The sequence below is a fragment of the Kogia breviceps genome, chromosome 7 (genome assembly GCF_026419965.1).
Source record: "Kogia breviceps isolate mKogBre1 chromosome 7, mKogBre1 haplotype 1, whole genome shotgun sequence".
NCBI lineage: Eukaryota > Metazoa > Chordata > Mammalia > Artiodactyla > Physeteridae > Kogia > Kogia breviceps.
In genome coordinates, this window is record NC_081316.1 from 10,589,849 (window position 1) to 10,649,399 (window position 59,551).

At 53.4% G+C, this 59,551-nt stretch overlaps 3 protein-coding genes across 3 annotated transcripts; 1 reads left to right on the forward strand and 2 right to left on the reverse strand.

Annotated features, from left to right (window-relative positions):
- Window positions 1-553: 553 nt before the first annotated feature.
- Window positions 554-28,243, forward strand: P2RX3 (purinergic receptor P2X 3). The gene is made up of 12 exons (XM_059067995.2): window positions 554-1,068; window positions 7,809-7,944; window positions 8,392-8,463; window positions 8,633-8,696; window positions 9,417-9,510; window positions 9,731-9,808; window positions 10,321-10,462; window positions 10,999-11,135; window positions 26,543-26,636; window positions 26,907-26,972; window positions 27,542-27,619; window positions 28,039-28,243. Exons 1-12 carry the CDS (start codon window positions 950-952, stop codon window positions 28,150-28,152), a joined length of 1,194 nt encoding a protein of 397 aa, XP_058923978.1. The 5' UTR covers window positions 554-949; the 3' UTR covers window positions 28,153-28,243.
- A 6,408-nt stretch (window positions 28,244-34,651) lies between these two features.
- LOC131759484 (proteoglycan 3-like) lies at window positions 34,652-38,938 on the reverse strand. Its single transcript, XM_059068655.2, has 6 exons — window positions 38,902-38,938; window positions 38,263-38,397; window positions 37,268-37,581; window positions 36,447-36,578; window positions 35,621-35,732; window positions 34,652-34,816 (listed from the first exon to the last, which is right to left on the reverse strand). The coding sequence occupies exons 2-6, from the start codon at window positions 38,321-38,323 to the stop codon at window positions 34,758-34,760; spliced, it is 678 nt and encodes a 225-aa protein (XP_058924638.1). The 5' UTR covers window positions 38,324-38,397; window positions 38,902-38,938; the 3' UTR covers window positions 34,652-34,757.
- LOC131759694 (bone marrow proteoglycan-like) lies at window positions 38,725-46,715 on the reverse strand (the record flags this gene model as incomplete). Its single annotated transcript, XM_067039379.1, is given in 7 exon segments — window positions 38,725-38,776; window positions 42,761-42,871; window positions 44,681-44,766; window positions 45,295-45,449; window positions 45,749-45,878; window positions 45,880-46,043; window positions 46,673-46,715. Coding segments are annotated over 7 exon segments (741 nt in total), but the record flags the coding sequence as incomplete, so codon positions are not given.
- Between the last annotated feature and the right edge of the window lie 12,836 nt (window positions 46,716-59,551).

Consider the following 59,551-nt stretch of genomic DNA (forward strand, 5'->3'; position numbering starts at 1 on the left):
TGCTAACCCAATCCTGGGACGAGAGACAACGTGAATGCCCTGTTGCTCCCTGAACTCATAACTTTAACCTCTGGGGAATGGCTGTTACCGCACTATCTAGCAACATAAATTCAACTGGATTCAATGAATATGTATTGAGCTCTGACGCAGTGATAAGATTTGAGGAAACTAGTAAACAAGATGGAAACAGCACCAGCCTTCCAGGACCATGTAATCTAACAAATGATTCAGATAAGTAAACTGACAGTAAGACAAAAACCCCCCAAAACCCCAGTATGATAATGCGGTGTTAGAGGTAGAGCTTCAGCCACTGCCAACATGAGTAGGAAATGGGAACTCTAGGACTCTTTAATAACCCCTTCCCAGAAGACCAAGAGACCCCCTCCCCATGACCCATGCTATTAGTGGCAACTCGAGAAAGGAGGGGATGGCTGTAGAATCCAGCAGCTTTAGGAAGACACTCGGGAATGAAGGAGATGCTCAGCTCAAGCAGGCTGTTAGGTGGCTGGGGGGGGGGGGATATTGCAAGGGGCTTTCAGGAGAGCATGAAGCAGCTGGTGAGCTGGGTTGAAGATGCAGCATGAGAGCACGGAACAGAAACGGTAGACAGAGTGCAGATAAAACATGAGTCCCAGAGGGCCCTAGCCAGATGCATCCTGGGCAATCAGGAGCCTGGGATTGGAGACCCCACCCCTGCCATGACATCACAGGGGAGTGGTGTGGAGACGAACAAAAAGGGGGTCCCCCACCCTGGCCCTGGACTCTTGGCAGCCCAGAGTGTCAAGAGCAGAGAAAGGCTGAACACTGGGCTAGGGTTGCCCAACTTAAAGGAACAGGTTCCCCATTCCTCAAGACCCTCTCCAGGCCTCCATCTCTTGTCTCCCCATCCCTATGACCTCTCCTTCTTGAGGCCACCACCGGGTCTCTTCTGAGGGGTCATTCTCTCAGCATGAACTGCATCTCAGATTTCTTCACCTACGAGACCACCAAGTCGGTGGTTGTGAAGAGCTGGACCGTTGGGATTATCAACCGAGCCGTTCAGCTTCTGATCATCTCCTACTTCGTGGGGTGAGTCTGTGGCCCTCAGGTCCAAGAAGGAGGGCTTCCCGGCGTCCTGTCCTCCCCGTCCTCCCCTCGGTGTTGCCGCCCGGCTGCCTGAGCTTCTCCCCTCTGGGGGCCCACAGTCGCTTCCATGGGGCCACGTCCCAGAAACTGGCTTCTGCTGCCGCCATCGGGGATGTGGTCCGCAGATGCGTTCTTTTTCCCAGGAAATCCTCCGGAGTTGGGCAGTGGCCTCTAGGCACACACCCCGAGGAGGGGAGCCCTTGCCCCTGCACCACCCTCCGCCAGGAGAGGTCCCAAGTGACCAGCTCCCCTCCCCTCTCTCGTCTCCCCCCGCCCCAAGCCAGAGAACAGACAGACCCCCCCACGCACACATCTTCCCATTCCCCTCAGTCAACTCTTCGGGGGTCTCAGAAAGACAGGGGAGCCAGGGAAGGGGAAGGGAAGGCACTGAGACAAGGGAGATGGTGACGGGTTGACCAGGTAGGTGGCAGAGGGGGGAGGAGAGAATGGACCCGCTGTGGAATGAGGAACTCCTGTCTGGCAGGGGGGAGATGCTGAGAGAACGTGGAGGGGGAGAAGCCCTCGCTCTTGGAGGGCAGGACAAAACGGGACATTGGGTGAGGGCCTCTGTCCCTGGGGAGGGGTGGGGAGAAACAGAGGTGCAAATGCCACTCAAGGGGAGAGTTCCTGCGGAGAGAAGTGGCTTTTCTGAACACGATGTAAGGACTCCCCTCAAGAACCCAGAAACACTCCCCTTTGTCAGAAAGCATAAATTCCCTACGTCTGCCTGACTTTGGACCCTAGAACCCATCCTGGGAGTTGCTTAAGAGCCATCAAGGTCCGAACACCCCCTCTCGGCCCTCACCTCTTGGAGGTAACCCGCTGCGCACACCCCCCCCCACACACACAGATAAGTACGCACAGAGGCTCATGGAGCAGACGATGGCACGGGGAAAACACAGGTTCTGCCCTTCTTGTGGTCATTTGCGTTAGGAAAGCTGGGCAGAGACCTCGGGGATTTTCTTTCCTGGCACGCGGGTCTCTAGGCTTATGCTGTTCCCTGAGACAACAGTTCTGCGTGTGTGAGACAGGAAGCCACTGGAGGCTGTCGGCAGTTAACGCAGGGAGATCAAAGGAGGCCTGTGTGCGTGTGGGCGGGGCTGCGAGAGTGAGCCCGCTGGGCTGCGGGGCGGCGTAGCATGTGAGCTGTGAGCGTGTGCCTTGAAAGGTGGGCAGACGTGGATTAAGGGATTATTTTCGCTCCACATGCTTGGCGAGAGGCAGTGAGCTCCGTTCGTGTGGGTGTCGTAGGCAAGGCTGCCCAGCCAGTGCGTCTCGTGGAGATATTGGAGGAGGGATTCAAGCTTTGGGGTAGGATTAAATGGCGTTGAAGGAAGTTCCCTTCCAACTTGTGGTTTCCCCAAGATGTGATGTTTGCAAATGTTCCCCAGCTGCATGTCCAGCGCCTGGGGCTAAGTTGGTTCTTAAAGGCTCCGGGTTCCCATGTATATGTGAGGCTGTGGTGGTTGATAGCCGCAGAACCGTACGTTGGTCCAGGTGAGGGCAAAAGCCGCCTCAACACATTCCGGCCTGGCCTGGCTCCGAGGGCTCCAGGCAGGAGATTGATGGAGGGTAGACACAGCAGGCTTCAGCCCCCCCACTGCCCCTGTCTCTCCCTCATCCTGATCCAGTCTGATGCCCCATCCTCAGTGCTGGAGCCCAGCCTGCTGGGGCGGATGTGAGAGGCTCTTTGGCGTCTTGATATCCAACCCCATCGATCTCCCAGCCTGACAGCTCCCCGCAGAGCCCTGCCCGGCAGTTCCATCAGTGCACTCTTTGGCCCAGCCCCTGGCCTGAGCCCCATCTTTGTGCACATGAGTCCATGTACTGTTAGGACTGCACAGATCCATTGTCATGAATGTCGAAAAAATGTATCAAGCATCTCTTCATGACAGGCATTAGGCACCGAGGAGAGAGCAGTCGGCAAAAGCAGGAAGGGTCATCTCCCTTACGGCTAGAGAGGGATATTAAGCAAATCATCTCCACAAACAAATGTAAAATTCCAGCTGTGGCTCAGGGTTGCAGAAGGGCCGCATGGAGCTGGGAGGGCCAGGAGAGCAGGGGTGTTTGAATCTGACCCTGTCGGGGAAGTAAGGGAAGGCTTTCTGGAGATGTAACATTGAAGCTGAGAGCTGAAGGATGAGTAGAAGCAATCCAGGTGAAGGAAGGGAAGGAAGGGGGTTCAAGGCAGGGAAACCCAGCTCCGCAAAGAGAAAGAGCCTGGCAAATGCGGGGAAGACAAGGTCTTTGTGGCTGGAGCAGAGAGAGCAAAGGCGAGGATGGTGTAAGATGGGGGTGCCGTCACAGGCAGAGGCCAGACCTCAGACGCCCTCAGAGCTTTCGTTTTTACAGAAGAGTAATGGATGTGGATGGGAAGCTACTGATGCGTTTTAACCTGTGTGTGTGTGTGTGTGTGTGTGTGTGTGTGTATGTGTGTGTGTGTGTGTGTGTGAGAGAGAGAGAGAGAGAGAGAGAGAGAGAGAGAGAGGGAGATGGGAAGATTGCTCTGGCTGATACGCCAAGGATTGGAGTGGGTAGAAGTGGTACAGGAAAACCTGTTAAGGGTCCATGCAGTCATGAGAAGAGAGATGATCATGGCTTAGACTCAAGAGAATCCAAAAGGATTTTTAGTGCTTTGATGTTAATGCTTAACTTGAATCTCTTCTGTATGAGCCCAGCCAGGTAGACCAGATGCCCAGCTTTACCTAGGACGTATGTGACATGAGCCAACCATTTCACACAGCAACACACCACCTACTCAACTACACACACACACACACACACACACACACACACACACGAGGCCAGGACTTACAGGTGTTTCTCACGTTCTCTTTTCAGGCCCAGGTGGTAATGCCCAGTCTCCTCTGGGGGTGGAACTTCCTAAGAGGCACCCCCTTTCCTGTATCCTGTGGGCCCCTGAGGTGGGGGAAGAAGATCCCTGGGGCCTGAGTCCCCAGAAGCAGCGGGCAGCGCTTGGCCTGAGGTTGGTTTCCAGGGAAGCCACCTTCCTGGAAACCAGCAGGGAGGGCATTCCCGGCCCTCTGCTGCTCCATCCATAGGGAGGGCATTCCCGGCCCTCTGCTGCTCCATCCATAGGAAGGGCATTCCCGGCCCTCTGCTGCTCCATCCATAGGGAGGGCATTCCCGGCCCTCTGCTGCTCCATCCATAGGGAGGGCCTGTGGAGGTTGGTGGCACCCCCGACCCCTCCCAAACCCTGCTCTTCCTGCCCTGTTCCTCCCCCTACAAGGCCCATCTGCACAGCCACCCACTTTGATTCGTGATATTCAGCCTCGTGTGAAATCTTACGTAGCTCAATGTGCAAAGCAGTTAAAAGGGGGAGCCCCTCTAGTTTAAAGAGGGGGGCGTGGAATCCCGCCTTCTCCGCCCAAGGTAGCCCCTGAGCCACCTGGACGGCACACCAGGTGCCTTATGGCGGGAAGAAGTGTTGAAGCCCCTCCTGCAGGTCAGGAGAGAGGAGTGGTTTTCATTCTTGTGTCCCCTGCCCCCCACCGCAGCCCCGTGAAGGGGAGACCTGGTTAGAAGCCTGGCTCCGACACCGACAGGAGTGGAGCTTAGACAGATCGCTTTACGTCTCTACGTCTCCGTCCCCATATCTGGAAAATGGGTGTAGGAATGCCCCCTCCGAGAGTCCTGGGAAGGGGAGGTGACATAAGCCAGTGCCTGCCTGGGACGGGTGACTCAGGAAGATGGTGATAGTTGTTATTTCTCAGATTCCCCCGCACGGCCCCCTTTGGCTCGGCCCAGCTCACACCTTCCTAAAAGACCGCTCTGCTCCCCCCCCCCCACACACACACACCCTCGCCGGCCTACTCCCTGACTCCCGGGGCGGGGTGGCCAGGAGGGTGCTGGGACACTGCTCTGGCCTCCTTCCTGCACATCCCACCTGCCAAGGAGTTGCCTCCCGCCTTCCGCTCTATAAATAATGAACCAGGAACACGAGAAAACAAGTCAGAGCAGCAGAGTAAATGCCAAGAACTGAAGGCTCAGTCCTGCCCCGTCTCCTCAGCCCTGGCCTCCGGAGACAGACTCAGGCCCTCTCTGCTGGAAATGAAGCATCCCCTTATCTTGAGCTGCCCTGATGATGTCCTCGGGCCCCGCGGGGCCACTGAAACTCTTCCGCCTGTTATTTAACTCGGAGAGAGAATTCTGACGTGGCCTCGCCTCCCACCTGGGCACAGGAAAGGAGCCATGAGGGTGGAGGAGGAGAAGGAAAGAGGCTGGTTAATTGTCCGTGGAGCCCTGGGCTCTGCCTCCCGAGACTCTCCTGAGCGAGGAGGTGCTGTCCCTGGTGATGGGGCAGGGCCGGCAGGACAAGGACCAGGGCCCAGTTCAGGGGGCCAGCTGTGGCCAGGCCCCGAGTGGAGCACAGCCGGGGGCCCCGCGGGGTGGCCGCCAGCGCTCTGCAGCCGTCTGCCGGGGGTTGGAACCCGCACGCCAGCTTGGCGACTTAGCACGCTGCTCTGTGCCTTGGTTCCTTCGTCTGTAACATGAGGATAATAACACAGGCGTCTCGCTGGGTTGTGAGGAGGGATTCGAAGGATCCTCAACACGCACAGCACTCCGTGTGCTGTGTTGATTATACGGTGATGAACAACCATCCGAACTCTGCTTCTCAGAGCTCTGACCGTGACCAGGCTTTAAGGACAGGGGCGGAGCCCCAGGAGACCATCTCACTGATCAACACTCAGAGGAGCGTCCGTTCCATGGCCAGGCTCACGGAGGTTCCGGAAGGGTGTGTGGCATCTGTGGCTCCCAGCCGGGTGAGGGCACAGCAGCGGCAAAGGTGCTCCCGCTGCAACCTCCCTCCCTTCACTCCAAGGGCCCCAGCCCGGGAGCTGGTGGTGCGCTCCTCTGGATGACTTCACCGTTTTCCGTAATAGCGATGCTCCCTTCCCTTCTGCCAGGACATTAGACGGCAGGTGGGATGTTAATGGAAGCCACACTCCCTTCGGAGACCTTGATGAAACCCCTCCCAGTTTAAAAACAGAACAAAAGTGCTAGGGAAGTAAAGCACGGCAGACTTCCACGGAGGCGTGGCGTTCCGGGAACGTTTTACAGGCAGGCGAATAACTCTTCCTGGTGCATTTCTCAGAATGCTGCCTGGCATAAGGCAGCAACCGTAAAACAGGTGACAGGTTAGGGGCCCTCGGCCAGGCTGGCTGTGACCAGCCTTTCTCTCCCACTCGAGACAGCGTTCAGGATTCAGGGGCCTGAGGGAAGCCCCAATGGGGGGATGACCCCAAACCCTGTCTCCGGAAACGGAACGAGGAGCCGCTTGCAAATGCCAGCCTGTGTTCCCATAAACAGGACCCCACAAGCGACCGTGACCCGGGAGCTGCTCCCCTCTGCATCTACCAACATCAGGGGGCCCCAGAGGTCAGAAAACTCCTGGGCTTGATGTCCTAACCCCCCCTCATAAACTCCTCGGGTCAGCCTGCGAGCTGCCCTCACCGCTTCCCAGCCTCAGAGCCCCCCAGCTTTGTCTCCTCTGTGCCACAGTCTCCCTTTCTACCCCTCAACCTCGTCTGATGGAGTTCTGCGACCAGATGCCACCCCGGTTAGCATCAGAAAATGACCCTAACCCCCCATTTCCAAAAGCGCTCTCCTAGATTCCCTGAGGTGTCACCAGTGTTTCTCCAAAGCTGGGCATGCGCAGCACTTTCCACACGTATTTGAAGAGGTTTTCTCGTCTGCACAGTGGGGACAGTGACTATGCCTCCCCCCACGCGCTGCCAGGGGCAAGTACTGAGGCCCCGCGTGGCACCGAGGCCGGCGGTGGCTTGAGCCTCGAGGGCTGCGATGGGTGATTTGACGTGGAAAGGTGGGCACCTCGCGGAAACGCGGAGGGAAACAAGTGATGGGTCAGCAGGCCCTCCTTGCTGCTGGGGGAGGCTTGGCGGGAAGAAGGGAAGGGGCCCCTCCCTGATCCACGTGCTCCCGCGCCGGCTTGAAGCCGCAGGGAGAAGCCAGTACAGGTAAATGCCCACTGGGTGGCAGCAGAATCCAACGAATAAGATCAGAGGCCCCTCCTCCCTTCCCACCCGACTCCCTTTACCTGCCAGGTGAAGGCTTGGCAAGGCCCTTCCTTTCCCCCTCTGCCCCTTCTCACCCGGCCCTTGCGCAGGCGGAGCCTCTGCGCAGCGCCCAGCTCCCAGGGCCTTCGCTGCCTTGTTTGCTGAACGCCTCCTATGTGCCCGCACCTTCGATACAGCCATGAACAAAGCCTGGGATACACAGAGTCAGAGGCCTGTGATCCTCTCCCTTCTCTGTCCAGGTGCCAGCCAAAGAGGGAAAGACAGTGTGTTCTCAACAGGGATGAAAATGGGTTCTTGGAGAATTTTTCAAAAACCTCACTCTTTTATGTATAAAGCACAAAAACACAAACAGTACATAAATGATATCTATGGTGTTAAAATTTCCAGGGGGGTACAATTAGGGAAAAAGTCTAAAAGGGCTCTTTAAGGAGGAAGTGAGGGGACAGGTAGAGAAACATGAGTTTAAGCGAACCCAGGGCTCACTCGCAGGGCCCATGCCTCCAGCACCCCCTGCCAGGCACCCCACGTCCTCTTGATGTTGACAGGAAGGGGACCTCTCCCAGCCTCTGTCTGAAGGGTCTAGCCCCTCCTCCGTTGCTCTCCGCCCCTGCTCTCCTGTCCAGGTGGGTTTTCTTGCACGAGAAGGAGTACCAGGTACGGGACACAGCCATTGAGTCCTCGGTGGTGACCAAGGTGAAGGGCTTTGGACGCTATGCCAACCAAGTCATGGACGTGTCTGATTATGTGACCCCACCCCAGGTAGGGTCCCCCTACCCACCCCAGGGCGCTGTGGGTGCCCAGACACTGGGCAGGTTGAGGGGAGAGGGCAAGACAAGGAGAGTGCCAATGGGATTCCCAAACCTGATTCTGTGGCATCAGTGATCCAGAGAGGCCCTTCCCCGGCGTCTGGGAGGTGCTGGGGGCTTCGGCCTGCCTTCCCACGAGGCAGCACTAGGTATCAGGGAAGCTGGGTTTCGCTGTAGTCCTGGCACAACTTGTCCTGAAATCAAGGGCAACACACAGAGGGAACAAGAAGGGCCAGGTGGGTGGGTGGAAGGAGCCTGGCTTGGACCCCACCTCTGCCTTTTATTAGCCCCGTGACCTTGGCCAGATCTCTTAGTCCAAGCCTCGGTTGCCTCGTCTGTACAGTGGGGCTAACAGAATTAGCACTGTTGCATTTTTCCTCTCCCTTCTCCTCCTCCCAAGGGCACCTCCGTCTTTGTCATAATCACAAAGATGATTGTAACCGAAAACCAGATGCAAGGATTCTGCCCAGAGGTGAGGGGAGGACAGCGTGGTCGGGGGGTGGGGTGAGGGTGCGAGCAGAGGCCCAGGGCCCAGCCTTGGAGCTGTGTCTGGGGACCTCCACCCTCCAGAGGCCTCCAGATGGCAGGTCCCGCTCCCCCAGGGGCCGGTGTGGGTCCTGCACGCACCTGTCTCCCCACAGAGCGAGGAGAAGTTCCACTGTGTGTCAGACAGCCAGTGCAGGCCTGAGCGCTTCCCAGGGGTGGGTGAGTGCAGCCTCTTCCCCGCCCCTCACGGCCCCTCACTGTCAGTGGGGCCCTGGAGGCAGCACGCCCCCCTCCAGGGGAGGGGCCACCCTAAGGGAGGGGGGGGGAGTGGGCCTGTTCCATGTCACCGCTGCCGGCACTGATGGATGCCCGCTGCTGTGGGCCAGCCCAGCGGGGCTGTCCCCAGAGTTCCCAGACCAGGGACGGTGCTGCAGACAGGTGTGCCATGAGCTGGCAAGTGCTGTCACGGAGGTACCGTGGGACCCGGGGTGGGGGGGCGGGGGGGTGGGGAGGGAGAGAGATTGGTTCCTGGCGGGGTGACCCTGAACGGCTTCCTAGAGATGGTCCCTAAAGGATGGGTAGGATTTCGCAGGAGAGAGAAGCTTCGAAAAGACCATTCTAGGCAGAAGCAACAGAAACAGCAAAGGCTCAGAGACAAGAAAGAGCAGGCGGTGAAGGGGTCTTCAGGGAGACTGGGGCTTGGAACGTGTGAGGGGAGGGCTGTCACCTCCCTCTAGCTTGTCTAGGGCTCAGGAGGTGAGGAGGGGAGAGCCCCGCAGGGCTAACGGACGCCCAGTCCCTGGCCCGGCCTGTCCTCTCCCTCCCCCTGCGGGGTCCCTGTGTGCATTGGGGGGGGGGGGCGTCCCTGATGGAGGGGTTGGGGGAGGAAGGGGTGAAGGGCCAGGCGTGCAACTGGCAGTTCTGGCTCCACCCTCGCAGGGATCCTCACGGGCCGCTGCGTAAACTACAGCTCTGAGCTCCGGACCTGTGAGATCCAGGGCTGGTGCCCCGCCGAGGTGGACACGGTGGAGATGTGAGGACCCGAGGGGGGCAGGCGGGAAGAGGACCCACCCCAGCTCTGCTCTGCCAGCAGGGGGAGCTCTGCATCTCTGGGCACCCCCAGGACCGTCCACTCCCAGGGCGGGCAGTGCCCACTGGGAGATGCTCCCAGGGAAGGTGGTCCCTGGGGTGAAAGCTCCTGCTGTTTCCCCTCTTCTCCCCAAGGCGCTAACACCTCCTGCTCTCGCCCACAGGCCTGTCATGATGGAAGCCGAGAACTTCACCATTTTCATCAAGAACAGCATCCGTTTCCCCCTCTTCAACTTTGAGAAGTGAGTTCAAGCTCCCTCCCTGAAACCTAGAAGCAATGCTGCCGCCCCACCCTCTCCCCCCACCCCCCAGCTTCCCGGGGCTCCTATTCCCAACCGCCCCAGGCTCGGCACCCACGGGGGCTTTTGCTCAGAGCAGGGGGGTGACAAGGTGAACCTGGACCCCGAGCTCGGACGCCCCCAAAGGTGGGGCCCGAGGCGCTCCCCCCATCTCCCCTCTCCCCACCTCAAGGCCAGTGAGGGTGTCCCCTTTCTCTTAGTTCAGCCCCTCTTCAGTGAAGCCCAAGGCGGGCACAACAGAGGAGCCATGGGTAAAGACTCCTGCGCTCTGGGAGCCCCGGCACACAGAACCTTCTACGGGAGGGAGGGGTGATCGCCGGAAAGATGTCGGGACAGAGGTAGGGGAGCAGGCGAGTGGCCAGGAGAGCGGGGCCCCTGAGGCTCCGGACGGCTGGAGGAAAATCCGAGCGTGACTGTCCTCGCGTTAACCCGGGACCTTGTCCTCTCCTCCGCAGGGGAAACGTCCTTCCCAGCCTGACTGCCGCCGACCTGAGGACATGCCGCTTCCACCCCGACAAGGCCCCCTTCTGCCCCATCTTGCGGGTGGGAGATGTGGTCAAGTTCGCGGGGCAGGATTTTGCCAAATTGGCCAGCACGGTGAGGAACGGGCCGCTCTTCCCTTCCCTGGCCTGGGGGCCCCCGGGCAGGGGGAGAGGCTACCGGGGAAGGGGCGCAGCTGCTGGGGACGTCCCGGGCCTGCGACCGGCCTTGTGCCTGGCCTACCCACGCCTGCCCTCAGGGGTCTTGCCTCCCGGCCAGCCTCAGTTTCCCATTCCTGTCCTCATGCTTCACCTGCAGGCAGAGGCCTCAGATCTCTGAGAAGGTCTACACTGGGGGAAGGTGGATCTGTGGCCACTTTCCCGGGTTGTAGCTAAGGGACTAAAGACACCAAAAACAGGATTTAGAGGCTCAAGGGCTACCACCCTTAACTACAGAACTTCGTTGCTGAGCAACGTGTGACAACCCGCTCTTCTTTCCCCCGACCTCTGCCCTCCACCTGGAGAACGAAAAGAAATCACTTGTGCATCTGTCATGACGTGCACCCCCCCGCACCGGGACCCGCTCCACTCCGACCGAGCACCGGGAGTCGGGGGCTGTGGGAGGACTCACATCTGCCCCCTTTCTCCATCCAGGGGGGAGTTCTGGGCATTAAGATCGGCTGGGTGTGCGACCTGGACAAGGCTTGGGACCAGTGCATCCCCAAATATTCCTTCGTCCGGCTCGACAGCGTCTCTGAGCGGAGCAGCGTCTCCCCGGGATACAACTTCAGGTAACCCCCGTCCCCTGGGACTTCGGGAGAAGGAGGCAGGACTGTCCTAGAGAACGACACTTCAGGCAGCAACGCATCCCGGGCAGAGACGGTCCCACTTTCTCCCGCTCAGGTTTCAGCTCAAAATTAGGAAGGACTTTCCAGCAGTCGCGGCTACTCGGAGACGGACAGGCCGTCCTCCCTGTCACAGGGAGGGACCTTGTGGGGGCTTCGTCCTCCCAGCGGGCGGTTAGACTACAAGACCAGGGCTCCTGAAACGCTGGGTTCTGTGATTCTGAGCCCATTGTTAGCTCCGGCTCTGAAGCTGCAGGTATAGTCCCATTTGGTCTCCCGTCCCTGAATTTTCTGAGGTTTCTCACTTCACAAAGCAAGAGCAATAGTTGGTATCATTTTACAAGGTGGAAATTTTGCATTTCTCTCCATAGCCAGGAGATTTCATCTGAGTCACAGATAAGAATTACGATGGCCGTTCGTTTTGCAGTGCCTTTCCAAACAAGAACTCATGCCAGTGTTTAAATATCAACTCAGTTATATTCCCAATGGCCTTGAGACATAAGGGACCCCTCTCTCCATTTTGGAGAAAGGGAAAGAGAAGAACTTGGGGTAAACTACTGGGAAACAGCTGAAAGCCCTTGAAAAGCCCTTGACCTTCTCCCATCCTCATTTCCTTCTCTATGAAATGGTGATGGTATCCTTATGATCTTGAGGAGCCTATCAGCCAGTGTGTGAAAAGCTTCAGCTCTCGGGAGTTTTTTTTTTTTTCTCCTTAATTTTTTAAGATCCTGAAGTTTCTGGCAGGGTCCTGATTAAGTACACAGTGTTATATACGCCAAACAAGCTAAATTAGGTAAATAGGTAGGGATCAGGAAAAAATATGTATAAGAATATATTTCAGCTATATATTCAAACTTCCTTTGTTATAGTTGTGTTATCTAATATAATAGTATCCATAAGCAAAAAAAAAGTCATTTCACCTTTTTTCCCCACCTTTATTTGTAGTTTAAAAAAATAATTATCTGCCCCATTAAGCTTTATATTTAATAGTTTAAAATATATGTGTATTCTCTGGAAAGAAGAATTTTTTAAAATTGAAAGTGCCTTCATAATCAACTCTAAACTTAAAAAAAAAAAAAAAACCCATAGGAAACAACACATATTTTAAAGTAGGTTAAAAATACTGTTCGGCTCCCTGGCAGAAACTGGCATATTTATTCAGTCAGTACATCCCACTGAAATCAATACAAAGGATATTTGTATGGTGGCTTGAAATAGTAACAAATTAATAAAATCCTCGTGATCTAGAATGCACGTTTGCATCTTCATAATTTCTCTCTGGCCATTGGGAATTCTTCAACCTTCCAAATAACTCATTCGGCAGGAGAGCTTATGAAGAATATAGCTAGTTTGAAGACCCCGACTCTTGGTCTCATACAGCTTTAGAACAAAGTCTTTCATTTAAAGAAGAATTGGTTTGGAGTTCCTCATTTCCAAGTTGTAGTGGCTTGGCTGACACGCGCACACACACACACACATACACACACATACACACACACACACACACACGCTGCCCCCACCCTCTACCCTCTATCACCCTTAGGCACAGCAGGAGAGCAGGAGATGGATTGGGTCCTAGATAAGCTTGGGTTAAGTTTGCAGAGACAGGGACTTTCCTGGCGGTCCAGTGGTTAAGACTCCACGCTTCCAGTGCAGGGGGCACAGGTTCGATCCCTAGTCGGGGAACTAAGACCCCACATGCCGCTCAGCGCGGCCAAAAAAAAAAAAAAAAAAGAGAGAGAGAGAATATTTGGGGAGACAGGTCAGAGGGTCCCTAAGGACCCTGCAAGCTCAATTCCTGGGGACCTAAAGGAAACCATCTGAGAGGTGTGGGCCCTGGATGACTGACCCCCCCACACCAAAAACCTCCAGGCCGGAGTATGAAGAGGCAAAGCTGCTGCGTTTGACCCTGTGGTTTAAGAGTGTCCAGAGGGCCCAAGGAGTAGCCTGGCATGGGGGAATCTCTGTGGCCATGGCAAGCGGGGGGCTGTACCCAAGCTTCCTCAGATCCCTCCCCTGGGTGACCACCCACCACTACCTCATGTTGCCTTCAAGCTGCTGGCACTACACGGACACCCAAGACTAAGTTAAGATCCCCGCTGGGGAGGCTCCAGGCTACCCATCCGCATCCTCGGTTAAGAGAGACAGGGTCACGGCCAGGTTCAGCGCCGCCGCGGTGCGGTTCCTGCGACGCGGTAGAATGTGTCTGCTCTGTAGAATCCCGCAAGGCTCCTTGCTAGAGGCCCGATACTTGCCGCCCCACGTACAAAGTGTCCCGTGTGCTTTGGCTCAAGGTTCCTCACCCCCTGCCAAGGAGGAGCTTCCGTCCCCCCACTTCACAGATGAGAAAATGGAGGCTTGCGAGTTAAGTAATCCTCTCAAGGTCACAGAGCCAGCGAGCATGGGTGCCTGAACGCAAACCTATTTTCTCGGCTGCTTTCCACCCCGTAGGAAGGCTACGGTCATTCGCTTTTGTTTATCCTCAGAAAAACACGGGCAGTGGGGTTGATACTTTCACCCCCAGTTAAAGACGAAGAATCTGAGGTCCCGGGAGGCTAAAAGGCTAGCAGCTGCGGGAGGCACCATTCCTTGCCCGGCCTTTTGTCTCCCAAACAACAAATTCATCTGCCTCTCCCTCTCCAACCGAGGCCAGATTTTTTTTTTCAGCGTTCTGCTGTTGCCATTTGCTCTGGAGGGAATCGAATCACTCAGCCAAGATTCAGCCTTGTTTTAATCTGAAAACTCCGACATCCAGAGGCAGCTAGAGACTCGCATTTCCATCACTAATTACGTGTGCAGCTCCTTTCCAAATGCCGCCCCCACCCCTGAGGATCTTTGCCTGCAGAATCAGAGACTCGGAGAATTTATAGCTGTCAAAGACCCCTTGAAGATACCTAGACTAAGGCGGTCATTTAGCAGATAAGGAAGCAGACCCTCCAAAGGGGGAAATGATGAGCCCAAGGTCACGGGTGCACCTTAGAGCCGCCTTAGAGGTCATTTGCTCCCAAGTCCTCCATCATTCTTGGCGATGCAGCCCCAGAAAAGGTCTGTCCATCATTGACGGCTCCGATTATTGGAGAGGTGACCTCGTATTGAACTAAAACGTGTCTCCTTTCCACTCCCACCCAAAGCACCTGGTGCTGTCCATCTAAATGAACCTCTATTTGTATGATCTCCTGCAGGTTTCCATCTGTCCCTACCTGAAATTTGGTGGAAAGATTTTATTTTTACTCCTAGGTCTATTCTGCATGGCTCAAGAGTCCAGGGGCCACTTTAACTTGACAGTTTTAGGAAGCCTCTTTCCAAGTACCTTGAGGGTGTGCAGTTGGTGGCTTCGTCCACATTAGTCCCAGACAAAGTGCAGCATTTCTAAAAATAAGAACTGGCAAGAATCGTGAATTCCATGGTGCACAGGGTGACGGGCCCCAGAGGCAGGCTTCCTGCATGGCTGGTGCACCCTTAGCTCACCAGAGCGGGACTTTAACCAGAGCACTGCCTTCCCCAAAGTTCTGGGAGCAGGCAGTGTTGTTGAGGGAGTTCTGAGTGTGCATTTGCCCATGAGTGGGTGTGGGTGTGTTTGTGAATGAGCATATGTGAGTGGGTGTGGACATGTGGGTGTGAGTGTGTGCATCAGCTGTGTGAGTTGGTGAGTGTGTGTGAGTGTGTCAGGGACTACATGTGCATTTGTGTGAGCGTCTATTAAAATACTGTATCAGGGCACTTCCCTGGCAGTCCAGTGGTTAAGGCTCTGCGCTTCCAATGCAGGGGACGCAGGTTCGATTCCTCTTCGGGGAACTAAGATCCCACGTGCCTCGCGGCCAAAAAAAAAAAAAAAAAAATACTGTATCAGTCAGGGTCCCAGCAGGGAACAGATGGCACGTGCAAACTGGGTAATTTGAAGGGAGTTGAATAAAGAGACAGTTTCAAAGGATATAGGGAAACCACAAAGGATAGTGCAGTGTCTGGGGGCAGTAACAGGACGTTGGTGACTGAGTGCGGGGCAGGGAGGGGTATGGTCAGAGGAGACACCCAGCACAAGCCTTGACAACTTTCCTTTGTGATATCGCAGCCCTGCCGTAACTATCGGAGGTCTCTGAGCCTTTCATGGCCCCTGGTGAAAGCACTGATTGCCCAAGAAAAATGCACATATTCATACACGTGAGCAATTTTGCAGGCAATTTCTTTTTTATAAAGGATACTTTATTTCTACACATAAGATTAAATCCATTCTCTGAATAATACATCCAAGCCAAACAGAGTAATGACATGAAAACTCCCCTCCCTCCCCCAGTCCTACTCCTTTTGCAGGAAGTTAACCACTTGGGCAGTTTGTCCATCTTTTTTCTCTGCATTTATATTCATGCAGCATAAAATTCCAGGACTCTGAAGGCCTTTAAAAGCTTATCCACGGACCTCAGATTAAGAGCCCCTAGAGTTAAGTTTGCAAAACCCTTTCACACCTATTTTCGACAGGATTTATAGCTCATTGTCTACCCCTCACCCCCAAGGTAGGCTCAGAAGGATTTTGAGACTTGCCCAAGGTAACACAGCCTAATGAAGAGGAACACTGGTCCTCAAAGCCAGGGGCCTGATCGATCGCCATTGCTTCTAGCACACCTTCCACCAACACATTGCTTGCAAAAAAGACAAAAAAAGAAAACAAAAGCACCTATAAGGGATATACCACCCCCCTACACTCCCCCCCCCATTCCTGATTGCTGGAATGATAGGAGAGAAGCAAAATGGTGCATTTAGCAATGTCTGATTTCTTGTTCCTCCCCTGAGAGTTCCTAAGACAGCTTTGCTACTAAAAGGCAACGCAGTTTTGGATTTCCTCTCTCGGTGTCTGGGACAAAAAACACTCGTTCAGCTGCTAGATGTTCCTCGTGCTGTAGGTGTTTCTAGTGATCGCTTCGTGTTGGAAATGTACCCACAGCAGCTTTCATGAAGCTCTGAAATTTGGCGTGTGTTCTGCTTCCATGTTGCAACATTGCAGATCAGCAAGATCTTAGGCCAATTGACAGAGACAGAATTGAACTGCACCCTTGGCTTTGATCATTCTTTCTCCAATCTGGATTTTTCTCCTTTCAAAAGCCAAAGAATATGTGTTAAATGCAGCCATTTCCATCATTTCCACAGAAACATGTGAAGGCCCTCTTGGATGGGGCATACTTGCTTGAATTCTCCCTGATCCATTTTCCCCTTCACTTCCTTTAGCTTATGGTGAGAGGCAAGGCAATTAGAGCAATCCAGAATTTATTCAGCCCTTGCTAATTTCCACGTCTACCCTATCTTCACAACAACCAACCTTATGGGTAGAAGATATTGGCTAACACGCACTCAGCACTTACCTGTGAGCCTGGGACTTAGCAAGTGCTCTTTGTGGATTATCCCATCGACTCTAAAGAGGGAGAATTTTATAGCTGGAAATCTGAGGCTCAGAGGTTGCATTTATCTGCCCCCAGACCACACAGCAAATGGTGCTGGAGCTGGAATCCGAACCCTGGCAGGCTAGCTCCAGAGCATGTGCTCACAGCCACAGGTATCCTGGCAGGACCGGTACGGTTCCTCCATTTTACAGATGAAGAAACTGAGGCCAAAAACAAGATTACTGCCAGGATAAGACAGCTAGTAACCAGGCTCTCAGGTATATCTTCTAGCTCTGTGTCCATTGAGCCTTCCCTGCCTCATTAAAGATAGATTAATAGGAACATGTTAAATTTTTTTAAAAAGATCAAACCAACCACATTTTAAATGTCTTCCTTTGAGGTGGATTAGATTCCTAGAACATGCGTAAACCAATCTAGCTTGGGACCCTTCTCTAAGGGGAAGAGTCCCGCCTGCTGGAAGGATGTTACCTCAACCCCATGCAATGAGTCTGCCAGGAGATATTTTCCCATCAGTATAAAATCAACTGTAAAAGTATATTTCAGCTGGCAAAATTACTTCCCACCAGGCAAAAGCTTTGCTGAGAACACCACCTCCCTCACTTAGACGCCCAGATTCCAGGCCCAAGTTTTCCCTCGCAGGCCCAACCCAGATTCCCCAAGTTTGTTGCTGTTTTTCCTGCTGTTGTAACAGTTACACGTGTCCCCGCTTTGGGAAGGAATTTCCACCACTTCTTGGGAGATGGATCGTTTCTAAACAGATGTCTGAGAGCTTCCAAGGGATTTGAATGTGGTGATAAAAACCCTTCTCCATTCAGCTTATTGACTGCCTTCGACTACAAATGTCAGCTCAGCGTGGGGAAGCGCTGCTAAGGGTTGGAGCTGTCCAAAGCTGAACTGGGCTGCTCCCACAGGTAATGGTTCCCTCTCACTGGAGGTATGCAGGCAGCGGCAGGGAGCCTCTCAGAACCTCTGGTGGCTGAAGTGGGGGAGGGCTCTGAGGATTTCTTTTAACATCTAATTATATCATGTGCTGGGCTTAGTGGCTGACCCAGAGATGAACAGGACCAGTTCCTATGATCAAGGACTTTTGAATCTAGTGGAGATGGTAAACCTGAACCCAAATAACAAAAATGCTTATACAAAAAACATTTGATGCTGGGGCAAGCCAAGAATAATTAAGATGAGGCAGAGGTGAAACAGCAGTGTCCAGGCTGTGGGTCAGGAGACACAGGCGATGGTTCAGGTCTTGCCACAAAAACTCGGTGTGATTTTTTTGACAAGTCTCATTCCCTCCATGGGCCTTAGTTTCCTCCTCTGTAAAATGGGTTGGTTAAAGGTGATCATCTCTAAGCTCTAAAAGTCTGAATCAGTGCACGTGGGCATCTGGGGAAGGGCTTCGGAAACTTGGGCTGCTGGAGCATGCACTCTTATTTATAGACCTGTGATATATATCACGGTGGAATGTAGCTTCCACACTGCCCTGCAGCAATACCTCTGACAAGTGACTTATTATGGTAATTGACATTTGTAACTTACTCATTCTTTATCTGTTGCTGCTTGAGGCAAGAGGTAGCACGTGTGCAAGGGTGCGCTCGCGTGTGCACACACACACGCACACGCACACACGCACGCGCGCGCACACACACACACACAAGCTTCTCAGTACTGTCAGGCCTCAGAAGTGTTCGATTCAGTCCTGTGTTGGGGGCTTCCTGTCTGGTCACAGAACAGGTATCTCAGTGAGGGGCCTGGTGGAAAAGCAGGCTCAGCTGGGGTTCGTGAAGAAACTCATACACGGGGCCTAAGAACGTGGGAGCTGTTTCCACCCCTAGTCCCCCAGCCAGTGGAAAGGATGGGATCCTGGCCGAGAGCTGGGGTCCCTGGCAGGAGCAGCCACAGAGGAATACAGCCTCAGGCAGAACCACAGCGAAGCAGGGAAGCAGCAGGCGGAATAAATACCCCACCTCTCTCCTTCCCACCCTCTGATCCCCGGCCAGTGCTGGCCAGGGCTTCCCATTAACCAACCCACCCACCCCCACCCCAGAAACCCGAGGCAAAGAGGGGCAGGAACGTGGCCCGCAGAGGTCAGCCTTCAGGGGCCCACGATCAGAGACCGGGTGTTGGGATCGTGGAGAGCAGTCAGCACCCCAGGTGATCGTCCCCACTTCATTCAAACCCCCGGGCTCAGGGGGCCTCCCAACTTCAATGGCCATCCCTGCCAGCGCCCCCCTGCCCCCAGGCTTCCTTCCCTTTCCCAGCTAGGCACTTCTTCCGTCAGCCATACAGCCCTTGTTATTGCAGCCATTCTTATCCAGACCCCTTGAAGTTACATAGGAGCCACCGCTTTAATAATTGCCCAGGTGTCTGGGCGGTGTCTGGGCTCTGATCTCTCCCCAGATAGTTCTGGCGTCATCACAGTCAGAGCCACACTCTGCTTTCCTCCAGAGCTGAGGTGTTTTCTCAGGCACCAGCTGAACAAGCTCCCTGCCCGCCGCTGAGGCTGCAGTGAACTCTCTTTTCTGGATCTTCTCTCAGGGAAGCAGCAGTGGGTGAGCAGGATTCAAGAGGCCTGAGTTCAGATGCCAGCTGGGCCCCTGCAGGCCCAGTAGCCTGAGGAGAGCTGCAGTGCTTCCCTCCAGCCTGGAGAGTCTGGACAGGGTTGCCTCATGGTCATAGATAATATTCACAGAAAGCTGCGAGCCGGGCGGGGGAGGGGGAGCTGTGCTCAGCCTTCACCTCCAGCGGTTCATGGAATCCTCTCTAATAAGCCTGCAGCTGTTGCTATATTTCCATTTCACACCTGGGGAAACTGAGATTCAGAGAAATAAAGCACTGTGCCCCAGGTCATGCAGCTCATTCAAGTGGCAAAGCCAGGATTCCAGCCCAGGACTGTCTCGTTTCAGAGCCCCTAAGCCAGCGACTATGCCGTGGAGCTGTTGTTATGAGGCCTCAATGAAATAATGGGTGTGGAAGTCTCCAGCCTCGCGCTTAGCTGGAGTAAGCGCCGCGCGTATATTATCTCCCTTCCCTTTTCCCCATTTCCCCTCCACAGGGGCTATTCCCACCAAGAGCGCCTACTTCCCCACCCAGACAGCTGCCAGATCTAAATGTTTCTGCTGGGGAGAGAAACAGCCTTTGTTACCACCTCGTACTAGCTCTACCTGAAGAACGGGGAGGAATGCAGAAGCCCGAGTCACTAGGAGGAAGCCTGGAGGCTGACATTGCTAAGCTCCATCTGTGAGAGGTCGAGAACCTCCGAAATCCATTCATCCCTCCAGCAAGCATTTACCCCGCTCCTTGCTGCACTGGGTAGGCCCTTGGGCAAAGAGAGACAGTGAGACCTAGCTTGTAGTCAATAGTCCCAATTATTAACTACAGTCTGATGTGGCAGGTACTGGAGTAGAGGCCAGGATCCCAGCAGAGACAGGAAAGGTAGCGTTTCCTGAGGGAAAGGGGGGATTTTACAGCCTCAGTGCTACACTGGTAAGCCGGCTCTCCAGAGAGACAGAAAACAGGGCCGATTTGTAGTGCTTGCCGATTTCCATAGCGGAAATACTCCACCATGGTCAATTTCAAGCTAAAGCATGAAGTCCCTGAAAGCAGAAGTGGGAAGAGAGACACACACCGGCCACACCAGCCACAGCCACTTCCATCTGGCTCTGTCCTCCACCCACCAGGGCTCTCTCTGAGCTTCTTCAAAACACCACGTCCTTTCCCTTGACAGGGCTTGCAGATCCCTCAGCCAGGAAAAGCTGCCCCCGCTCTGTCCTTCTTACCTTTCAGCTCTCCATCCCTCAAGTCTCAGCTTTCACGTCACCTCCACCAAAGCCTTCCTTGACCTGCCAGCTTCCATCCAGTATCTTGACTACCTGTGCTCTAGAACGGCACTCTTCTCCTTCCTAGCCCTTATGTCCGATTTTACCTATTTACGGGTTACTTCCAATTTTACCTATTTACGGGATTGCATGGTTCATTCGTATTTCTCTCCCTCGCATGAGAGCAGAGCTGCCAATGGATCAGCAGTGCCTAGCACCACGCCTGGCATAGGGTAGGGTGCTCTAAAGATCTGCAGAATGTAGAAAAATATGAGAGGTCACGGAGCTGGGCCCTCATGGATGAATAGGAGTTTGCACGGTGGAAGAGGGGAGGAGAGGGGGACAGAATAGGCAAAGGCACGGAGGTCTTGTCTACGGAGTGTGTTCGGGGACTACAGGGAGAGGGTAGCGTGGTGTGTGTGCTGTGAGAGGGGTTCTGCAGATGAGGCTGGGAAGGTGGACCCAGCCAGGCTGGGGGGAGGGCGGTATTCCAGGCCAAGGTGTTGAATGGAGGTATCATTCTCACCAACTCTACTTCCCAGACAAGAAGACCAAAGCCAGAGAGGTAGAAACCGGAGGATTTGGGAGAAATCAGGGCCCAGGCATGGGGTAGCTCTGCCCTTTTATTTACTTATTTGGCCACGCTGCGGGGCTTATGGGGTCTTAGTTCCCCAACCAGGGATCGAACCCAGGCCCACGGCAGTGAAAGCACCGAGCCTTAACCACTGGACCACCAGGGAGTTCCAAGCCCTTCCCCCCGCCCCGTTTTTCCCCCCTGTTGCAAGAGAGTTTATTGACGATAAGGAGAGAACAGAGGGAACCCCTCGAAAGAGAGAGAGAGAGGTGAGCCAGGCCAAGGAAGGCTCCTCCCCCTTTTTAGATGAGGAGGCTGGGGTCCTTCTTCGTACACTTCATGGCTCTCCTATGCTTTCTGTTCTACTCCCACCTGATGGCTCTGGGTCATTTTGCAAATGCAAAAGGGGCTCCCAGCTAGGGAACTTGAAAGAAATTAGCCAGGACCTAACAGAAACCAGGCAACAACCAAAAAACACCAGTCTAGGATACTGGCTAAGAGCGTGGGCTCTAGAACTGGGCTGCCCTGCTTCGAATCCCATCTCCATTCTCTGACTGTTGGTGGTGTGACCTTGGACAAGTGGCGTGTCGTCTCTGATCCTGATTCTTCATCTGTAAAATGGGAATTGCAGCAGTACTGGATTTCATGGGGTGGTTGTGTGCATTAAATGAGTTAGTAGGTGTAGAGCACTTAGCCCAGTGCCTCGCACACAGTAAGCACTCAATGTACGTTGGCCATTATTGTTGCTAATGTTATTATCTCCAGGAGGCCAGAGAGGGTAATGGTTCAGACAAGTCTAGATACTATTATTTCACTTTACCTTGGTCTCAGGATAAGGAAGGAAAGGGACATGCGTTGAGCACGTACTATATCTGGGCACATACTATATCTCATCTCATCCTTCCTGTAGCTCTTTTTACTCTCATTTATCAGTCGAGGGAAAAAGCTCAGAGAGGCTGAGTGACTTGCCAGGGGTCAAAAAGCTAGTTAAAGACAGCCATAGAACCACCCGTAGATCTCCGGGACTTTCTTAGAAGGTTTATTCCTAGGAATGTGGTATCCTTACCCTCTCTCTGTCTAATCTTGAATTACTCCCAATTTTAACTCATTCTTTGTCCTTTAGCAAATACTTCTTCTCCCTGAGCCTCAGTCTTCTCAGCGATAACATTATAAGAGTTTGTAATGGTCAGCATAAATATTGCCAACTGCTGTAACAAACAGCCCCCCCCCCATCTCAGTGGCTCAGCACAAAGGTTTGTGCCTTGCTCATGGCACAGTGCCCTGTGAGTCAGGGTGGGTGCTCCGTGCAGTCATTCAGGGATCTGAGCTCCTGCCACCTATGGATCAGTCTCCCCTAGGGCCTGAGGTCTCCCCTGGCTCTTCAGCACCTGGCCATGAGGAAAGGGAGGAGGAGGAAGGCACACAACTCTAACACACGTCAGCCCAGAGGTAGCAGACCTCCCTTCCATTCACAGTCCATTGACAAGAACTAGTCACAGGGCCCAGGCTAGATGCGAGGCGGCTGGGAAATATGGTCCAGCCGGGCGCCAGGAGAGAAGATAACCCAGACCCTGGTGAATGCCAAGCCCATCTCTGCCACAGGGTTGGGCCAGATTCTGTGATCTCCACTGGCCACACTGAGTGCAGAAGTCAGGATGTCTGGGTCCTTCCCCCGTCTGCAGCGGGGGCCCTCCCCCCGCCCACCAAGAGCTGTCCCCCCTCCTGCCCTCCCGGGTAGAGAACCAGTCCCCGCCAAACCTCCTCCAAGAGTGTGTGGGTGGTGAGATATGATCTTATCATGCTTATTGCCTCTTGGAAGGCAGGTGCTGGAGGAAAACCAAGTCTGCTTTGGTTTTTCTCCCTGTTTCCTTCACATTCCTTCCCAAGATAAATTTAGCCAGCCCTGCTTTGAACGGCAGTGCCCAGGATGCTGACTTTATGTTCAAGTCCATGTCAGAGCATTTTCCACGGCTGCAGCCTTAGGCCGGGGATGTAGCCCTCAGGACCACGGTCCCAGGCTCTGCCCAGCCCTTAACACCTGTGACCCACCTGTCACCCTGGCCTGGTCCCCATCTCTCGGTTGCCACAGGTCTCAGACAAGGGCCCCGAATTCTCCCATGACGTGAGACAGAACACAGACTACAGAAGGGCTTTGAGATCCAGCATGAGGGCTGCCTGTGTCCTTAACGGCCACTTAGAGCTCAGAGGCGGGACAGTTCTGGGTTAAGAGCACAGATTTTGGAGTTGTCAGGGTGGATCAAAATTCCACTTCAGGCAAGCGACCTTCTTATCTGTCTTCCCATCTACACAATAGGCCAATGGTGCCTTCTTCGTGGGATTACCTGAGAGGCTTATCTTAAGAGACGTGCATATTTTTCTGGTGCTGTGTAGAAGCGGGTGTGGAGATGGCAATGGTTCCTACCTAGCCTCAGGGCAACCTGCAAAAGCCACAGTGAGGACTTCCTGAAGCCTTCAGTATCCCAGATACTTCTTTTGCAAACTTCTTTGGGAGAATTGTGTTCTGGGACCTCTTCATCTTTACAGAAACGATTTCCTTTCTGGTGTCTGTCCCATTCTTCCCCTGCTGGTGCAACTTGAGCTCATCGCATTTTGCCTTGGTCTGTGAAGCTCTCTGCCGCTAGCCTCCCAGACCATACTTACCACATTTTTAAGGATGGTGTAGCTGCTCCCCGCTTTCCTTGTCCTCTTTTGTTCTTTTTTTTTTTTTTTCGCCGTGCCACACACCTTGCGGGATCTTAGTTCCCCGACCAAGGATTGAACCCGGGCCACAGCAGTGAAAGCACCGAGTCCTAACCACTGGACCGCCAGGGGAGTCCCCCACCAAGCCTTTGTTCTTAGGGTTAAGTAGTTGCCCTTCCTCCGGCATCCTTCCCACGGCCGCTCTGGGTTTTCCTCTGGTCTCACTTTCAGGAAGAGCATCCTGCCTCCCCTGCCTCTCCGGCCAGCCGCTAAGCCCACAGGAAATACGTTCCCAGCCCAGGCCCCCCAGAAACTACTTTCTCACCGAATAGCTTACAGCCTTTTTAAGGCCTTAGTCAGGTAACAGGCGCTTTCCTTGGGCACACGGCTACAGCCTTGCTCAGGCACGGGCAAGGCAGAAGATGGGCCGCCCTCCTCCTGCACGCCTTCCTGACCCAGCCAAACCTCTCCAGGCCTGAGCTTCCTGCTCTGTAAAATGGGGACGGTAAGGGTCAGTGTCCTGGGAGGAAACAGTCCGTGGTCTCAAAACGGACGACCGTGCAAAGGTGCAGGCAGTTTAAAGGAGGCTAGGAGCCCGGGGAAGGACCGGAGCAGCCACCACGGGAAAGCTGCCACCAGCTAAGCTGGCAAGGCGAGGAGAGGCAGCAGCGACAGGACTGGAGAGGGGTGCCCCCTCCAGGCTCTGGGCCCCGGGAGGGAAGTCAGCTTCGTTAGAGGCCCAGCAGAGGAACTGGGAGATGAAAAGCCCTCAGCCTTCTTCCCTCCCACCGTGTGGTTTCCTGTGGGTGCCTCCCACTGGCTGAACCCAGCTGGAGCCCAGAGGGCAGGGAGGAAGCAGTGTTTGCAGACCAGGCTCCCAGGCCCCGCAGAGACTGGGTGCGGAGGGGCAGGCAAAGTGTCCAACGTGGGAATCGGGAGAGCACCTGCCCCGAAGGGCTGGTCTCAGGGGGTCACCCTTCTCGCTAACAGACCTGCCAAGGGGGCCTGAGCACCCCTATTTTATAGGCGTGGGCAGTCAAACCCTGAGGGCTAAGCCCCATGAAAGGCCCCACACCGCCGGCAAGTGGTGCAGCCAGGATTTAAACTCATTTCTGCCTGACCCCAAAGTTCCCTGGCAGCCAGAGCAGACAGCGGCTGATACTGACAATTTCAGGAGGCTCCTCCCCCCCCACGAATGACCTTCCTCCCCTGCCTGTGAGCTCTCCATTATTTATCCCCCTGGGCTCAGCACGTCATTCTCCCTGCTGGACAGTTTCGAAGGCAAACATCCCTGGGAGGGGCATCACGTCCATCACGGAGCACTTCCCGGAAATGAGTTTCTCAGACGCAGTCTTTGTGCTGGGAGAGGCCTGGGAACCTCTGGGGGGCGGAAACGCTGACAGGGGGGCAACCGAATAAGACCGATGTCGAGGCCACACAGTTTCGGAGGTTTCTGAGTTCGTTCTCAACCATCCTCTCACTTAATCCTCACCGTTTTCCTGGGACACTGGCCTCAGGAACCTGTATTACAGCTCTGGGACAGTAGCCCAGAGAGACTGCACTTTGCTAATGTTAGAGTTTCGCCCGTGGTGGGCAGAGCCCTGTAAGGGGAAACGCGCTGGCTTTAGAAGCCAAAAGCCAAATGCAATTCGAATCCTTACTGACTGTGAGACTACAGGCGGGTCCCTTCACCCCACAGGCATCTTCCAAAGCGGGGTATGAACACGTACCTCACTGTGTTTGTGCGAATTAAATGCGATCATTCTTATCAGTCTCCAGCACGGCTCCTGGCAGCCAGCAGCCCAGGCGGAGAAGGTCCAGAGGACAAATTCTTGAACTGGGGCAAATCCAGCACCAGGTCTCAGCCAGTTGGGTAACCCTGGACCAGTCACTTAAGCCCTGGAGCCTCGTTTGAAAAACAGAGCGGTCACCTCCCTATCCCACAAGTTTGTGAGACGAGGTGTCGAAAGGCACTTTTTTAAACTGCTCTAGAAATCAACGGATTTTTTCAGCAGTATCGACACCAGTGAGCATTTCCTGGGTGCTTACTTTGTTCCAGACACTATTCTAAACCCCGGGCACATGTGGTTTCATTCCATGTTCATGGCAACCCTTTGAAGCGGGACTTCTGTATTATTCCCACTCACAGTTGGGGAAATCGAGTGTCAGAGAGGTTAAGCAACCGGCCCAAGTTGCACAGCTGACAAGTGGCAGAACCTGGCTTTGAACTCAAGTAGGCTGAGAAGCCCGTGGAGAGGGGAGCCCCTGCCGGGCCCTGGGATACCCAAACAAAGAGAACTGAAGGGCCTCCCTGGTGGCGCGGTGGTTGAGAGTCCGCCTGCCGATGCAGGGGACGCGGGTTCGTGCCCCGGTCCGGGAGGATCCCACGTGCCGCGGAGCGGCTGGGCCCGTGAGCCGTGGCCGCTGAGCCTGCGCGTCCGGAGCCTGTGCTCCGCAACGGGAGAGGCCACGACAGTGAGAGGCCCGCGTACCGCAAAAAAAAAAAAAAAAAAAAAAAAAAAAAAAGGGAGAACTGAAGAAGCTTGGAATCCAGCTGGGCTCCAACTTACAAACACATCAGAATCATTTAGGGAAATTATTTAAAACACAGAGTCCTGGGCTCCACCCACAGAGATGCTGATCCCGTGGGTTCAGGGTGGGGCCTGGAAATCTGCCTTATTAACAAACCCCCAAGGTGATGCCTGTGCGGGGGGTTCAGCTCACCACACGGGGAGGACCACGGCAGGTGTCCCACCCAACCATCAGTGAGGGTCGCTTGGTAGGTGACGGCCATAGTGCTCTAGAGGCCCCGGAATTTTCAGGCAAGAGAGACAGGAGCCCACAGTGGGACCCACCTTCCCCTCTGGCCTCCAGGTTTGCCAAGTACTACAAGGCGGAGAACGGCAGTGAGTACCGCACGCTTCTGAAGGCTTTTGGCATCCGCTTCGACGTGCTGGTGTACGGGAAAGTGAGTCCTTGGGCCAGGCAGACACGGGCGATAGGGGAGGAAACCCGGACCCATCCTGGGCCCTAAAGAGGCTCCTCTGGGGGCAGGGTCCTGACACTGACCAGCTCTGAGACCCTCGCTGGTCACACGTCTACAGCCGGTGAGGCCTGCGATCCACCAAGAGCCCTCCCGGCTCCAGGGTCTCCCCCGCTGGGAGTCCAAGCTCCACGTCAGGCCTCGCCCTGGCCCTGCTGGAGCTGTGCCCACTCACCTGGGTCTTTGCGCACACAGGCTGGCAAGTTTAACATCATTCCCACGATCATCAGCTCCATGGCAGCCTTCACCTCTGTGGGAGTGGTGAGTGCAGCCCCTCTGGGTTCAGTCCGGAGGCCGCTCAGGGTGCGGCCCGGGCTGTCAGGGTTTGGGCAAGCGGTGACCCTCTCCTTCCCAGACTGTGAGCCCAACCTCCTGCCCTCACCTCCCTGCTGGGCCAGCCCTTGCGTGAACAGCTCCAGTCCTGGAGAGCTCACTCCCTCCACGGCAGCCCCCCCACCTGCTACAAAGTCCCCGTTTGCCCCTGTGAAGGGGGGGGAGGAGACTCCAGGGTTCCCAGACCTGAGAGCCCAGTCGAGGAACACAGCCCAGCTGGCAAGGTGGGGACAGAGCCCCGTCCCCAGGGACTCGGACCCCCGCGGCGCCTCTGCTCCCCCCACCAAGTCCTCCCTCCGCACTCTGGTCTGGGCTGCCCCCCAGGAGCTGGGGGGCTGGGTTCTGGAGATATTCTGCAAAGGCCCTCGATGTTTTCCTACGAGGAGCCATCAGTCAGGTGTCTCTGGAGGACTCAGCCCGAGCTCGAGGGCAGTCCTGCCCGCCGCCCTGCTGCCCGCCCTGCAGCCCCTCTGAGCCGCACCGCGCTCCTCCTCCAGGGGACTGTCCTCTGCGACATCATCCTGCTCAACTTCCTCAAGGGGGCCGACCAGTACAAAGCCAAGAAGTTCGAGGAGGTGAGTCGGGGAGGGTGGGGCGCCCCCACGAGAGGCAGGGGAACAGGGCAGGGAGGGGAGCTGGACCCCAGACTCTCAGGGGCCCACCTTCTGGGGGCCTCTGAAGGGGGGTTCCCTGGGCCTCGATGTGTATTGGGGATCCCGACAAGAGGGGGTCTGGCCAAGAGTGGGCTCTGTGGCCATCGCCTGCCTCCACTCACTGTCCCCTCTTCGCTTCGGGGAAGAACAGATCCCGCTACTGGCTGGTTCAGGTCTGTTTGCCCTTGAGGTGCGTGGGAAGAGCCTTGGGGGTCACAGACTCGCTCTGGCTCCCCTGCGACCGGCCTGTGAGCCCCGAAGGCTGAGTCTGTCCCACGGGGGCCCACGGGAGGAGCCTGCGCACAGTTAGAGAAGGATCATGGCACCCCTTCTGCCTGCAGGTGAACGAGACGACGCTGACGGTGCCGGCCTCGGCCCACCCGGTGCGCCCCAGCGACCAGACCACAGAGGAGAAGCAGTCCACAGACTCAGGAGCCTACTCTATCGGCCACTAGGGCCTCTTCTGTGGGCCCCACTCTCACGCTTGGGCTCCAGGCCTCCCAACAGAGGGTCCCAGCGGGGCGAGGGGGGACGGGAGAGGGGAGAGGCTCTCGTTTTTGCTGCTCACCCCTTGAGGCCACAGAGGGGACCAGGTGTGTGGCCCTCCCACTGCTCTACAGACGGGTCCTGCTCCCACTAAGACCTCAGGCTCGCCTTCACCCCTCGCCTCACCCCTCTGTGCTTCCCAGAACGCCCAGGGCAGCGGCACCTGAGTCACCCCCTTCCGAAGAGTAGAGCTAATCATAGGAATAACTAGTGGCTACGAGGGCCTACCAAATGCCAGGCACTGTCCCACGCATTATCTCATTTAATCCCTAGAATAAGCCAACGAGGTAGATATTAGCTTCCCTATTTTGAAGATACACTGAGGCTCAGAGAGACTGAGTCGTTTGCCCCAGGCCACATAGCCAGGAAGCGAGAGAGCTGGGATTTGAACCCACGGCTGCCTAACTCCATCGCCCACACCCCACCAGGAGAGACTGAACCCCCGGGGGGCGTCTGCCCTGCTGCTTCAGCCTCCAAAACCTTGACCACGATTCGTTGCAGCTTAGTCAAGAGTAAGCCCTGCCCTGTCCCCAGGAACGCAGGCAGGCCCCGTTTTAGGGGAGATCAGTAGGACTGGGGTGCGGGCTCTCCCTCTGACTTGGGTGGGTCCCAAATTCAGAAGGAGATAAGGAGGCGTAACTGTCAGTGAATTTTCCTCCCCTCACCCCAAGCGAGAGAAGAGGCCATTCTCATTTTCTCGTTCATACATATACGTGTTCATACATATTCCAGGCCCCTCACTCCGGGAGCCCAATTAGGCTCCCCCAGGGAGGGATGGGATTCCCCAGCCTGGTGCCCTGTTCCAGGAGATCAGCAAGTCTCCTCAACCCATGGACGGAAAGAGCCGGTGAGGCCCAACGCCCGGCGAGCACCCGGTCAGCAGGACAGTCCCCGCAGGGCCCTAAGGAGGTGGTAGGTCCTCTAATGTCAGAAACCAAAGGGGCTTCAGGAACCATCTTGTCTGATTCTCTTGTTTACAGATGAGCAAACTGAGGCCAGAGAGGGAAAATGACTCGTCCAGTGTCACACAGTTAGGGGCACAAAGAGAACCAGGTGTCCCGCCACGCAGGGAAGGAGGAAGGAACAGGCAGCTGGGAAGGCTGCTGAGAGCACGCCAAGCCCAGCCCGTCTTCCTTTGCCCCAACGCCCCCTCCCCTTCCGGGCTCTTCCACAGTGGAGGCCCAGAAGTCTCACCAGGGCAGAGATCAGGAACAGATCCAGGTTTTATGAAGCCTGAAGCATATGCAATATGGGTCATCTTGTAGGATTAGAAGAGGCTCAGGCAGGTGAGTGGGCCTGGAGTGTAAGTTTCACTAGCTTCATGGTAAATCCCTTGGAAAGGTTGGCTCGCAGGCCTGATCATGAGGTCTTAGCAGAGACGAGCTTAACTGTACCTGGAGGGCTGGCCCCTCTACAGAAGGTGCAGGGAAGCTTGGGGGGTAGTTCGGGAAGGCTCAACCCCTCTGATCCCCCACCCCAGGGAGAGAAGGGGTGAGATTACGCCACATGAGGCCCGTCACCCCTTTCCCCGCTCTGCCTTCACCCCCAGCCCCATCCTCAAGAGGACGGGGTAACACCTCCCCATGGGTGGCCTAGGGGATCAGGCAGCATCCGGAGATCTGACCCGCAGAGACGTCAGTAAAGACAGTGCTGAGCTCTCCCACCAGGAGCCCTGGTGAATCCAGCTCTCAGGAGGATAGGCTGAGGCTGGGGTCACAGGGATGCTCTCTGAGGAGGAGACAGAGGCAGCTCTGTCCGGGAGGGACCCTTTCCTCCAGACTGGGGTGGTCCTCCTACGGGTGCATCAGCCCCTCCCGAGCCTGAACTCCTGTATGTGTGAGCCTGATGTCTTCCCCACGGCTGCACTAGGTTATGGCTCCCTGTGCAAGACTTAGGGCTGATCTCAGTAGTAATACCAGTAACTAGCTCACCTCCGCTGCATCACGTGGACTGAGCACAATCACCAATGTAATCACGTGACCCCTCACACCCTGGTAAGCTTGCTATGGTTTGTCGTTAATCCTAGAAGTAGACAAAGAAATTTGCAATACGTGGACATTTGACCTGAAACCCGCGCCCATTCCTAACAGCTCAGCATCAAAGCTAACATTTAGTGATAACTCACCATCGCCAAGCAATGCGTTAAATGTGTGACGGGCATTGTCTCATTCAGCCCTCATTTTATAGAAGAAACTGAGGCTGAGTAAGGTTTTCAAACTGAAGTGGTAGAGCTGGGACTTGAACCCAGACCGTTACGGAGTCTGGGTTCTTGACTTCTGTGCCATATCTGCCTGGGAAAAACTAAGAAATCTGTTGGCACCTTCTTTTCTGTACGTGTTAGGCTAAAGCAGATTTTGGTGCAGTAACAAGTTAATTGTGAAATCTCGGGATCTAATACAACACCGTAGGTCAGTCAGTCCCTTCCACCCGGCAGCTATGCCGTCTGAGATACAGGGACCCCCCAGATCACTGTGGCAAGGAAAGGGAGAACTGGAGGATCATATAAAGGCCAGGTCTGGCCTTTATATCACATCCAACCACATTGTACTGGCCAGACTCGGTATCATGCTGCAGAGCCCAGGTTTACTGCAAGGAATACTGGGGAATATAGTCTTCCTAGGTCCCCAGGAAGAGAAAACTGTGAGCACAGCACTCTCTGCTTCATTATCTCCTTTTTAATAGCTTTTTTCTCCACAACCCCCCACCCATGCACACTAGCAGTTACACACATTTTTCCCTTCTGTGTTCCTCCTCACAAAACCTTGTTCTCGGCAAGTTACCAGTCAATCTTCCAGAGGTATTAATAGACAACACACTCAGGAGTTTCTTGTCCTGAGAATATTTGCTTTTTAATCAAGGGCTTCAAGTCTGAAAGGCCTTAAACAGCCAAAGGAATGAATATATAATGGTTGAACCTGAGGCCCACTAACAGACAGTACTGGATATTTGAAGGACATCTTTGCTACCCTGGCCTGCCTCAAGCAAGTTTCAGTCTGGAAGGGTCTGAGCACCACCCTACCCCACCCCTTTCTCCTCTCTCCCTCTACCTCTGGCCTTGGCTGGCAGTATATTTGGTTACTGGAATTAGCTAGAGCCCATTCCCCACCAAGGAGATAAGTGGAGGCTGATAAGAGGGGGCTCGCCATTCAGCAAGTCCCAGAAATAACCAGTCCCAGAGCTACCTGTGCAGAGCTCATCCTTCCCACCGCCCACTGCTTCTGCTTCTTTTAGAAGTACAGCATCAAGATTAGCTTGTTGCAGTACACAATGCAGGGACTTGGGTAGGGGCCTGACCTCAAGGCAGCTCCCCTTCCATGCGCTTGGGGAGACTGACATGCTGTCATTAGGAGCTTCCTGACCCAATCTCTATCCAAGGCAGATGGACAGACCCCTCTACTGAGGACAGGCCTCTTCACCTAGAGGCAGTCCCCAGGGCCTAGCACTGGTGAGGTTCCTAGCAATGTCAAGACCCCTTCTCCTGTTGCCAGAGGCCTGCTCATGTTCAAGGGACTCAACCCTGCTGCTTCGTCACCAGCCACTCCCCCTGGGGTTCTCCAATCCTGTCCTGCTCCATCAACTCTAGCATCTTTAGAAACAAAGCACATCTGGCAAAACTGGATTTTCTGTTCCAAAAACACATCTGGTGGGAATGTAAATGGATACAGCCACTATGGAGAACAGTATGGAGGTTCCTTTAAAAACTAAAAATAGAACTACCATCCGACCCAGCAATCCCACTACTGGGCATATACCCTGAGAAAACCATAATTCAAAAAGTGTCATGTACCACAATGTTCACTGCAGCTCTATTTACAACAGCCAGGACACGGAAGCAACCTAAGTGTCCATCGACAGATGAATGGATAAAGAAGATGTGGCACATATATACCATGGGATATTACTCGGCCATAAAAAGAAACGAAATTGAGTTATTTGTAGTGAGGTGGATGGACCTAGAGTCTGTCATACAGAGTGAAGTCAGAGAAAAACACATACCGTATTCTAACGCATATATATGGAATCTAAGAAAAAAAAGACGTAGACATAGAGAATGGACTTGAGGACACGGGGTGGGAGGGGGAAGCTGGGGCTAAGTGAGAGTAGTATCGACATATATACACTACCGAATGTAAAAGTTAGCTAGTGGGAAGCAGCCGCATAGCACAGGGAGATCAGCTCGGTGCTTTGTGACCACCTAGAGGGGTGGGATAGGGAGGGTGGGAGGGAGACGCAAGAGGGAAGAGATATGGGGACATATGTATGCATACAGCTGATTCACTTTGGTGTACAACAGAAACTAATGCAGTATTGTGAAGCAATTAAACTCCAATAAAGACCTATTTAAAAAAAAACAACTCCACATTTCATCAGATAGCTGTACAGATACACACACACATACATGCACAAAGGTAGACCCGTACACAGGTATGCTGAGACACACTGACATGTACACATACTCCCAAAGATACTGGCCAAAGACACAGCGGTACACACATATGTATGCATATACAGATTCAGGAGTATAAGGTATAAAGCTACACACACTCAAAGATGGACACAGACATACAGGCATATCCATAAATAAAGATGTATAAAACGTACACACAACACATAAATACATGCTGACTCACACACAGACTTATGCCTATTTACAAATATAGGTTCACATATACACGGGTATCCAAAGACTGACTCTTGTACACACCAAGATACATATACACACGTGTATGTGTGCGCCCCCGGAAATACTTGTACTTTCTCCCTGTGCCCCGTGTAGAACTACACCCCCAAGAAGTCTCTCTTTCTATCCCTCTCTCTCTCTCACGACCCAGGGCTCTCTGCCCTCTGAATACGCAGTTTCCAGTCTGAGTTTCTCACTTCATCAAGCCCAGATCCTTCCTGGAGCTCAGTCTGGAGCAAAGTTAAGAGCAGCAACAGTGTTCTCTCTCAATGTCCCCAGGATCTGAGAAACTGGGGGAAGTAGAGGAGACCTGGGGCTGTAGAACCAGCATTGGAGCCACACAGCTACAGATGCCCTGATTTGGGCCCCAAGGCCCTGGGATGAGGGGCTTCCCTGGTGGCGCAGTGGTTAAGAACCTGCCGGCCAATGCAGGTGACACGGGTTCGAGCCCTGGCCTGGTAAGATCCCACATGCCGCAGAGCAACTAAGGCCGTGCACCACAACTACTGAACCTGCGTTCTAGAGCTCGTGTGCCACAACTACTGAAGCCCGCGCGTCTAGAGTCTGAGAAACCCACGCACCTCAACGAAGACCCAACCCAGCCAAAACTAAAAATTTTTTTAAATAATATTTTTTTTTTAAAAAAAAAGGCCCTGGGATGAGAGGCAGCTCCCTCCTGAGAATGCGGCCCATCTAGGGAGGGGAGGTAGGCTGGGGACGGGGGAGGGGACGAAGGATTCGGGGCGCAGTGAGGAGGAGAGCCCCCCTCTTGGGAATGGGGTGGGGAACCATCTCAGAAGAAGTTGGGGCTTCTGCGCTCACACACAGGCGGCTGGGAGAGTGGAAAATAGGGGCCATCATCGTAAGTGAAAAAGACACAGGTCTAGAGAAGCCGGCTGCCCCGAGAGACGACTTTCTCTTCCCCACTACGTGGTTACCCCAGGTGGGACCTCAATGGTCCATCCAATTCTTTTTTTTTTTTTTTTTTTTTTAAATACTCTACCCAGCAAGGCTCTCCTTCAGATTTTTTTTTTTTTTTTAATTTATTTATTTACTTTTGGCTGTGTTGGGTCTTCGTTTCTGTGCCAGGGCTTTCTCCAGTTGCGGTGAGCGGGGGCCGCTCTTCATCGCGGTGCGCGGGCCTCTCACTGTCACGGCCTCTCCCTTTGTGGAGCACAGGCTCTAGAGCGCAGGCTCAGTAGTTGTGGCTCACGGGCCCAGCTGCTCCGCGGCATGTGGGATCTTCCCAGACCAGGGCTCGAACCCATGTCCCCTGCATCGGCAGGCGGACTCTCAACCACTGCGCCACCAGGGAAGCCCCATCCAATTCTTGACTCGGCCCCACAGCCTCCATTTTGGAAAGCCGCCACTCCCACCCTGCCCCGCACACCTTACTGAATCCAAACAGAGCAACAGGGGCAGTTCCCCACCCCCTCACCAAAGGAGTTCTTCCTCCCGGAACCTGGGGGAGGCGGGGCGCGCGGGGCGGAACCCTCGGAGCCGGAACGAATAGGACCGCCGCCTGGTACGCGCTCCGCCCCCAGGGGGCGCTGCAGACACACCCCGGCGCCCCGCCCCCCACCGTCCGGCGCCCTACTCCACCATCTTTTACTTTCCTCCAAGTCCCACCCCACGCCCCACGAAACCGGCGTGAATGCTTCCAGGATTCTCCAACCCAGGGTCCAACTCCTCTGAAGGGCTCAATGAAGAAGCAAGAGTCAGGAGATGCTGTGGAAAGTCTGGCTTTATGATCCGGAGAGGCTGGGGACAAGTGCCAAGGGTAGGACAGAGGCCACCAGGATGCCGTGAAGGGAGGATCTCCGTGCCTCTGGCTTAGTAGGAGCAGATGAAGGACAGACGTCTTTGGCAAGGAGCTCGTCGCCAGTGACCTCCTAGCGGTAGAGCGCACGGTGATGTCAGCTGCCCACCTGAGGGGGCCCTGTGTTCCCTCCTTCCCTCCTCAGGCCCCTCCTATGTCATCCTGGCCTGCCGCAGTCATGATCTGATGGCCACAGGTTCCCCCACACATCCGGACTAGCCACTGACCTCTTCCCTTGCAGAGGCAATGTGCTAAGTGCTTTATATGAACTATCGTTTAACCCTCACAATGACTCTCCAAGAGGTCGGTGCTCTCATCACTCCCGTTTCACAGATGAGGAAACTGAGGCTTAGTGGGAGTGATAGCGCGCCTGTGTCTCAGCTGGCAAGTGGCACAGCTGGGGTGTGAATCTCGGCCACCTTCCTCCAACCCATATGGTCCAGCCACTGTAATAAGTTCCCTCACATCTGGCAGCTACGCTGTTCAAAGCTGGCAAATTATGTCAGCCATCCTTAATTCCTGCATCTTCACCTCGTCCCTCACCCACGCCTTACATTCACATCTGCCTCCCATCTGTCCCTTACTCACTCCTTGTCGCCGTCATATCAGAGGAGGGGAAGGAGTCCCCAGGCCCTGAGCCTAGCTTTGCCTGGGAGCACGGAGAGCCCCCATCGAGCCCCTGTACCGGGAGCCTCATCACCTGGTTTTGCTCGGAGGAATTCCTACATCTCAGCCCTCCTCACAGACAGGGACATGGGCTCTCCAGTTGGAGGGAGGGTGTGGGTTTGGGGAGGTGTGTTCAGGCAGCTCAAAGGGACATGTGTGGGAGTCCACCTTGCCACCCCTTCCCCTTGTCCTGGTGCCCGGCCCCCCTCACCTCTGGTGCACAGGGCCACACACTGGCCCTTCCCATTCCTAGGTTGCCCTGGGGCCCAGTGTTCAAAATTACAGCTACTGCCGTCAGTCCAGTGAAATCTGTTGTTCCGGAACTAGAGAAAAGAGAGGCTGGGTCAGAGGGCAGAGGTCCCATCCCTGAGGGTTCACAGGCAATGACAATGGAAGAGCAAACATCACCTCCGGCTATCACACAGAGTAGGCTTCTCAGACTTCGCTATGCACACAGATCTCCTGGAGATCTGGTGAAAAATGCAGATTCTGATTCAGGAGGTCTGGGGCGGGGCCCAAGATCGTGCATGTCTAATGAGCTACCGGCTGATGTTGATACTGCTGGTCCGTGGACCACACTTGAGTAGCAAATATAATGGCGCTTATTTGTCCACAATCCCAAGGCCACTCTGAGAGAAGGACCGCACTTTAGAGATGAGGAAACTGAAATTTGGAGGCAGTCATTCAGCTAGTAAGGGACCAAACTCGATCTAGAATCTATCTCCTGACGCCAGGAGTGTGCTGGTAAATGTTTAACAACCAGCTTTGGGGAAAGGTGAGAGGCTGGAGGGAAGAAAGAAACCTGATTTGTAATAATTGTCCATTTCCTCGGTGTAAATACATCCACCGTGGCAGATTTCAAGCTACAATCACGAGGCCACTGAACATGGAGTTAGGAAGAGAAGCACTCAATCGTCAGTTCTCCTAAGCCGGTATGAGCCAGCCTCAGCTGCCGGGATGAGGCTTGGTGCCAGTGAGTGGTCCCTTGAGGCAATCAGAAAGACCTTCGTGTACCTGGGAGTTGGCCCCTCGCTTACCCGGCCCCTGTCGTAGCCTCCGATCCAGAGCTGTGCTTCGTTGATCCTACTGACCCAGCACTGGATGCGATAGTTGAAACTGGAGTTGTGGATGGAGATGAGGTTGCCTCGGTAGCACCTCTGGCATGTACGCTGCAGAGAGAAGAGGTGGGCTAGAAAAGGCACTGTTTTTTCTCAAGTCCCTGAGTCTCCAGGAGAGACCGCCTCATCCCTTTCCAAGTCAGAAATCAGGGATCTATTGCCCCCCTGAATCCCGTCTCTTGTTCCTTTATTTGGTGTCAGGAACTTCTTGCAGAAAAGAATAATAATACTCAGAATAACTACTAACTATTGAGAGTTTACAATGACCCAGGGACTATTCTAAATACTTTCCACGTATTATTTAAATCCTCACCACAACTCTAAGAGGTGGTGCCATACACCTCCTTTTTACAAATGAGGATACAGGAGCCCTGAAAGGTGAAGTGACTTTTGCCCAAATAAAATGGCTGGCGACAAGCAAAGCCAGGATTTAACACAGGCATATATCTTATACCAAAGCTTTTTATCGAAACCAGTGGTTCTCAAAGTGCGGTCTCCCGACCAACAATATCACCACCTGTCCTGTGAATTTGTTATAAATGCAAACTCTTAAGCCCCAGAATTGCTAATCAGAAATTGAGGAGATGGGGCCTAGAAATCTATGTTTTAACGAGACTTCTAGGAGACTCTGATGCATACTCGGCTTGGAGAACCATGAGTCCAAATGATAGGGAACAGCAGGTTGGCTCCACTCTTGTCTCCTCCACCTGGTACCCCACAGTAGCCTCCCTGCCATTTACCTGAGCGTCCCAAAAGTTCTTCGGGGTCCGCACCAACAGGAGGCGGCAGGTCTTGCACCCAGGACTGCCTGGGACCTGAATCGTGTCCTCTTCCTTAGGGCACTGCAAATCCTTGTGTAGGGCAGCTGGGTCTGAATCCATGGCCCCCTCATCCTCAAACGCATCTTGACAGCCGGAAGCCACATCGTCCTCTTCCTCTGACTCAGGCACTCCATAATTCAGGGCCAGCTCTCCCTCCTGTTCCCCCGAAGCTTCCAGATCCTGGCTCAGGTCAGCCTGTGTCTCTCTGCTGCCCAGGTGGGAGGCATCATTCTCTGGAAAGAAGAGGTAACCTGCCATCAGGCCGGGCTCTCTCTCCTTCCAGGACCACGGAGAGCTTTGATGCCCGCCCCCCCCGCCGGCCCCCCTCGGCCCCCCTCGGCCTTTCTAGGGACGCCATCTGGAACCAAGACTGGAAGGATCCCTTGGGGATTGGGCAAGCCAGAATTCTTGATCAACTTTTTTTTTTTGCGGTACGCGGGCCTCTCACTGTCGTGGCCCCTCCCCCTGCGGAGCACAGGCTCCGGACGCGCAGGCTCAGCGGCCACGGCTCACGGGCCCAGCCGCTCCGCGGCACGTGGGATCTTCCCGGACCGGGGCACGAACCCGCGTCCCCTGCATCGGCAGGCGGACTCTCAACCACTGCGCCACCAGGGAAGCCCAAGCCAGAATTCTTGCATCACACACCCAAATGCATGAGAACCTGGCCGCCACCACTTGTGCGGTATTTTGGGAGGGGCGGGAAGGACCTGTGAGAAGCCCTCATCTTCACAGCGGGTGTTCTTCCTTGCAAAGGAAAGCTCAGGTCACAGTTCTGAGTCCAGGAGAAATCTAACTAGAGGTGGGCTGGGTCAGCTGAAGAGGGGAGGCTGTGGCCCTGGCCCACAAGAGCAAAACCAGATGCAGGAAAGAAGAGAAAAGAGAGAAATGGATGAGGAGGGAAGGGGAGGACTTACCCGGATAAAGAGCAGAGAGTGTCCCCAGCAGGAGAAGAGGCAGCAGCAGGGAGCATTTCATATTCCCTCAGTCTTGGGACAGGAACACAGCTTCACCTTCCCTCCTTGGGGACTTCTCACGTGTCTGCACGGCCCCTGGCACACAGTGGAGATGCAGTGTTTGCTTAACTGGTGGATTAAAGGGCAAACTAGAGAGCTTCCTTCTCCCCCTGCCGAGGCAGGGGACGCGGGTTCGTGCCCCGGTCCGGGAAGATCCCATGTGCCGCGGAGCGGCTGGGCCCGTGAGCCGTGGCCGCTGAGCCTGTGCTCCGCAGCGGGAGAGGCCACGACGGTGAGAGGCCCGCGTACCGCGAACAAAAAAGAAAGAAAAGAAAAGAACAGGGGGCTGTCAGCTCAAGTACAAAAGACCCTTTTTCCTGAGAGCTCCATCACTGCTCCCCGGGACAGCACTTAGCTCAGAGGCTAGCCGCCATGGGAACAGGTCTGCTCACATTCAGGGCCAATTTCACTCACACTGGGGGTGAAAGGGGAAGGATAGGGGCATGGTCCTAAGGACAGGCCTCCAGGGTGTTTGCCATATAGGGTCCTGCTTCCCCCAGCCCTGGACCTCTCCTTCCCGGCAGCCGAGGGAGCACTTACGTCCTCAGAGTCTGGAGCCTCCACTCCCAGTGCCTCTGGCTGCTGGGTGCCAGAGGCAACCCTTATACTGGGCTTTTGGGGAAGTGGGAAGAAGCCAGAGCGATTGCCCCAGGCTTGGGCTGGGGGGCAGGACAGTGGAGCTGATAAGAGGTTGGCTCAGTCCTCCCACCCTTGGGCCCTGCTCTCTCTGCTGGGACTTCAGGGACCTGCCTCCTGCCATATGCAGGTGCCCAAACACCCTCGCATGCTCGAGAAAGCCCCAGATGACTCCCGTCCAGGCATCATTATCAGCACCCCTAAAGGGTCCCAGTCGGAACAATACTCTTTAGTCCCAGGAGCAGCCTTCCTCTGGTCAATATTCCAGCAAATGAGGTGGAGAATCCCAGGGAGAGGGAGACCCCAGGAGAGGAGGTAGGAGATGAAGGGGAGACTCAGCCCTTCTGAGCTCTCATCTAGACCAAGTGCTTCCTATGCATTGCATCCTTGAATCCTCACCTTCCTAACCTCAGGCCCATGAGGATGTATGATTAGCCCTACTGCACAGATGTGACAAACGAGATTCAGAGAGGGAAAGTGACTTGCCAAGGTTATGCAGGAAGTGGGGAAACTGGGATTCTCTCTCTCCTTTTCCCTCTCCATCTCTTTCTTATCTTTCACATGTGAAAAACGTATGCTCCTTCCGTTATGCTGTGGCTCTAGATCAAGTTTCTCAACCCTTGCACTATTACTATTTGGAGTCAAATCATTCTTTGTTGAAGGTTGGGGGAAGGGCTGTCCTGTGTCTTGGAGACAGTTTAGCAGCGTCTCTGGGTCTCTACCCACTAGATGTCAACCGTGCCTCCCCAGATCATGTCACTCAGAAATTGTCTCCACACATTTTCAAATGTCCTCTGGAAAGAAAAAGTACCCCCGCTGGGGATCACTGATCTAGAACATGCTATTTTGTCCAACCTTGAGGCGTATCTTTCTGGCGGGGAGGCAGCAGCTGGAATGGAAACCTTCATGCAGCGTCACTCGTATGCTCTGAGGGCCAGCCTCCCCGCACCACCCCGACCCCCCGTCTCCCACCAGCCCTCTGTCACGACCAAGGTCGGGTCTCAGGGGAAGGCACTTGCCTCAGTTGCAAAATTTAAGGGGACACTAAAGAACTCAGTAGTCAAGATAAATAAATATTTAACGCCATCTTCCTTAAAAATCAGAATCGATGTAAAGCTACCATGATGAACAAAACATCAAAATATTAATCAATCAAGTTCCAGCCACATACACTGCAACCCAAGGAGAGGCCAGCAAGCACTGAGCCTTGATTTTGCCAGACGTCACTGCCAAGAGCTTGCGGCCCTGTCAGGGTGGGTGGCTCCGCTCTGTGATATCCTAGCTGGGCAGTGCATGTTTGTTCCTTGGATTCCAGTCCAGCCCTCCAGTGTTCAGGGCGTCAGGGACAGGCCACCCAGAGGGTGAAAAGGCCTGGATCCCTTCCACTCCTCTGCTCTCTCAGGGGACCTAAAAATGGAGAAGTATCTGAGAGGTCACTTCTGGGCCTGGATGCAGAGTAACGGTCTCGGCCGTTATCTCCCTGGCCCAACGGCCACAACCTTCAGTTTCCCTACCTGACTTGGGGGTTGATTGGCTAATTCCAGGGCCCCAAAAACCTGGTCTCCGGAGTTCAAGCAGGAGACTTCCCTAGCTGGGGAGGGGTGGAAAGCTAGCCCCCCTCCCCATTATTCTCTCCAGTCCTGGGTCCCAGGCCAGGGGCCTCAGAGAGCTTAAATAAGTTACCCAAGATTACACAGCAAGTAATGGAGACAGGCCTAAACCAAGACCTTTCGGCTCCTTAGGCACCCCACGCCTGCCTTTCCTCTGCTTCCTCTCTCTGGCCTGCCCCTCCCCGGGGCTGACCTTGGACAAAGACATCCCAGGGACTTCAGGGCCCTGCTCAGTCACCACGGTGATGTCTGATGTAAAACTGGAAAGAACTCTTTTTTTTTTTTTTGGCTGCGCCGTGCAGCATGCGGGATTTTAGTTCCCCAATCGGAGATTGAACCCACGCCCCTTGCAGTGGAAGCGTGGAGTCTTAACCACTGGGCCGCCAGGGAGGTCCGGAAATGACATTTTTGAAGGCCCACCGCATTCCAAACACTATGCTTCATTAAGACTTTCACATCCGGGCTTCTCTGGTGGCACAGTGGTTGAGAGTCCGCCTGCCGATGCAGGGGACACGGGTTTGTGCCCCGGTCCGGGAGGATCCCACATGCCGTGGAGCGGCTGGGCCCGTGAGCCGTGGCCGCTGAGCCTGCGCGTCCGGAGCCTGTGCTCCGCAACGGGAGAGGCCACGACAGTGAGAGGCCCGCGTACCACACACACACACACACACACACACACACACACACACACACATTAAAAAAAGACTTTCACATCCATTACCCTACTTGCTTAATCTTTACAATCATCCTGCCAATTAGACACTGCCATCCCTGTCCGCAGACCTACCACACAAGCTCAGAGAGGTGAAATCACTTGCCCAAGCTCACAGAACTAGTTAGAAGTGGCATGTCTGACCCTAGTCTGTTTGACTCCTACATCCTGGCTTTCTTTGATTCTCCCAGATGTGTTACTCCCAGACTAGCCAGTGGTGCCCACCTTTTCAGCATCCATGAAACACCAACTCCCTGGCTTACTGTTTGCATCTATATTCATAGGGGTTTCAAACTCTGTCTCTCGTCTCAAATTTCCATCCAGCCCCACATTATGCAGAGGGCAGCATAGTGTGATGTCTTGATAGAATGGAGTCACCATTCCAGAGTCAGCCCCTCTGGGTCTCAGTTTTCCCAACCATAAACTGAGGCTAATGACAGGACCTACCTCAGATGAGATCAGCTCCTGTAAAGCCCTCAGAACAGTACCTGGCATGTGGAGTTGGCGGTAGCCCTTGTCAGGAAACTGAGACTGAACTGTGACCCTAATCAGCGAGTAAGCACTTAGAGCTGCTTGAACTCCTGCTCTGTGTACTGCGTGATGACATAAGGAATGCTAGGGATACCACTGTAAAGACACGAGCTGAGGGCTTCCCTGGTGGCGCAGTGGTTGAGAGTCCGCCTGCCGATGCAGGGGACACGGGTTCGTGGCCCGGTCCGGGAAGATCCCACGTGCCGCGGAGCGGCTGGGCCCGTGAGCCGTGGCCGCTGAGCCTGTGCTCCGCAACGGGAGAGCCCACAACAGTGAGAGGCCCGTGTACCGCAAAAAAAAAAAAAAAAAAAAAAAAAGACACGAGCTGAGTTTCCCAGAGCTTACTTAGCATCATTTTGGACAGGAAAAATACCACACAAGCCCTCACTTGGGGACATAAGGCCAGTCCTCTTATTTCATTTAAAGCTTTTTTTGAGGATGCATCTTTAACGTGCGTCCTGTAATGTGCACTGTAGCGCGGACTGCTTGAGGCGTTGTCACGGAGCTAATGCACCCACGTCACCCAGGCCAGGTCAAGGAGCCCAGATGCCTCCTTGATGCCCCCTTCTTGACATTAATCCCCCAAAGGAGACCTTTGTGGACCGGAAGCCACACTTCTGTCACAAACCACCGCCAACAGGAGAGGTTTGTGAGGAATAAAACAAGGTCCCACCTTAGCACAAAGTCTCTTGATACAGACCCTGGCACCTATTTAGTGCTTAATACATGAGGGGTTTTAAAAAAGAGGGGATGTGTGTATACGTGTGGCCGGTTCACTTCGCTGTACAGCAGAAACTCACACACCGTTGTAAAGCAGCTCTACTCCAATAAAGATCAATAAACAAATAAATGAGGGATTTTCTTACTCTTTATTAGTAGTACTGGAATAAAGAGAAGCAATGCCTCCCCACACCAGAATTCAAAGTGCACGAGGGCAAGGAGGGGAAGTTCGGTTCCCAGTGCATCCTCCACGGCGCCCAGCACAGGGCTGAACTCGTAAGAATGTGCCAGAATCCCACCGCCACTGAAACCAAGACAACGGCAGTTACAAAGGACCTCAGTGTGATTTCTATCTTTTTCAACTTCCTGTGCGACCTTGAGTAAGCAGCCTCTTCTATCTGGGCCACCAGATAGAATGGAATCCCTGGGGCCATCTAAGAATTTAGATGGCCCCAGGGATTTTACTTCTAAGAATTTGAGGAGAATTTTACTTCTAATTTTACTTCTAAGAATTTGAGGAGTCCTGGAGGAAAAGGGCTTCGGAGCATTGAAGCCTTAGTTTCTGCTCACCTCCCCATTAGAGGGAGGGTTCAGAATGCCTTCCTTCCTCACCTCTGATTGGGACTCCCTCATCTCCAGCTGGGTTGGAGTCCAATGCCCCAAGATGAACCCAAGGGTGGATGAGTCTCTCGTGCCTCCCCTCTGGGCTCTGTCCCCATACGATCATGTCCTGGAAGCAGCCAACACTTCCAGACATGAAATCCTAATGGTTGAAAGAACATGCTCTGGAGATACTTGAATGACAGCACGGGTCACATTTAGATAGATGTTCAGCCTTGGGTAAAAAAACGGGTCATAACTTCTCGGAGCCTGGTTCTGTACAATGGGATAATAATTACTGATCAAACAAGGTCATCTTTGTAAGATGCCTGCTGCAGCAGGGGGTACTTTGTGGGTGCACAATAAGTGGTAACAATTAGTAGATGCTGTTGTGCCTGTATTACAAACATCCGTACGTTCCCGAATGGCAGGGAGCTGTGTCTTGTCATATTCCCAAGCCTTGCATAGAGTTGGACATGTAGCAGTTTGTCTTATATTGAGATTCCCCGGAAACAGACCCTGAGGCAAGGATTTGAGCGCAAGTAGTTTATATAGGAGGTGCTGGGACAGTAGTAAGGAAGAGGAGAGCTTATATGGGGAAGAGAAGACAGCCAATAAAATGTGTGTTATAAAGCCAGCTACCTCAGTGGATAACTGGAAGTTAATTCCACTGGGAAACCCTGGGAAGCAGTGCCTGATACCTGCCCCAGAATTATTCCACTTGAGGGGGCAAAGGTCTGGGGTACTCATACACCCACTCCTGTTCCCAGGGACATGTTAATATCCTGGCACATTAAGGCAACCACAGTTTGTGGGAGAGGCAGAAAAGGCCCTCAGACGTGGAGATGCAAATACAGTACGTTGAGAGTTCACCCTGAAAGTCTGGAGAGACATGAGTGGCGTCCTGGCATCACCTGCAATGCACGAGCCCAGTCATTGGGTGTCCTGTGAAAAGAGCCACCTGAGCCCATTCCTCTGTCTCCAGGACGGCCACACAGACCCACTCCATGCTCCATCCTCCTTGAGAGTGCTGACTTCTGTCCCTTTTTATGAGAGACAGTAGGGTGGGGAGGTGTGGTCCTTGTGCGGCAGAAAGCTCGTGGGTGGGGCTAAGCAGAGTCGATCGATGATTGGAAGAAAAAGAAATCAGTTTCAGGAAAACAATTTTCTCGCTGGGGGCTGGAGGGGAGGGGATGGGAGGCGGCTGCCCAGGAAGATCCAGCTGAGTAGGAACAGATGACCGGGCGACCCACGCCACAGGGAGCTCGACGCCAGTGGCCCCCCGTGGAGACGCAACGGGAAGGGGTCTCGGCCTCTTGTTCTCCCTGACTCAGCCCCAGCAGGGCCTTCCCCTCTCCCTACCCCACACCTCAGTGGAGGTGAGTCTGAAGAGCCAGGAGGCCTCTCCTTTGCAGGGTCTGGCTCTTCCTGGGGCCGCCTCCCTGCCAGGCCTTGCCATTATCCACAGCCACCCCCACCACCTCACTTCGGGCGCAGAGGGTCACACATCTACCAGCACTGCCCCAAGGGCTGGCCAGCAGCCCCGTGTGCAAAATTCCAGGGAGTGCCGTCAAGCCAGCAAAAGCGTGTGCAGCGACCCTAGGGGAGGCAAGAGGGAAAGAGGGGGGCCGGGACCCGGGCAAAGGGAAAGCAGGTAGGCAGAGCTGGGGCTGTCCCTGCCTGACCCGCCTACTGCTCACCAGGCATTGACCCTTCAAGGACTGCCGGACCACAGTGGACACAGTCCTTGTCCACTGAAACGTAGATCCACGGCGATTGTCACCGTCGCGTTCCATGCGTTCCAGTGACACCCCCATCCTTCTGGCTCTAACAAGAGGTAGGGCAGGAGTACCAACGCCATCCTACGGACGAGGAACAAGGCCCGCGGTCTTGCCCAGGTCCTGTAGACAGTCAGAGACAGAGCAGAGCTCGCACCTAAGCGTCCTGATTCTAAGTGCTTGGCTGTTCCCGATGCCTAGGCAGCCCCCTTGTTGTCTCGCCCAGGTGTCCATCTATCCCCAGTTCTTCAGGGGATTGTAGAGGGGAAGCACAGACAAATCTGCAGCAGGCTGAACATGGCCTGGGGGTCAGGGGCTGCTCCCCAATGAGAGCTGGGACCCCTCCTACCCAGCCGGCGACCTGGCCTCCGATCCAGACTTGGCCCTGATTGATCTGTCTGACTAAGCACTGGATCTGCTAATGAAGGCTGAAGCTGTGGGTGGAGACGAGTCTGCCCCGGGAGCACCTCTGGCAAGTTAACCGCAGGGCAGAATGAAAGAGGAAGAATGGGGCGCCCGTCCCACGGGAATTCACATCGCCTGAGTCTCCCAAACTCACCCTCCGCCCCCCAGCCCCACAGACATTTGAAGGCTGGACATTAAGATGCAACTTCTGTTTCCGCGTGACCCTCACCCCTTCCCCGCAACACCTCTGCGGGTCTCAGCCTCTGCTAACACCCCCGGGGTCCTCAGTGCGGAAAAGGACCTGCGACACAGAGGCCGGAGATCCCTGCCCCCCCATCCCCACCCTGGACCTCAGCCTCCGCCACTGGCCACTCACGTGAGCATGGGTAAAACTCAGGGGCTCCTCACCAGGAGGAAGCGGCAGGTCTCGCATCCAGGGACGCCCTCCAGTTCTACTGTGCCCTCATCCTTAGGACACTGAAGGCCCCTGTCTACCTCATCCAAGGCTGAGATGGACTCAACAGCCCCCTTCCTCCCTGGGGGCATCTTCACTCCCAGAGCCCCTGTCTTCCTCTTCCTCTAGCGGCATCTGCTCCTCCACGGGCACCTCCTTTGCCTCACTTTCTGGCACCTCCCCAACCTGAGGCAGGGTGCCATCTCCCAAGGGGCTCTCGATGTTGGACATTTCAGTTCCCGGCAAGACGAAAGGCCAAGTGGCCCTCCTTCACGTCTTCCCCTGCTCCTCCCCAGAACCACGGACAGCTCCCTCCTGGCCCCAGGCATTTGCAAGCTGAGCCCTGGAAAGAGAGGAACCTTGGAACGGAGCCCGCCCCCCCCCCCCCCCCAGAGAAGCCAAGCTCCCACGTGAGGTCCTGGTGGTTAAGGGCATGAACTTAGAGTCAGGCAGTTGTGGGTTTTGGTCTGGTTCCACCATCTACTAGCTTTAGTTCTTCGTTTGTGACACGGGTATACCACACCACACACCTCACAGGGATGCTAGGAGGATTAAAGGAGGTAATGCAGAGAAGACGCTTAGCACAGTACACTTGGTGAGCTCAAAGTAAAAGAAGTGATCATTTGATCACCGTTTGCGTCTTGCAGAAAGGACAACATTGAGAACGTCACGGTAGAGCCAAGACTGCAGACGTGCAGATGCCCTGAGGAATCCCTGCAACTCCAGCTCTAGAGTCCCCGCTCCTTTCTGTGCACAGATCCTGAAATAGAGGATGGCCAGAGAGGAAGGGGGCTATGTGACTCTGACCCTATAAACTATAGAAAGGAGTCAAGTAGAGAAAGAAAGGCTGAAGGCCAAGGAGACTTGCTCAGATGAAAAGCTGAAACTGTCCCAAGTAGAAGAGCCAGAAGTATGGGGGAGTTTCATTTTGGCTTTTTCCTGCAATGGAGAACACAGTTGGACACACACACACACACACACAAGAGCCACACCATTAGGGCACCTTGAGAGGGAGGTGGAGAAAGAGAAAGCATGAATAGAAGTCAAGATGGGACGGAAAAGCGAGTGCTGTGCCCAGCCCCTGATGCTCTAGGACACTGAGACCTCTCTCTGAATAGAGTGAAGCAGACCATGAGAGGCAGCGAAGGCTGACTTTCCTGTGGGCTTGGATGGGAAGAAGGGAGTATTACCTTTCTTTGTTTGTACTTAACGGTCTCCTCAGAGGCTACGAAAAAAGAGAGGATCAAGACAAAATGATGGTTGGCCTTCTTAGGAACTCGCAGCCCTAGGAAATCATGTCTCCTCTTCAAAGCTCAGAAAGCCACACACACCCTCGCATCCTCTATGCTCTGCCTTCCCCAGCCAAGGAGAGCTTTCACAGACCTCAAAAGAAATGTGACAGGCTGACGCTGAGAAGTCCTGACCCTGCTGACACCTGAGAGCCGCAGACAGTCCCAGCTGGCCCTCTAGAACCTCTCAGCCTGAGTCAGGCGCCTCCCAGGAGATTGAACATTTACTTAGGACCCGCTCCACTGCAACAGGGAAGGCACTCACTAGCCCAGAGGCCTTCCTGGGTGCTGAGGCACACACCCCAAACTCCATCCTCCCTCACTCCATCTCACGATGATGTTTTATGTAGGAGCTTTGTAGGAAGTTCTCCAGAGGCCGGAGGATTTGCCTCACAGCCTGAGGGAGATGGGAGGGCTGATAAGAACCATTTCTTCACATCTCTGGGGAGCCCGTTCATTCTCTCCTGACACCCCTTTCAGGTACCTGGGGGCCGTTCTGGGCTTGCTCTGGGCCGGTGGTTCTTATCCTGGGCTGCACTTCAGACTCTCCTAGGGAGTCTTCCAAAATACACAGCTCTCCTGCTTTACTGATGGGGATATGACTGCCACAGATATTTTGGAAACACACCTGTCAGTATCTATTAAAATTAAAAGTGTGCAGATCAGGACTTCCCCGGCGGTCCAGTAGTTAACACCCGGTGCTTCCGCGGCAGGGGGCGGGTGTTCGATCCCCGGTCGGGGGAGATAAGAGCCCACATGCTGCAGGGGGCGGCCAAAAAATAAAAAGTGCATAGATCATTGGATCCATTTGAGTTTTTGGACATTATCCTTTGGAAATAAAAGTACCTATAAATAAAAACACGTCTACAAAGTTGGGTATTGCTTTACCATTTACAGAAATCAAAACAACCCATATCCATCAGTGGAGCATTGAATAAAATGTGGCTCATCTATTCTACAGAATATAATGCGACTCATCTGTTTGTTTGTTCGTTTGCTTTTCGGGGCATGCCGTGCAGCTTGGGAACTCTTAGTTGCGGCATGCACGTAGGATCTAGTTCCCCAACCAGGGATCGAACCCAGGCCTCAGCAGTGGAAGCACGGAGTCCTAACCACTGGACCTCCAGGGAATTCCCCAGAATACAATGTGACTCTTTAAAGAAGATATGGACCTATATCTGTAAACCTGAAGAGATCTGTATGCTGTACTGTGAAGTGAAAAAAGAAAAGCAAAATACAGAGAAAAACATTTCGTATGAGAATACTTTTGTAAAGAACAAAGCCATAGGCGAGTATCTATCTGTGAGTTTCCTTTATGTGACCACAGACCGTAGAGCTGGGGTGCTCAACCGGAGTCACAGCAGCCTGCTTACCTTGGTGGCCTCCACGAGTAGAAGAAGCAGAGGAGAGAAAGGGGAGGGACATTGTTGTTTTCCTTCTTTTTACAGCTGTGCGTGTTTCAATGCTTATGATGTGTGTACTCACTCTGAAATTTTGCTAGAGCCCTTATTAAAGATTTTCAAAATACACAAACCCCTAGGAACTTCCCTGGTGGCACAGTGGTTAAGATTCCGAGCTCCCAATGCAGGGGGCCCGGGTTCGATCCCTGGTCAGGGAACTAGATCCCACAGGCATGCCGCAACTAAGAGTTCCCATGCCACAACTAAGGAGCCCACATGCCACAACTAAGGAGCCCGCCTGCTGCAACTAACTAACTAACTAAATAAAAATTTTAAAAATACACAAACCCCACTTTGGGAAATTTTGATTGACTAGTAGATCTAGAGTGGAGGGCAGATGTGTGCCTTTTTAAAAAGCTTCCCAGCTGACTCTGATGGAAAATATATCTGAGGATCGCTGTCCGGGGGATGTCTGAGCACAGGAAATGCTCACATCTGCCTAACCCCACTTTCCTTCAAAACTCAGCCACTCGGGCTTCCCTTGTGGCGCAGTGGTTGGGAGTCGGCCTGCCGATGCAGGGGACACGGGTTCGTGCCCCGGTCCAGGAGGATCCCACATGCCGCGGAGTGGCTGGGCCTGTGGGCTATGGCCGCTGGGCCTGCGCGTCCGGAGCCTGTGCTCCGCAACGGGAGAGGCCACAGCAGTGAGAGGCCCGCCGCGTACCGCAAAAAAAAAAAACAAAAAAACTCAGCCACTCAATTGGCCAGTGTACCAGCCTTGATTATGGTAACATTTACTGCACATTTTAAACCTCTGTGCACTGCATCTATCACCTCACTTACAACAGCCTAGTGTGCTAGGTGGGCGATATCTCCGTGGTCCAGGTGAGAAAACCAAGGCTCCATGCGGCTCCTAACCCACTCCCCACACCCCCTCCCCATATTGGGTCAAACTCCATGTGTCTGTCCTTCAGAGTGCTTTCTGGAGTCAGTCATTCTCTCTTTTCTGTGAGATTATCTGGTTAATGGGTCAACATCTATCTCCCTCCCTACACTACAAGTTCCTGGATAGCAGAGACCAGGTCCGTTTACCCACCTTTGTAGCCTTGGTGCCTAGTAAAGTGCCCGCACATAGTAGGTCCTCAATAAACATTGTTGAATGAATAAACAAATGAATAGTTAAGCAAATTACTCAGGTAAATAAGTTGGGATTCAAATCCAGTTCTCTCTGGCACCAAATTTCCCTTCCCTTCCATGTGCCTTTTGTATGTCAAAAACTAGGTTGTCTAGGTGGAGACAAAACACAGTAAATTATAATCCTTGTCCTCAATTTGCTTGCAACTTAACTGGTAAGAGGAGACACATCCCGATAAAACAAGAGGAGATGGGTTAAGACCCAAGCTAAGAGGCACTCTCTGCTGATTCAGAAGAAATTCCAGAGTGGAAGAGTGTAGGTAAAGCTCTAGGAAAACAAGGAGCTGAGTCTCATCTGGATGGATTTGTGGTGAATAGAAGGGAAGAAACACGTGGTCCGGGTAGAAAGAAGGGTATGAGCAAGGTGTGCAAGTGGCGTGACATTGGCATGTGCACAGGACAGGGTCCTTTCATAACTAAAGTCAATAGTATGCACCTTGGAAGAGGGTGGGAAAAACGGAACCAGTACATCCCATCTTGAGCCAAGGATGGAGATACCCTTCTCCTGTATCTACTGACTTAATGAGATGGACACAGGAATAAGGAGATGACTCAACAAGAGCCCAGACAGGAGCTCTGAGCTGCGTCTTGTTCACTTGCATCCCAGGCCATCCCGGCAGGGCCACTTCACATGTGGAGAGAGCTATTACCGTCAGACAAGGACAGGATGGAGCCGACTCTTGGAGCCCAGTTGGTGGCTTGGCACTGGCTTTTTTCTGGCCACACCATGCGGCTTGCGGGATCTTAGTTCCCCCAACCAGGGGTCGAACCAGTGCCCCCCCTGGAGTGGAAGCGCGGATTCTTTTTTTGTTTGTTTGTTTGTTTGTTTTTTGTGGCACACGGGCCTCTCACTGTTGTGGCCTCTCCCGTTGCAGAGCACAGGCTCCGGATGCACAGGCTCAGCGGCCACGGCTCACGGGCCCAGCTGCTCCGGAAGCGCAGATTCTTAACCACTGCACCGCAAGGGAAGTCCTGGGAAGTTCTCCTTTAGGTCACACAATCCAGTCTGAAATCCACAGCTCAGTGAACACAGAAACTCCATTTCCTTGACATCCAGTGGAGGTATAGAGTGGTGGCTGAGAGTGTCGGTTCTGGAATCAGACAGTCCAAGTTTGAATTGAGAGTCTACCACTTAATAGCTGTGTGACACTGGACAAGCTTCTTAACCTCTCTGTACCTCATGGTCACTGTTCATAAAGTGGGGATAACAACATCTGCCTCGCTGGGAACGAATGAGATAGCACATTCGTAGCAGACATGCTGTGAGCCGCATAGCCTCCTCCTTGCCTTCTGGCTTCTGGGATTCCATTTCCTACGGATCTTGGTGGGGGCCAGCCCTCTTATTATTGAAGACAAATGTGACAAATAGATTCCCAGCTTTCTTCATAGCTAAGGCATACGACTAGGCTCCATCAAATAGAAGCATCCATTCAAGACTTCTAATAGAGCTAGGGACCAAAAAGTGGGGGCCATGAAGACCTCTCTCTGGTGGTAGTAATGATGAGATTGAGTTCCTGGGGACCTCCCTGGTGGTCCAGTGGTTAAGAATCCACCTTCCAATGTAGGGGACGTGGGTTAAATCCCTGGTCGGGAGACTAAGATCCTACATGCCACGGGGCAATTAAGCCCATGCGCTGCAACTACTGAGCCCACACGCCAAAACTAGAGAGCCTAAGTGCTGCAACTGAGACCCAATGCCGCCAAAAGTAAATAAATAAAATATTTTTTAAAAAAGAGAGATTGAGCTCCTGGGGCTGCAGTGGCCATAGGGCTAGAGGATGGACCCAAGGTCCAAGCCCTACAGCACCCTGGGTGCCAGCCACAGGGTCTGAATCGCAGCAGCAGCAGTGGGGTCTTCCCCAGACCTGATCTGTGGCCTGGTTTTGGCCTCACATCTGGTCCTCTAAGCCCTTCCTGCAAATTTATGATCTACCCGCTTTCCTTTTTTAAAAAATATTTATTTATTTATTTGGCTGCATCAGGTCTTAGTTGCAGCACACAGGATCTTCGTTGCGGCACGCGGGATCTTTCGTTGCAGTGCATGGGCTCTTCATTGCAGCACACGGGCTTCTCTCTAGTTGTGGCGCGCAGGCTCTAGAGCATGCAGGCTTAGTTGCCCCGGGGCATGTGGAATCTTAGTATCAAACCCACATCCCCTGCATTAGAAAGCAGATTCTTAACCACTGGACCACCAGGGAAGTCCCAATCCCATTTCCTTATTTTTATTTTTATTTTTTGGCTGCGTTGGGTCTTCGTTGCTACCCGCAGGCTTTCTCTAGTTGCGGCGAGCAGGGGCTACTCTTCGTTGCGGTGCACGGGCTTCTCATTGTGGTGGCTTCTCTTGCTGCAGAGCACGGGCTCTAGGTGCGCAGCCTTCAGTAGTTGTGGCACGCGGGCTCAGCAGTTGTGGGTCGCGGGCTCTAGAGCGCAGGCTCAGTAGCTGTGGTGCTCGGGCTTAATTGCTCTGCAGCACGTGGGATCTTCCCGGACCTGGTCTCAAACCCGTGTCCCCTGCATTGACAGGTAGATTCTTAACCACTGAGCCACCAGGGAAACCCCCCATTTCCTTTTGATAAATTCGTTTTTCTCTCAGATCAGCCAGGGAGAGTTTCTTTTGCCTGCCACTAAAAGCCCTAACAGATACAGCATTTAGCACAGAAACTGGCGTTCAGTTATTGCTCAACAAATGACAGCTACTAGTGTAAGTGACTGAGGTCTTTGGGCTAATCCACATTAATCAAGTTCTCAAGAGACCAATGCCTACATCTGGTTCCAATGATATAATTCAGGTTGACCTATGTCCGCCAGGGACCCACGTAGGGCCCTCTGATCAGCATGTTCTCTCCCTGCAACCCAAGCTACAGTGTGCTCAGTATACCTGGATTTTGAATGGAAGCAGAGAGCTGGAGGTCTTGGGGCCCAGTGCCTTCAAGCCTCAGGTCTGCCTTCTTTCCCCAAGAAGAGTTGGACAAACATTTCAAGATCCTGAGTCTTAGGAATCCCCCTTTCTACCCCCCAAAGTTACTCCAGAGCTTGGGTGACCCTAAACAGACTCAGTCATCCATTTCCATATCAGCACTCCCACGGGGGATCCAGCAGACCTGTATTCCATCTTTCCTGATCTCATTCTCAGGGACTCATCCCAAATGTTGGCTCATGGGAGAGCTGGCTTGTAGCCCCGGTACAGCCTGTCCAGGAGCAGACCTGGCACTGAGGCATCTGTCCTGCCACAAATGCGCACAAGTGTCTACAGGACACTGAGCAGAGGTCACCTTGGCGAAGGTGGCCAATACCAAGGAAGTCTGGTTTATGTCCCTCCCATGACCAACACAGAGCAGCTTGAAGGTAGAAAGCTCTGCAGCTCCAAATACCCAATCACACTGCTCAGCCCTCATCTCCACTTGCACCTTCCCCACACCCCGGCCCAGGGTTTATCAACCTAGAAACGATGAATGGATTCAAGGGGCCATGAACTCTGCAAACATAGACAACATATAGTGTGATGTTTCTAGGGTGAGTGTTCAAACCATCCATGAGATTGCTCTATGTCCTCCCAAAAGGCAAAGGAACTTCTCACTTTACTGGATGACTTGTCCTCAAATTACCAGGAATGACCTCCAACCTTCTCCACCAAAAACGTCCTCCTTGGCTCTCGTAATCAGCGGAATTCCAAGACGTCTCCGAAGATCGTTCTCCACTCCTGTGCACACATGGTGCATAATCCCTGGGATGGTACATAGGTACATAGGATGGATTTTACCCCTATGGTCGTGTGATATTATATGGCACAGTTGACCTTATGAAAGGGAGAATATCCCGGATGAGTCTGATCTCATCAGGCGAGCCCTTTAAAGTGACTGGGCTCTTTCTGAAGTCAGAGATTACAAACGTGAGCAGGATTCAACCCAAGGGAGGTTCTCCATTGCTGGCTTTGAGGACGGAGGGCAAGGAATGTGGAGCAGCCCCCATGTGGCACAGAAGGGACAGGATTTCACCACAACCGTGTGAGCTTGGAAGACGGCCCTGAGCTCTAGATGAGAACACAGCTCAGCCAACACCTTGATTTTAGCCCTGAGAGACCCTGAGCAGAAAATCCAGCCGTGCCGTGCCCATACTTCTGACCTACACAACTGTGAGCTAATAAATGTGTGCTGCCTGAAGTCACTAAATCTGTGCCAATTTGTTATGTGGCGTAGAAGACACATACAACCCTCGAGGCCCATTTCCTTCCCAGGATGAAATTTACAGTTGGTGCAATGGATGGTGGGGGATCGATTGGCACGGGGGACTGTCCCAAAGGAATGGGCTGGAGGACCTTCTGAAGAATCCAGGGACAGAAGCTCAGGAAATATGGACAGGGAGAAAGAGAGGTTTGATTCCAGCCAGAGGTCCCACCACCCTTCCCCTCAGACCATGAGAGGCTGGTTATAGCCTCTTTTAGCTCCAAGTTCTGCCCTCAGAGAAGCAATGAACTGCAAGAGCCAGAACTTCAGAGCTGATCAACTGCCCTGCTGCCTGGGCTTAGCCAACACCTCCCTGGGGGCAGATAAAAGGTGGTGAAAGGACTAACGTCATCCCAGGGGTAAACAGCCCAGAAGACAGAGAGGTGGGCCGTTGCTCTGTGAAATCAACCTTGATTTACAGCCCCTTTGACACTTCCCCATTTGGATGCCCCAACAGTTGACATAGACCAAGGGCTGGGCTGCTAGGGCTGGAAGGGCCTTTAGAGATGATCCAGTCCAGTCTCCATGCCTAAGATGTGGAGGACTCAGATGTCCTGATTCCAGTTCTGTGTTCTTCCTGCTCCCTTGATGAGATAACCCTCCTTGGCCTCCAGGCATCTCCTCTCCCAGAGACCGTGCACACACAACAAGGTTAGAGGAGTATGTCTTTGCAGTCAGTGCCCATCCCCCCACCCCACCTTCCACCTTCAATACTTCCCCAGACCATCTACTTCTCTCCATCTCTGCCGCCACCTCGCTCGCCCAAGCTGCCAACGTTTGATAACGTGCATCCGAGCCCGTCATGCCCATGCTCGCGTCAGTGTCTTCCCTCTGTGCTAGCAATTCGTCCAAGCTCATTAGCGTTGCCTTCAAAGGCCTCCATGGTCTGGCTCTTGTCTACTTGTCCAACCTCCCTGGTGTGTGTGACCCTTGTCTTACCGGTTTCCTCTCCATTGGCCAAGTTAAAGTATGGTACTGGCTCCTTCTCATCTAGTGGGTTTCGGCTCCAAGGTCGCCTCCTCAGAGAAGCCGTCTCTGAGAACTCTTTCTGAAGAAGCCCACCCCGGGGACTTCCCTGGGGGCACAGTGGTTAAGAATTCACCTGCCAGTGCGGGGGACACGGGTTCGAACCCTGGTCAGGGAAGATCCCACGTGCCGCGGAGCAACTAAGCCCCTGTGCTGCAACTACTGAGCCTGCGCTCTAGAGCCCACGAGCCACAACGACTGAAGCCCGTGCACCTAGAGCCCGTGCTCCACAACAAGAGACGCCACCACGATGAGAAGCCCGTGCACCTCAACGAAGAGTAGCCCCTGCTCGCTGCAACTAGAGGAAGCCCGCACACAGCAATGAAGACCCAACGCGGCCAAACATAAAATTAATTAATTAATTAAATTTAAAAAAGAAGCCCACCCAACCCATTCGCATATCTAGTTACTCTGGTACACATCATTCATTTGCTTCTATCAGAACATTTGCCAAAGTGATGTGAACTTGCTCCTTCACTGGTTTCTTGTTTATTGTCTGTGTCTCCCAGTAGGAAGTAAGTTCTAAGAGAACAGGGACCTCGTCTTTCTTGCTCACTGCCTAGAACTCTACCGAGATCATAAAAGGAGTTTTTCAATTAGTTGGTTAATCAACTTGAAATTTACTTCCTGGAGAAAGTCCAGCTGAGTTAGAGTCCATTAATTTCGATTCTACAGGTGTCTTTCTGAGCCCCACCTGCCATGGACACAATCGTGGGCCAGGCTCTGTGCACTGGGTCATACATTCATTCATTCAGTAAATACTCAGAGGTGGTCTCCAATCTCAGGGAGGCTTCATGTAGCTGATAAAGCAAGACAAACAAAATGAACCTCTTAGTAAAACAAGGCAATGTATTGAGTGGACACTTAGAAGGCTAAAACTTTCACTTGCTAGAAGATACCAATTTTCTGTGCTACCAGAGTCACATTAAGGGCAAGGGCAGGCAGAGAGGGCTTCCTTGTAAAGGTGTTCCTTGGACTGGGCTCTGAAGGATTGACAGAGGGGACAGGAGAGGCACAAGAGAAGTAGGAGGCACTTCTAGGAGCCAAACCATGGCCCTGTACTGCTGGAATTTGAGCCAGGATATAGATGATTGGTGTTTCCTGGAGGTTAAGTCAAAGAATGAGGTGGGTTCGCTTCTTGGCACCAAAGCCAAACTCCTCCAATGAGCAGTGTGGACTTGCTGGCCAGTTCTTCAACCCCCTCGACTCCTTACATCATAGGAATCTGGTTTACTGCCCACCCCACATTGCTCCATGGACACTACTCTTGCCAAGGTCCCCACTGACCGCCTAATTGCCAAACCCAACAGACATTCTTCAGTTCTTATCTTATTTGACCTCTGTAGTGCCTGATACCTCTTTACTTCCTCCTTCGTAAAAATAACCTCTTTTCTTAACACCTTCTCGAGCCATTCCTTCCCAGTTTCTGCTGGTGGGCTCCTCTTCCTCTTCTGGAATTTTAAATATTGGCCACATCACCTGGTTTCTTGGTGCCCTCCTTTCCTAACTCTACACACACTCCATGGGTTATCTCATCCACCCCCACATCTCAAGCTATGAAATATACACAGATCACTCCCAAATCTTCATCTCCAGCCCCAGACCTGCTCCTCACCGGGTTTGGTCCACAACTGCAGACTCACATATACAGCCACCAAATAAGCTTCCCAACTTGGATGTCCCAGGAGCATTATGAATTCAACACGTCAGACTGACTCATCACATACACGTGTGCGCGCGCTCAGAGCCATGATGGAGGTTCAGCTGGTGGGGAAGAGCCCAGAACTGGGGTCTCACAGAAACAGCACGGGAGTTTGTGCCCGTGCAGTGAGGGCCTATGGATGTGAGCTGACTCGTTGATTTGGTAACGAGTGGTAACGAGAGGCAGTTGGTCATAGTGATTGGTGTAATGGGCTTTCACGTTTGCTGGTCTAGCGCCAGGCTGGACACACACAGCAACCCTGAAGCAGCTTGTGTCGGGCCCCAGAAAGACTCCTGGAGATGACCGAGGGGTCCTGCGGTGGGAGAGGGTTTGCGTACCTCAGGGTCTTCCCCGCCGATACACCTCCTCTCTTGACCAGCTGCGGAGGGACAGCATTCTGATGCGAAGGATGGATGCATCCCTCCATCCCCTTGTTGACAAAGAAATTAATCAATAGTCAACCTAAGAAAAAAATATAAAATTTTATTTTTTTTATATTTATTTATTTGACTGCATTGGGTCTTAGTTATGGCACACGGGATCTTTTTAGTTGCAGCACGTGGGATCTTTTTAGTTGCAGCATGCAGGATCTTTTTTTTTTTAGTTGCAGCATGCGAACTCTTAGTTGTGGCATGTAGGATCTAGTTCCCTGACCAGGGATCAAACCGGGGCCCCCTGCATTGGGAGCGTGGCGTCTTAGCCACCGGGACACCAGGGAAGTCCCAGAAATGGAAAATGTTATTCGAGCCAACCCGAGGGTTATAACCCAGGAGACAGTCTTTCCGAAAGTTCTGAGGACTGTTCCACCTGTTAGGGATCAAAGCAATGACATCAGTTTCTGAGACAAAGGGTTATATGTCAAATGACATATTATTGACTGTTTACACAATCCAGATCTACACGTACAGTGAGTAGTGGGCCGTGGGTCATTGTGACCCCTTACAAGATTAAGCAGGAAGGTTATCTCCTAAGGAGGCCTGATTACTGCAGATGTCCAACACACATCTTCATTAGGAGAGGGAGAAGGCCCAAATGGGCTGAGAAAATTGTTATGTTTAAATCTTTCTTGTCATAAAATATAAATTTTACTTCATCACCTCCCTCAACATAATACTCCCAGAAATACCCCAAACTTCTCCAAAGCCTCCTGGCTCAAGTCACCCTGAAGTTTCCACAAGCAAGTCCCTGCGGGTGGGGAACGGAAATCTCAAGAGTGGTGGAAGGTTAAAGAGGCTCCTTCCTTCCTTCAAACAATCATTCATTCCTTCCCTTCTTCTCTTCTCTCCCTTTCCTTTCCTCTTCCTCCCTCCCTCCCATCTTTCCTTCCTTCCTTCTATCTCTCTGTATTTGTCTCTCTCTTTCTGTCTCTCTCTCTTTTCTTTTTTTTAAATTTTTGGCTGCATTTGGTCTTCGTTGCTGCGTGTGGGCTTTCTCTAGTTGAGGCGAGCAGGGGCTACTCTTGGTTGCGGTGCGTGAGCTTCTCATTGTGGTGGCTACTCTTTGTTGCAGAGCACGGGCTCTAGGCACATGGGCTTCAGTAGTTGCAGCATGGGGGCTCAGTAGTTGTGGCCCGCGGGCTCTAGAGTGCAGGCTCAGTAGTCGTGGTGCACGGGCTTAGTTGCTCCACAGCATGTGGGATTTTCCAGGACCAGGGATCGAATCCATGTCCCCTGCACTGGCAGGTGGATTGTAACCACTGTGCCACCAGGGAAGTCCCTGCCTCTCTTTAACATCCAGTATTTCTTGAACCTCCATTCTGTGCCAGGTAGGGTGCAAAGACCTGAGGATACAGGGGGTAATAAAAGATACAGTTACTGGGCTTCCCTGGTGGCACAGTGGTTGAGAATCTGCCTGCCGATGCAGGGGACACGGGTTTGTGCCCCGGTCCGGGAAGATCCCACGTGCCGCGGAGCGGCTGGGCCCGTGAGCCATGGCCGCTGAGCCTGCGCGTCCGGAGGCCTGTGCTCCACAACGGGAGAGGCCGCAACAGTGAGAGGCCCACGTACCACACACACACATAAAATATATATATATATATATATATATATATATATATATATAGAGAGAGAGAGAGAGAGAGAGAGTTACTGCCCACATGGAGTTCCCAGCCTAATGGAAGTCTTGCATCATCATCATTATTATTATTATTATTTAATCTGTATGTTAAACTGCAACTGTGACAAACTCTGCGCTAGAGAAGTGACTGGTGCAATGAAAACCTGTACTCGGTAACAGGCTGGAAAGGAAAGAAGGGAGATCTGAGCTGAGAGCTGAAGGAACCGTAGGAGTTAATGATGGGTTGGATGGGATGCATTCCAAGCAAGGAGAATAAAACCATTTCACTTTTAAAATGTGCACTTGACCTTTAACATGATATTGTATATACTAAAAGTTACTACAGGACCTACTGTGTGCCAGGGCCAAGCGCTTTTCATGTGGAGCCTCATTTATCCTCACCTGAAGGGAGAGGCTACTACCGGTTCAAGGACACACAGCCTGAGGACATGAGACACAGGGCTGTCTGTCCACGCTCCCCCCTGGGCCCCAGCCACCTCTGGGCCCTGGCTCCAGAAGGAATACACAGCCCTATCCCTGGTGATGGACAGTTCTCTGCTCACAGATTTTCTGCATTGACTACTGAAGAAACAAAAAAAGTACAAAACTTGAATATGAAGATTGACAGTTTTCAAGGACTGGCTTAAGATTTGGGATAATTAGAAAGCCATTTTTTTCATCTTGAAGTTTTCCCGTTCGAAACAATGCAAGAGAATCTGTGCTGCTTTGTTAGACAGAAACAAGCTTGGGCAAATGCTTGCAGGGTGGTTTCTCCCCTGAACAAACGAAGTGACATTCCAGGCTCCATCAGGTATGGAGCACCTCACTCTGTCCGTCCCCCAGGGAATCACAGATGTT

What these genes read in the sequence shown, in the direction of transcription:
- LOC131759484 (XM_059068655.2), bottom strand. Translation starts at nt 38,323, where the DNA reads ATGAAATGCTCCCTGCTGCTGCCTCTTCTCCTGCTGGGGACACTCTCT. An exon ending in AGAACTTTTGGGACGCTCAG is followed by an intron (nt 36,579 to 37,267) that starts GTAAATGGCAGG and finishes TTCTCTCTGCAG; the next exon opens with CGTACATGCCAGAGGTGCTA. An exon ending in GAGGCTACGACAGGGGCCGG is followed by an intron (nt 35,733 to 36,446) that starts GTAAGCGAGGGG and finishes TCTTTTCTCTAG; the next exon opens with TTCCGGAACAACAGATTTCA.
- P2RX3 (XM_059067995.2), top strand. Translation starts at nt 950, where the DNA reads ATGAACTGCATCTCAGATTTCTTCACCTACGAGACCACCAAGTCGGTG. An exon ending in CCTTCACCTCTGTGGGAGTG is followed by an intron (nt 26,973 to 27,541) that starts GTGAGTGCAGCC and finishes CTCCTCCTCCAG; the next exon opens with GGGACTGTCCTCTGCGACAT. An exon ending in AAGCCAAGAAGTTCGAGGAG is followed by an intron (nt 27,620 to 28,038) that starts GTGAGTCGGGGA and finishes TTCTGCCTGCAG; the next exon opens with GTGAACGAGACGACGCTGAC.